A 72,089-nucleotide genomic window follows, 5' to 3' on the forward strand; every position below is an offset into this window, starting at 1 on the left:
AAGACTAAAAAATACTTTCATCTTCTCTGGCGCTTCCAGAAGATGCCAAATTGGGAATTATTATTACAAATAGATTAAAAACCTGGAGAAACACTTATTTTTTTCAATTTCCTAGGTACAGTAACCCAGTTTCCTATATGTAATCAATCTAATCAATCAATCAATTAGCATTTGTATAGCTCAGCACTGTCACCCCAGGGGTATCTGGCTGCTGTGGGAGTGACGTCTCTGTCGAAAAAAAGCCAGGTGTTGAGTTTCTTTCTGAAATCCGCATGGGATGGAGCTGCTCGAAGATGGAGGGGCAGGTCGTTGCAAGTCTTGTTGATGATAAAAAAGTTGGAGGGGCCCCTGCAGTGGCTGCGACGGGTGCAGGGGGTGTGCGCAAGGGCTAGTAAGGAAGAGTGCAGGTGTCTTGCAGGTAGATGGCAGTTCAGTCGATGGTTGATGTGGCAGGTCCTTGTTCGTGTAGCGCTCTGTAGGCATGTGTGGGGATCTTGAACTGGCATCTCTTCTGGATGGGGAGTCAGTGGAGGTTTCAGAGGTGGGGGTCCGTTTCGGGAGCTTCAAGATGAGTCTGGCTGCAGCATTCTGTATGGTCTGGATTCTTTTGAGGAGCTGGGTGGATATGCCGACGTAGAGGGCGTTGCCGTAGTCGAGGCGGCTGGTGACGAGGGCCTGGGTGACTGTCTTTCTGGTGTTGACTGGGATCCATCTGAAGATTCTGCAAAGCGTGCAAAGGGTGTGGAAGCATGAATAGGCGAATACATTGACTTGACGTTTCGTTGTCAGTTCGCTGTTGAGGATGATGCCTATGTTGTGTGCATGGGCTGTTGGTGTGGGTTTGAGTTCTGCTGGGCACCACCTGTGGTCCCATATGGAGGTGTTCTTCCTGAAGATCAGAACTTCTGTCTTGTCAAAATAGAGTTTAAGGCAGTTGCATCTCATTTAGATGGCTACGGTGGTCATGGTGTTGCAGGTGGTGGAGGGGTCTTTGGTGAGCAAGAGGACAAGTCGAGAGTCTTCTGCGTATGAAATTATTTTGAGGCCTTGGGATCTGATGAAATCTGCAAGGAGGGTCATGGAGGTGTTGAACAAGTTGGGGCTGAGGGACGATTCTTGGGGTACACAGCATATGATATCCTAACAATTAGTTCCTCTTTTGTTTGCAGTTTGTTTTTTAATCATAGGAAAAAATATATATAAAAATCATTCACAATTTCTCTTCTTTTTTAATCTCTCCTCGCATCTACATTTTAAGAATTTTTGTTCTTTTCATAACCCATCTCTTCACAATTCTACTGCCACGGAATGCAACATATTCTTTTCTATGTTGATCTTTTTCTGACTTAATGACTATTGGTGAGTCTGCTCATTGGACTGAAATTTGGACAAAACAGATGTTTGTGGATAGAAATTCTCTATTGTTTAGTCTTCTCATCCAGATTTGTTATCGCTAACTGAAATTATACTATTATTTGTTTTTTAATATTCATTACTTTGAAAAAGTCCTAATGGATGGGACAAAACACATCTCGGCTATCTCTTTAATTGATAACCTGAATAGAGGAGTTATATAGCCTCTCTGGATGACATCATCTGTTAAAACCATGGGTATTACCTCTTGCATCTTGATAATGTGGAAATATTGTCTTAAAATAAATTAAACCACAACATCATTTTTTTAACACACTTTATTGATGACCGCAGTGTAACATGTATATCATAAAAAATGTTCTGCTAGACACAGTCTTTATTGTGTTTTTTCCTCCCCATGTCAGTGATCACATTACAAGCATACATAACCATTTGGTTTCCATCATCCTGTATGGTATAGAAGGCTTATAGGTCACATTCGAGCTGGAATTATAACCAATCTAACAGAAGGTATGTTGTACCCTCAGCCGCATTTCAAAGTTGTGTACATTTATATCCAGCGAGGTAGAACTTATACAAATCCAGTTGCCCCCCCACCATCCCACCCTATCCCTCTCTTGGTCCTTCTTACTTTGGCTTCCACAGTGGTTGCAGGGAGTCCGCATAAAGTCCCCCTCTTAGAGGATACAATGGACAGGGCAAGATCACAATGCCTCTGGTTAACGGGGCCGGATGACAGACAATAGCCAGGCGCCTTGCTGATTACTGAGACGCGGTGGCTTGTGTGGGAGATAGATCCAGTGCTTTAAGTTCAATTAACATGGCCTCCCAGTTTAAGGAGATATGTTGCTTTCTCAACCCTCTCCCCTCCTCCCTTCGAAGAGCTGCACCCTCCGCCCTGCCCCATTGAAGCATGTCACTCTGCCAGACCGCAACCGTCGGACATCTGGGCGACTTCCACCTCATAGTGAGCACCCTGACCGCCAAGATGAATGCTAGATCTAGAAACTTCAGCCGCACCTTCTGGACCTTTGAGCGCCTACGGAGTCCCATAAGGCAGGTTAGGGCCTTGTTCGGGACCGGGAGTTGTGTCACAGTAGCCAGGGAGTGGCGGACTCCCCCCCAGTAATCCTGAAGGCGAGGGCAGGACCATAGCATGTGGATAAAGTCCGCCTCGTCTCCCTTACAATGGGGGCAGCAGTGGGGGGAATCTGGAAACATACGGTGTATTTTTTGCGGTGCAAGGTACGATCTATGGAGTATCATTGCCTGTATGAATTTGAGCCTCGCCTACAGACTTCACCTGGACTGTGTTGGAACAGCCACGTATCCCCCCTCATGTCACCGACATCGCTAAACACCTATTTAAACTGGAGCAGAAATGGGTGTACCGTCTAAATACTGATAAAAGTGGCTTGAATTAAGCCATCCCGTGGATGGCATTGTAATACTGTACCCTACAAAGCCACATAGTTTGTTTTCATTGTAGTGGCGGTCCTAAGAGTCCATATGGGTCACCAATATCAGGGCAAAATTATGTTGCCATGCCAACAATGGCTCTGACTCAGATCAGTGTACAATGGCTGTTCGGATTGTGGGCTAGTGTCACATACATTGTAAATTTTGATCAGGCTAAATCAGCGCTAAATAGTCTAGGCACTAATAACACGTATATCAGACAGACTATCGCTTTATGAGACTTACAATGACACATATTGACCCTGTGGTATTCGTCCTTAGCGATAATACACCCACACGGCTAGCGTAATGACAGAGGAACAAGTCCTGTACAAGGCACATAAGCTCGCAATAACAATGCGATGATGGTTCACTCAAACTCTACCAACATTTGGGCTTACACATGGATATTATAGTTCTAAAAATAAAAGAACAGACTTACATCATAAGAGATCAGTACTAATGTCTCTGACGATATAAAGATCGACACTAGAGTGAGTACAAAGATACAAGCATGACTCGGTTGTGGCCAGCCCAATAATTGATGAAGGGCTCCAAATACAAGAATACAGTAGCAACCGGAAGACTCCGGTACAATACGATTACACTCTTGGGTACAATCGTTCGTTTCATGCTTGAGCAATGGTTGGGGTGGCTGAGACTACATTACCCATTAGCCCGTTACACGCGCTATGATGATGGTGAATTCTTAAACTATAGGCATGCGCGTTATGACTGCCTGAACTACACTTCCCAAGTCCTTATGTTGGCGCAGCATTATGACATGAAGGAGCAGCCAATGGGCTCCTCTCATATTAACTCGGACCAATAGGCATGCGCGATACGACTGCCAGAACTAAGCAATGAGGGGTCAGCCAATGGGCTTCTCTCCTAGGAATTTGAAGTATGGTGCCTAACACTGCCGCGGTACCTCCCCGAACAGCCCAGAAGACTGTTTGGCGTACCGACGGACAGGTAGGCACCAGATTAGAATATAGGAGTAGGTTATGTGTTTACGTGAGAATGTGAGACACAAACTTTTACACACACTTGTACAGACGGATATTGTCGTGTGTGAGCTGTCTAATGCGGTTCTTGGTGTGTTGGACGTTCGTACGACCACACCCGAGGTCTCTTAGAAGCGGCCGCCAGCTACAACTAGCTGTCCATACGTGGTGTGCACAAATGTAGATCTGAGTAGTTCTGTTTACCGGACCCTTTAAACTGCCCACATTTGCCCATAGATTGGGTTTACACTGCAGCGGAGTACTAAGAAACGTGTGCGGACAACAGCTCCTCTGAGCCATTAGGTCGCTACTACACACTATTAATTAAAGCTATACCTACGGCTGTGACTCGGGGACAGTGGAAGATAATATCATATGCGACTAAAGATCTAGCACTGATATCATGAATGTATGAATGTATAGAGTGCATTCACTGTATATAATCAGCGCAGATGGAGGCACACAATAAGAACCACATCTAAGATGGTGTTTTGATGAACACGTATACTTGTGTGTGAATTGACCCAGTCCTCGTCTGACATTAAAATAGTCATTACAGAGTCTATATGCCACATATAAGCCTGTGAGTACTCCACATACATCTTGTGCATTGAGTGCATTTTAATACATAATGAATCCTTCCTCTAACAACCAATATCAAGAACACAATACTTGCCATTGAAAAAAGCAGTCTGGACTTTAATGGTAGTTGTTATGAGTGAACAAACTCAGCTTGTCCTGCTACCAATGATGATTAGTTAATGAGCAGTGCATTTATGAATTCATCAGTTTGAATGTTGAGCAGCAGTCGTGAGAGTTTTCTCACTGTCGATTTCACGCTTTTCTAACCATTAGAGCGGTGCCCCACATTCCTGAGCTGTAGCCAGGTGAGGAGCGGCGTGTGCCTCTCATACTCAAGGTGAGTGAGAGGTGGCCCAGAAATTGGGTTGGGTAATGCTTTGAGCATACTAACAAAGCTCATGTTTGGTAGATAACCTATTCTAAAATTCAATGTGTTATCTTACTTTCTCTGTTTACTTCTGTTGGTGTCTTTTCTGCATGGTATCTCCTGTGTGCGGATGTCTTTTTCCCCATACAAGAGGAGTGAGAGGACAAAATCAGGTGATACCTTTTGATTTAATTATTCTTATGCACTCACCCTTTTTGAAGCAGTAGCAAAGTTTAATAGTGGTCCTGAAGAAGCAGAGGATACCGGTAGGATCTAAAAACTGTAGAAACATGTCGACCTTATTATCCATCCAGTAGATATTTGTTATAAACTACTGATACTTTGCACTCCCTGATTTTAATAGTTGGAAGTGGTTTGCCTCTTAATAAAATTTGTTCTGCACCCACTATCCAATTTTAACAGAGCACTTTCTATCACTCACGTTTTTTGTTTAGCACGGCTTCTAGTTACCACCCTACATCTATGGACTTCCCGTAGAGTCCACGTATCTAACTGATTAGACAGTAGACATGATATAAGGAACTAATGTCTACAACGTGGACTGACCACTCTGTGAAGTGGCCCAAATGATGATAAAGGGGCGTGCCTCAGTGTGCGTAACTGATGGGAACAAAATCAGATCGGGAATAGTCCCGTTGTATCCCATAAGTTCATTAGGGTACTAGTTTTGAGATTATACACTGACAGATCACAGAGTAAGCTGCTACTTCAGACCCACAGTTATCCATTGGTAGTATAGAGTCTTTTCTATGTCATGTTTGAGCTGTGCTGGTCATGTCCAGGGTTTTTCCTTCTAATGCTTTGTTGGTGTTTGTAGTGTGGCTTCTCTGTGGTTAGTGCTGTTGGCAGTGACCAGGGAGGTACCCTCTGTACAGACCCATGGTAAACAGTGGCAGTCAAGTGTGCTATGTTGGGCCAGGCTAGGCCAGGAGGCGGTCTGGATTCTTAATAGTTTCTTCTGCGGTGGCCGGACCAGGAAGAAGAGAGAGCTGGACTGCCGGGTGTGGGAAGGAGAAGAACCTGACCAGATGGACACAGAGCCAGGAGCAGCTGATAGAGAGGCACTGCCAGGAATCAGCCTTGTGGCATTTCCTTTGGTTCTGGGGCATTCTGCAGTTACTGGGTCGGCACTGGTGGCTCAGTGGACTCTGCAGGGGCCTGTGTTTGACCTCATGGTCTCAGGTTCAAATCCTGGTGGGCCCACTCAGCCTTTCATCCATCTGAGGTCGATAAAATGAGTACCATTGAGTTGGGTAACAAGAGACATCTGTTATTCAGCGGCAAGATACCTCTGGGTGAACGTGTGCTTTACAAATACACAGGTTATGTTATGTTACTGGGCAGTATCCATATGGAACCTGCCCGGGGACATATTTTGAGACTAGCTCCTCTCAAGATTTATACCTGAAAAGGGCTGTCAGCCAGAGCCGAAGTCCAGACATCCGTCTATAAACTCTCACACTCAAGGCAGTGGTGTGTACAACCTCTTACACAGAATCAGACAGGGAGTCATGGGTATAACCTTTCTCTAATACATAGTCAGATGAGGCAGCCGCTTACAGATAATCAGAGTAGTCGCTATGCTTATAATCTCTCACACAAACTCGCCCCTTCAAAGTCCAGGACTGGACAAGAGATGCTCTGCCGAAAGGAGCCACCACACGACACCCAGGCGGTTATTCCTCATTCCCACCGCCGCACCTGGAATGAACTCACTTCCTGTGAGCGTTGCAGCGGGCAGGAGCCGTACATGGCCAGGGCTCTTCCGAGGATGGAGGGAGCTGGATTCCTGACAAGAAAGTATGCCGCCAGCGTGCTCCCACACGCCGAGGATGTACTTCCTGGTTCGTCAGGCCGCCTCCAGCCCTGCCCAGGCTCTGCCTGTGCAGAAGGAACACAGGGCTGGAGGGGTAAGGGTGGGAAGTGTGGGCTCGGTGGTACCCCAGCAGCTCTCTGCTGCGGTACTACAGCTCTCTGCTGTGGTACTGTCACCCTCAGCAGCTCTCTGCTGTGGTACTGTCACCCTCAGCAGCTCTCTGCTGCGGCATTGCATCTCTCTGCTGTGATAGGGTCCTCCCAGCAGCTCTCTGCTGTGATAGGGTCCTCCCAGCAGCTCTCTGCTGTGACAGTGTACTCCCACCAGCTCTCTGCTGTGGTACTGGACCGCTAGCATCTGTCTGCTATGGTACTGAACCCCCAGAAGCCTCTGATGGGATGCTACACTCCCAGAAACACTTTGCTGTGGTGCCCTACTCCCAGGTGCTACCTGGTGTAGTACAGACTTCCCAACAGCTCTATGCTGTGGTATTGTTCTCTTGCTGTGGTTCTGTCCCCGCAGCAGGTCTCTGCTGTGGCACTGTACTTCCAGCAGCTCTCTGTTATGGTACTACAAGCAGCTCTCTTCTGTGGCACGGATCTCCCAGCAGCGCTCTGCTGTGGCACTCTAACCCCAGCAGGTCTCTATACTGGAGCCGAGGGAGGGAGCTAGGACTGTACCCCAGCAGCTCTCTCCTGGACTGTCGGTGGACACCCTCTCTGACAGCCATGAAAACCAACCAGCTGCTCAAGGCCGTGCTCTTCGCCTCCTGCTTCCTGTTCTGGGTGAGTGGCCATTTGTACTTAGCAGCGTTTCCCAGGGTAGATTTCCACCAAGTTTAGACTTTTATAGATTTACGTCTCACTAAATGTAATATTTATATGTCTTTTCTCTAGGGCGTTATTTTAAGTTCCTGTTTGCATTATTTTCAATCGGAGTGTGTTGCGGAGCATGCGCAGTGCTTGCCTCCAAGGCTGTGCTGGAGTACATTTACTACTGTTGTCACCTTTAGAGTTGTAGTAACTTTAGACGTGTAGTTTGTGAAAAGCGATGGGCTTTCTCTTGTGCATGGGTTTTTGTAGTTGCCTGTCTCTCTGTAAACCATTCTTTATATTTCCGTAAACCCATCCAATTTTATAGTATGTATCCCCATCTTCCAGCCATTACTCCCACTACTATAATGTAGGCTTATGCCACCACCGTGCTCAGATTTCCGCAAAGTAATGATAGTAGAGACAGAGATCTATGCAAGTAGGCTGGTAAGCAGCATTTTGTAGCATGTTTGTAGTAGTGTGATCACCCGTCTCTCTTTACCCTATAATAATCCACATTTGTAAAGCGCAAACAATCACCCGTAAGGGTCTCTAGGCGCTGGGGGCCGTTGGGAAGATTAAGCAAGCTATTGCCCAGAGTCACATGGTGCTGGGCTAACCTGCCACCAGAGCCGGGGATCGAAGCGTGATCCCCAGATTCCAGGGTCAGTCGCCCTGGCCGCGGCGCCACACCTCTCCCAATATGGAACTTGTGCCACTCTCGAGGCTTCAGGGTTCTGTACCAAAAGCCCCACCTCTGGCCAGATGAGAAGAACAACACAGGGTCTGTTAGAAGGACCTCATCTTTACTCCCAAGCTCCCTCGCCAGAGTCAGAGGGCAGGTAGCATTGCGCCTGGTGGTTAAGGCATGTATATGGTATTTTAAAACCAACGTGGTCTACCGCCAGCAGGCAATGCAGTGATAGTTGAGGTGGGAGACAAGGTGATCACACATCCGGTGGGCAGTGAGGGCTGAAGCACACACATCTAGTGCTTTCTGCAGCCGCTCCACCAAAGGTTTGGGTACTCCAATAGGTTGTCTGCCAGAATATCTTATACAAAACTATCTCTTGGCTTTAATTGTGGGTCTTAAATATAGTTTACAAAAATATCGTCCCATTGGATGTAGATTTTTTTTGTACTGCACGAACCACAATATAAAAGGCAACATTACAATAATCGAGCCGGAGATTAATAACAGGCTCGCTTTCTGCGGAATAGGATCAGGTCTGTTTGGGAAAAATAACACCCAAGGTTTGCATTCCACCTGTATGGTCAAAGGGTAAACCTAATGCATGGTCATGAGAGCTTTAATGCAAACCCAGTGCTCTAAGTGGGCCGGGCAGGCATTGGTCAAAGAAAAATGGACATGGAACCAGGTTCTTAGGGACCCTCTCCTTCGGTCTTTTGCCGGTTTAAAGCCAGAACTGCACCTGAAGTGTGGTGTTTACCATGGCTGACCTGGGGAATAACATACTATCTCATTCCAATTGAATAACCAAGTTAACCCCATTGTACTGGTTAGTGACAGCTTAATTTGTAAAACGTACAGCTTGCACCACTCATTGCCCCTCCTAACACTGCCAATGACAGTACCACCACAACCACTAATCATCGAATTACTACACGTGTGAGCATTCAGACTATTCCAGCCCGCAAAGCTATAAGCTGGCGTGGGAGCTCAGGTATCAGTAATTTTCTAATTTATATTGATTTAATCTACATTTGCTGTTCTGCACCACTATAAATTAGACAAACAGCACCACCATGTGGCAGACTGTCATACATTCGGTGTTGACAACTAGGTGTCAGTGCTGAGCACCGGAAACCACTGGCTCAAATTAAGCACTATTTTCTTTTAAATATGCCTGGCAAGTAATGCATTCCTTACGAAGCAGGATAATTGGGTTGTATATCATAAATCTTGTTTCCCGCTAATTGGATGAAATCTGCCTGGTGGGATAAAATCTCAGAGCACAAACATGCCTGTAGGCATGTTAAAATAGGATCTAGTGTAATCTAGACCTTTATCAGGCAGAAGTGCTATAGTGCAGAGATGTTCTCTTGCAGTGAAGCTCTTCGAAAGATCTTTCACAGGGTATCCCTGTGCCACGTAGGGCATCAGTGCGAATGCCCCTGGGCCCTGCCAGTTCTTTGTTAACAGACTCCTGTTTGTAGCTGAGTAATGGGTGAGTGTAAATTGCAAAGAGTAAACAAGCACTGGCAACACCAATTGGTGGTGACTGTGGGATTTATTAGCGTTGTCAATGTTTTTCAGCCATGCTGTACAGCATCCCCGGTGTACATTTCGGTATATATACGGGACAACATTACCAACGCCAGCATGCAATGGTAAAAGTTCCAGCTCCATCGTATAGTTTATAAAATCATACTCTAGCATTCCAGATCAAATTATAAACAGCAGACAGCTGCCAGATGAATCTAGTCCTCATCAGACAATCCAATACTCAAAACTCACCATCAGAAATCCATGTCTGGCGCTTGTGCCTGGCCAGCAATGGCTGAAACACGCCAGAAGCATTTTCCACCTTTCGCTGGTGACTGCTCTGGTCGACTGTACTTCCCAGAAGCCATACAGATATGTTATTCTGCAAGCTGTTTAAACCCTGCTTTACAGGGTCATATGTGAGGATATTGCGCATAAACATGAGCCTGATAGATATCATGTCCTAAATATCATTTACAAAAATATTGTGTTATTAAGTCTAGACTTTCCATAACTAACTCCAATGGGGTAATATTTTTGTAGGCGATATGTAGGTATTATTCATCAGACGATATTTTGACAATGATATTCTAGTACCAAACAGGTCTAAAGCTGGCCTCAGCCAATGTCCTGGATCAGCACCAGGACACCACCTGGTGAGAAAAAAAATAACAATCCTACATAACCGCCCTTCGACTTTTGGGTTTAATGCGCTATGTTGTTCTATGACCTATTACATATATAGATTAAGCACATTGCATATTTATATGACATACTGGGACTATTTTTGCATGAAAACCAGTGGTACAGAATTCATATTTCACAAGGATGCTCCATGCCCATGCATTATTTTCCTAATTTGGAAAAAGGGATAATTTCCATGAATTGTGGATTTCAGCCAATGGCAGGCCCCGTCTCAGTTTCATCTCCCTTCTCACCAGCTAATTAGTCTCTAAGCATGACTATGCATTAGGATGCATTATACTATGTATTAGCAATCAGGTCTTTTTGTTACACGAACCTTGCAGACAAGAGCTTCAAAAAAGCAAGCACTTCTACAGACAGAGTGGGTTTCTTAACTCAGCAAAACATGCCTTCCCGAAAATACCATCCTCAACAACACAGCTGAAAATTGTTTATATTGCAGACACTCCAAACGTAGAGCATAGACTTCAACTGAGAGTTTTCTATGAAATATTCCTGTTTAAAGAATATATTTTTCCAGGCTATATGGTCCAAAGAAACACATACTATAAAAGAAAATGTACAATAAGTAAATTATTGACAGCAACAAAGCCACTCCCATCAAGTAATTCCAATCAAGGAAGATGCCAATGAAAGATAAATCAAACTTATAGAGTGATGGAAAGTGAGTTTTGAGTGGCACAGCCCAGTTGTGAAAACACCTTATGTCACATGTTTTTCAATTTTTTTCTCATTATTCTCTTGTTTCTTTTTAGTAATGCTACTGAGGGATGTGTTTGTTTACTGTTCTCTTCCTAGGTGGCCAGTGGGCTGATGATTGCCGTTGGCGTCTACGCCAGGATGGCTAAAGAACCTGGTGAGTTCTTCATTAATCGATTACCAATATGTTAATTGATTCTGAAGCACATTAGATCCTGACTGCAGGAATAAGTGGCAGCTTGGCGTCTGGTGAGGTGATGGAGAGGTGTTTTGGTGAAATTACATGGGGGTTTCTAATGATGCTATAACATTTACACTGCTGAAATCACTGAAAGGGAGGTTTATTTTAAATATTCGCGATAAACCTGAGACCACTAATTCTGAGATTTTTGAGCATTTATTCTACTTAGTTTTGATACTTCAAAAAGACATTCATAAATCAATTGGACATTTCTTTTAAAAGGAAACACCACATTAGTAAATCACACAATTGTAACACATTTGTATGCATAATTTAGAACCATTTCTTTTGTGAGACAATATATACAACACATACATAATACGAAAACGTTATTTGTGACAAAAATATATACAGCAAAGCAATGATCACAAGACAAACATCGATAAATTATGTGTGCCAGCCTGAAATTGAACCAGTCCTGCATGTGCACTGAAAACAGTGCTGCCGGTTTCAAGGAGAGGAGCAAGATGATTTTCTATCTGCTGTTGCATGGCTGAAATGAAAGGAAACAGTCAGGATTATTGCCGAAGAAATTCACGGCGACACACTGGCGAGCTCTAAATACATTTCACAAGTCTCAAGATCCTGGACCATTTTTAAATCATTGTCAAGAGCTTCCACACACCCATAAAATGTAAGCCTCGATTAATACTATGAATTGAAGAACAGATAATGGACATCTGTCTGCAGCACAATTGAGAGCCCAAACAAAACCAAGTCCAAGTCCTGAAGAGAATACTGGAATTGTTGCGGATTCGAAACTCTTTGGCTCTTGAGTGTGGGGGAAGGTAGAACAGGGTGTGCGACAAGGGGACTGAATATAAATTATTTCTCCCTTTTCTAGGTTGACGACACCCTTAAGTAAGACATGCATCCCCACCCTCCCACAGGCAGGACAGTAGACATGTGTCTTTGAATGAGCAATTGTCGGCCTTGTGTTTTCAGTGCAAATACAGGACTGGTTTAATTTCAGGTTTATCGTGAATATTTAAAATAAACCTCCCTTGACACCTTTCTGCGATTTCAATATTTGGGTGGTCGAGTCCGGGGAGTATAGGACCCAAGCCTTCCCTGTTTTCACTAATAACATTTACACTGTGGCTACGTTTGCCCAAAATAATTGAAAACTTTTTTTTGGATCATACGTTTTCAAATAATCTTTTTTAAATATAATTTGTTTTATTTATTTAAATATTTTTATATAGTGTTGGCAAGACCCGAGGGTATCAGAGCACTTTATACATGGTCAAGGCATTATCAGTCAATAACACTATAGTATAATTGTAGAGTCAAGAGTGGAACCATTATATTGTCCTAGAGAGAAACATACATAGAACGAGATAGTGATTCCGGAGTGAGCTAGGCGTTATTTCCCTGGGGGTTAAGGTGCCGGTTATGGAGGAATTATTTTAATTCTCTCTTGAAAGTTATCCTTTCTTCCTTTCTTCTTCTCTTTCTATCAATCCTGGTTTTCTCTTCTTACCTTTTGTCATCTCTAGGTGATACTTTTATTCTCTAACAGGTTTTATTTCTATAACGAATTGGCGCACTTTATAATGCTTGTATTTATCATACTGTATGTATTGTGTGCGATCTCTCATAAAGGTACAGTTTCTTCTTTTTAATTCTCTTCATTTGTATCACTCTGTATGCATTTTAACTATTTATGTGCTCTTCTCAAACTAATAAAATGTATTGAACTAAAAAATTCTCTCCTGAAAGCTCACAAAGGATGGGTTTGTTCTGATATGTACTGGGAGAGACTTTAAAAACTGGGCTTGCACATGGCGTCCATCTGTTCGCAGCATGCCGCTCTTGGCTTTCCAGGGACCTCGTAGTTGGGTAATATGACATGGAGGACGAGTGACCAAAATGGTAGCGAAAATAACATCATGTGCCCTTTCACCGCTAACGGCAACTCAGGGTTGAACACTTATCACGAACTTAGACCCACAACCGAATCCTGGGGCATATTATCAAGGGGGTTTATCTCCGCTTTTTTGGCTTTAAAAGCCAAGAAAGCGGAGATAAAATTATCTCCCTATTACCAAGCTGTCGCTAACACCAGTTAGTGACAGCTAAAAGGAGATAGCGACCATCTTGGGCCCTGCTTTGCATGTCAGTAATATTTATCACTAATGACATGCAAAGTGGGCGTGCCAAGATGTTAGCGACTGGAAACAGTCCCTAACATCGCTATCTCCTATTACCAACTTTTGGAGATATTCGCACTAAGCGCGTATATCTCCAAAAGCTAACACCTGCCCTGAGCAGTTCTTAGCCATGTTATCCAATGGGAGGTGGATAACATGGCTAAGAGCATTTGCTCGATAATGCATGAATATCGCTGACTTTTCAGCGATATTCATGCATTGCGGCCGTTTTTTATCGCATTTGCGATAAACCTTGCTAATAGCAAGGTTTATCTGCGATAAAAATCGCCGATGTGCGGCGATAATTTTTGTCTCTAAACAAGTTAGAGACAAACATTATCGCTAGTTGTTGGTAATATGCCCCCCTATTTGCTGCTGAGTTGATCCAGGCAGAGAGTCCAAACTAGAGAGAGTACATGTCTCTGTTCCTGTTTCTGCCTTGAGACCTCTTCGAGCCAGGGTGGTGCACCATAACTAGCTGTCCGTAACTGTCAACGATTTTATCCGAACATGTCTCTTTCACAGTCTTAGCACGAGACACCTCCGGGTATTCGTTCACTCACATACACTTTTATAACACGTGCTATTAAGGCCCTGATTATGAGTGGGCCGGTAAGTTTCAGCCCGGGTGTAAACCCCTGTTTAGACACGCGTCGAAATTATAAGGTCGATTGTATTTTACATATCCGATAATTATCGGAAGCATTAAATACCTCAGCTATCGTTAAATTTTGGATAGTTAAACCTACCGAAATTTAACAGAGGAAATTGTACGGTATTTACCCTACCATCCGGATTATGGTGCTTTAAGCACCAAAATCCACATGTTATTCTCCAAAAACTTGTGATAAGTATTATTTATCGCACACGATAAATAAAATACCCCATGGTATCGTTATCATGTGTAATAAATAACACCTAAACTTGTAATCAGGGCCTACGTGTTCTATACTTTTCAGTCACCCCTTTACCGCAGTGAAAGCAGTTTGAGGTCTTCATTTGCTCAAGATCAAACAGTGAGTTTAGGAAGGCCATCAGTTCCGAAATCACAGAGTCTACCCCAAGAGTGCACCTTGACCCCTGCTGAACATATCTTGTTCCAAGTCCCACAATAGTGAGCTTTTCGGGTGTTGGACTAAAGCTGAATATTTGAACACAGAACTCATGCTTTCCAGTGTAAGATGCCACTAAGTACACCGGTAGGGTGATCAGGCGTCCCGGATTTGCCCGGACGGTCCCGTGTTTTCACCAGCTGTCCTGGCAGATTTCAAGAAATGCCGCTCCTGTCCCGGTTTTTAGAGAGGGATCAACTGAAAACGGCGGGAGGTGTTTTTTTAATGTTGTACAAAGCAGGGATAGTTAGCTGAGCAGTTGTTTCTAGAAAGCAAGTTAATTACCAGGCAAGCTTCTAGGTTTAACAATTGCATTTTATGTATGTTCTGACTTCTTTTTTCTGTAATTCTGGCCACTCTATACAATGGGCGCATTATAGACTGCTTTACAGCTAGAACATCAGGGGCGGCCTTAGGCATGTGCAAGCTGTGCACCTGCACAGGGCCACCAAACCCCAGGGGCCACCACGCCAATATATATCCTTAACATAATAATCCTCTGAGGATGGATACATATTTGCATGGTGGCCCCTGGCAGGGATTTGGCGGCCCCCGGCTCTGTTCCACTTTCAAACACCCTGACCCCCCCACTTCCCCCTCTTTACTGGCCTGCGCGCTCCGCCCCGCCCGGACCCCCTCTTCCGGGGCCCCCTACCTACGCTCCCTGCCCAGGGCCACCATGAGCCTAGAGCCGCCCCTGAGAGCATACTCTTTTGTGTAAGACTTGAGGCGAACTTGAAGAGTCTTTCCATCACCCGTTCAGAGGCCAATCAGATTGTGCACACTGAGACCACGCCCCCTAAACTGTATCCTTCTTCCTACAGGCTCCGTGAACTCGCCCCTTACTGACCCGTCAATCATCCTGCTGACAGTCGGGATATTCATGTTTGTCGTCACCTTCTTCGGCTGCATGGGGGCGCTGCGGGACATGCAAATCCTGCTGAAAATTGTAAGTCTGAAGGTTCATTGCCGAGTACAAGGCGTGCCTTTTCTTGATTCCACCCTACACCTAATGTCTCCATGTCACTTTTCCAGGTTGTTTTTCATCCCTACCTTTTCCCTTTGTCATTGTTTTCCTATTACACATTCCAGTACAAATTAAGGGGCGTGTGCATTTCATTCATCTTAAAATTCATTCAGAAACAAACCACAGAAAACTATTACAAATGCTGGAGTTTGTTGCTGAAAAACAAAAAACTAATACCCCGTACCCTGGGTGTTTTTTTCCCAGGATGTAGGGGGAATCATTTTTTCTGTTCATGGCGGTGATGGACAGAAAAAAAAGGGCATGTCGGCTCCAAATAGGGCGAACATTCTGATGTTCGACACCGATAGTCCCTACTCTTTCAGGCTGTCAGAGTTTTCTGAATGTATGCCGGTATTCCGCAAACTGGAACCACGCTGTGCCGTCATGAGAACAAACGCGTCTCTAGAATGCATTTGTACAGCACGCAAGTCGTTATAATGACTTGCCTTAGGGGGGGCGCTGGTTATGGAACAGGTTAATTTACTATTCCAGCTCCAGTCTGCGCAACAGTAGGGAAGGTGCTGGACTTTAAATTCAACTCCATTCCACCAATGGCCCTCCTAACGCAAGTTGTTATATCGACTTGTATGCTGAACGAATGCGTACTAAAGACGCATTCATTCTATTGCCGGCACCATGAAGGCACAGTGGGATTCCGGAATTATTGTAATGGAGTTTTCCCGAGTTTTCCCAGAGCGGAGCAAGCCAGGGCGCAGCATCTGTAAAACTGACAGCTCACCAACTCAAAATAGAGCGGGTGGACCAAGGGTATGGGGGACAGGGTACTTCATCAAGATTGTGGCAGAGCACCTTTCCACCAAACTCTCAATCAGGCTTTTTCTCTTTAACCTCATGCGCGCTAGCGGAATTCCGCTCGCACGCTGAGATTTTCAAAACCGCACTTTACGTGACGAGCTGGGCTCTTCATCAGCGTGCGAGGAGGCTACGCCATGACGAGCCCAGCTCGTCATCAGCGTGGAAGGGGTTAATAAAATTAAAATTTTCAGTTTCTGCTTTAGGAAACTCCTCATTGAACCCTGTCGTGTTTTCCTCCTTGTGAAATAAGCCCAAACTGCTGACTCTGCACTTGTTTGCCTCTTCTCCCCTCAGTTTGTTGGCTTGATGCTCGTCATCCTCAGCCTTCAGATCCTGGCAGCCGTGCTTGGATTCATTTTCTCCAGCAAGGTAAGCCTGTTGTCGGCTCTTCTTTTACACATAGGTGAGGCAGCTTGATACAACTCCCACTCCCCCAAAATCAAGTACAATGAAACATGCCATTCCTAAGGAGTGCATCTAGACTGGGCAAATATTTTTTAATGTACACTGTGGCTCAGTGCTTTGGTGTAAAGTTTTTCATAGGAACCTGCCGCTCATGTGGTCGAATGCCGATTACTGACAGTGCTGAGTCTTAATTCTACCTCACGCAATGCATCTTTCATCCAGCACCCTACACTTCCTGTATCTTTATCTCATGAATATCGAGGCCGCCTGGTCTTTATTTCACCTCATGCCTCTTTCTTCCACCCCTACACTTCCTGTCTCTTTATCTCATGAATACTGAGGCTGCCTGGTCTTGATTCCACCTCACGCCTCTTTCTTCCACCCCCTACACTTCCTGTCTCTTTATCTCATGAATATCAAGGCCGCCTGGTCTTTATTTCACCTCACGCCTCTTTCATCCACCTCACCTCACTTCCAGTCTCTTTAATCTCATGAATACCAAGGCTTCCTAGTCCTGATTCCACCTCATGCCTCTTTCTTCAACCACCCTACACTTACTGTCCCTTTATCTCACTCTAATGGGTTATTTTTCATCCCCTCTTTCTCACTTTATTACACTTTTGATATCTTACTCTTGCTCCTTCTTTCTCCCCTGGTCACTGTTTTCTTCTCATTTACCTTTTCTTTCTCCTGCTTCTGCCCTTTGCTCTTTTGCTCTGGGTTAAGGTCTGATGATGAACTATAAGTTACGGTCCCCAAAAATTAGTGATAGTACATCTACCTGTAACCACCAGCATAAATTAAGCATTAGCATGGCTCAACCTGTCTCTACTCTACTGCTTATCTGTAATGACATCATCAGGCAGCATTGCCAGCCGATGACATCACAAACAGAGAGTGAAATCGAATAAGATAGTGCTTGTGCTGGAGATTTTTGGACTTTTTTTGCATCTAAGTTCAACTTAAGTGTACAATCACTTTTGAGAATCTGACTTTATGTGATGATTCAGTGTGTTTAATGGTCTATGAACTTATCAGGTGCTGGAGAAGACTGCGTCGGTGATGGTCAGAGCCATATCGCGGTACCGCGAAGACCTCGATCTGCAGAATTTTATCGATTATGTCCAGAAAAAGGTAGGAGGGCGCAACCTCAGTGATTTTCTCTATGGATTTGGGCAATGTTGCTTCAACGTGATCTTTTGCTCGTGTGATTTCTGATTAACTGCGGCCATCAGGACAACTCAATGGTATATTTCACTTAATTTTAGGATAACAACTCCAATAAAAAGCAAAGTATTCAGAACTCTGGTAAGGCATGCATGCACCTGCAAAAAATAAAATGGTGGCTTGGATACAACCATTATTATTAGCCAGTCTGATAGTTCATTGGCTGAGCACCCAAATTGTTATGTTAAAGGGTATAGTAAAGCATTTGCCAATTACATGGTTGTTTGGTGTTGTATGGGTTATTGATTGTAGATGCCATCTGCAAGTGGTGAGTGTGCCCATTGGAGCAGACTCTGTAAATGGGTGTTTGCTATACGCGCGGAGGGCAAATTCATGCATCACATACACTTACGTAAAATAAATGTCAATGAAACCAATTCACACAAGCAGTATCCATCGTAAACATCTGGCACAGGTTCGACCCTTCTCGGCTAATGCTGAACATTCCAGAGTGTTGGCATTAATCATCTTCTGAGTTTCTGTCTGGCCTCTGGTCTTTTGTGGGTTCTTCCATTTGGGGGTTCCAAAGGGGTGCATGAAGGCAGAGAGCGTGGGCCTGATGCATGATCTCTGTATAACTCTATGTGCCATTTTGAGCATGGCCACCACCTGCTTGCAGAAGGGGTTCCTGACATCTGAAGTGCTTTTCTTTAGAAGGACATCACTGAGTTGTATTGTGTGGTAACATTTGCTTTGCACTTCGCAAACTGGTAGGATCCCACAGTACTTGCTTTGGCACAAGGATAAGGGACAACCCCACTTACTGTATGTATCTGGGATACTGTATGCTTGTAGTGTGACATCAATGGGAAGCATTGGGTCTCATGCGTGAGGGAGGGTTAGTGCAACAATTGTGTCGCCGCAAACCTGCCACAGAGCTTACACGTTTGTGCAGCAAAAGAGAGTAAAGTAGATAGAGCTCTGCTTGACCATAAACAGAATAACCTGCTGGTCTCCAGGGTGAGTTTGTTCTGTTTTAAACCTTGACTGTACACACAATCGTCAGCTGGTCTCCAGGGTTGGATTCTTCTGTGTTAAGGCTGGGCCTTACACACAATCGTATCAATCAAAAGGGGGGGGGGGAAGAGGAAATAGAAAACCAGGTTTACCCTCCTCAAATTACAATTTTAAGAATAAAATCCTTGAGCCCAAGGATCAAAAAACCTGGTTATGCCAGTAAATGTTATTCACAGCACTCAAAAGTGTCGGAATAGCTATGATTAAGCCAGAGAAAGAAAAATTATATTTATTTCTTGTGTCCCCTCACTCAGCAGGGTTTCCCCATGGTGACATGCTTTATCATTGGAGCCATCCCAGCCCTCTACGGACTGGGGCGTGCTGCGACTAGCGAACTACGCAGGAGCACTTTAAATTGTGGACTATGTGTAGTGCAAGGTGTATTTTTAAGGTGGAGTGGTATGTGTATCGTGGGTTAAAAAACTACCTGCTAGTGAGCTATAAATGATTTATTCTTGCTCCCAGGTGGTATATTAACAAGCATTGGAAATGCAATAGGTCTCGCATCATTAGAGTTAGTGCTTTTAGAATTGTTTATGGGTTTTTTTTGTAAATCTTTAGCATTTTTGTTTCCTGTAGCCAATGCAAAAGAACTACAAATAAAAAAAGCCATAAACATTTCTAAAAGCTCTAACTGAAATGGTCTGAGACCTATTGCACTGTGTGAGGATGAGGGGTTGAGGGTGAGTGAGGGTGAGAGTGAGGGTGGGTGAGGGTGAGTGAGGGTGAGGGGTTGAGGGTGAGTGAGGGTGAGGGGTTGAGGGTGAGTGAGAGTGAGGGTGAGTGAGGGTGAGTGAGGGTGAGGGGTTGAGGTTGAGGGGTTGAGGGTGAGTGAGGGTGAGTAAGGGGTTGAGGGTGAGTGAGGGTGAGGGTGAGTTAGGGTGAGGGGTTGAGGGTGAGTGAGGGTGAGGGGTTGAGGGTGAGTGAGGGTGAGCGAGAGTGAGGGTGAGTGAGGGTGAGTGAGGGTGAGGGGTTGAGGGTGAGGGTGAGTGATGGTGAGGGTGAGGGTGAGGGTGAGGGTGAGGGGTTGAGGGTGAGGGGTTGAGGGTGAGTGAGGGTGAGTGAGGGTGAGGGTGAGTGAGGGTGAGGGTGAGTGAGGGTGAGTGAGGGTGAGGGGTTGAGGGTGAGTGAGGGTGAGGGTGAGTGAGGGTGAGTGAGGGTGAGGGTGAGTGAGGGTGAGGGTGAGTGAGGGTGAGGGGTTGAGGGTGAGTGAGGGTGAGTGAGGGTGAGTGAGGGTGAGCGGTTGAGGGTGAGTGAGGGTGAGGGGTTGAGGGTGAGTGAGGGTGAGTGAGGGTGAGGGGTTGAGGGTGAGGGGTTGAGGGTGAGTGAGGGTGAGGGGTTGAGGGTGAGTGAGGGTGAGGGGTTGAGGGTGAGTGAGGATGAGTGAGAGTGAGGGTGAGTGAGGGGTTGAGGGTGAGGGGTTGAGGGTGAGTGAGGGTGAGGGGTTGAGGGTGAGTGAGGGTGAGGGGTTGAGGGTGAGTGAGGGTGAGGGGTTGAGGGTGAGTGAGGGTGAGGGTTTGAGGGTGAGTGAGGGTGAGGGTGAGTGAGGGTGAGGGTGAGTGAGGGTGAGGGGTTGAGGGTGAGTGAGGGTGAGTGAGGGTGAGTGAGGGTGAGGGTGAGTGAGGGTGAGGGTGAGGGGTTGAGGGTGAGTGAGGGTGAGTGAGGGTGAGGGTGAGTGAGGGTGAGGGGTTGAGGGTGAGTGAGGGTGAGTGAGGGTGAGGGGTTGAGGGTGAGTGAGGGTGAGTGAAGGTGAGGGTGAGTGAGGGTGAGTGAGGGTGAGGGGTTGAGGGTGAGTGAGGGTGAGGGGTTGAGAGTGAGTGAGGGTGAGGGTGAGGGGTTGAGGGTGAGTGAGGGTGAGGGGTTGAGGGTGAGGGGTTGAGGGTGAGTGAGGGTGAGGGGTTGAGGGTGAGTGAGGATGAGTGAGAGTGAGGGTGAGTGAGGGTTTGAGGGTGAGGGGTTGAGGGTGAGTGAGGGTGAGGGTGAGGGGTTGAGGGTGGGTGAGGGGTTGAGGGTGAGTGAGGGTGAGGGCATGCATGGCTCCCTCGGAAGCGCTCCAAAAGAACCTCGCGTCACAGAAAACCATATAAACTTCCACATACCTCGACAGTAAAAATAATTGCCGGAGACGGAGACAGGCCGGGGGCGAGTCCAGGAAACAAGTTGTGAGACCGAAAAGATGACCGTTTTCAGAGAAATAGAGGGCGTGCCTTCAAAGGGAAGGTTGTGGATTCACAAACACGGCTCACAGGTTGTGGGGGAAAGAGACGGAATTCAAGGGGCGTGGCCCACTTGTTTTCTGAGGGAAATGGGGTTTCAATTGGATCCCCGGAGTCTGATAAGTTGTGTTGATTTGTCTTGTGGCCAGGAACTGGAGCTGACGTCTTAGGAATGATGACACTGTTTGTTGCACAAGGCAAAACGTGCGGAACTGTGTGATCTCGGAAGAGCCAGTTAACGTCTTTTGTGAAGAAATTGTTGTGGTTCAGCATAGCGTGCAGCGGGGATTACGCCTCGTCACATGAGTGCGCAGCGTGGCTAATGAGAAGGGATCGGGCTGGCTTCTGTTTTGAGAACAAAACCGAGCCCAGCACAAGGCATGCGGAATGGCACGGCCGGTGCGTCCTTGTCTGCTTTAAAAGTACAAATGAGTTCACGCTTGCGCTTGGAATGCGATAAGAGGGGGCGGAGCGGGGAGAGGGAACAGACGGAGGGAAGGCCAGATAAGGGGAGGGGGGAGGAGAAATGCGACACGGCGGGCAGGGGAGGGGGCGGAGCGGGGAGAGGGAACAGACGAAGGGAAGACAGATAAGGGGAGGGGGGAGGAGAAATGCGACACGGCGGGCAGGGGAGGGGGCGAGGGGGGAGGAGAAATGCGACGTGCGGATGAGGGAACTGATGTGCACGCGCTTTTAAGCTCAATGCGCATGCGCATTGAGCTTAAAAGTCACGGGCACTGCAAGGAATCGCCACGATTCCTTGCAAGTTGGACAAAGAGTGGATAAGCCCCCATAGTCTCGCTTGCTCGATGCGCATGTGCATCGACAGGCGAGACCTAAAAATGGGGTTCTAGGGATCCTACTAGCAATGAGTTAGGTGTGCCTAGCGGTTTTTTGTCAACATGTTTCGAGCTCCCCAAGCTCTTCTTCAGGACTACGCAGGGACCAGCCCTTTGTTCGTCACTCCTTAACGTGCTCAAGTGAGAAACAAAAAAAATTAAAGCAATTTATTTACTTTGGAATGCTGCAATTAAATAAGGCATGCATTAGTGTAGGAGAGTGGGGTCTGCAATCCTATGGTCACCCCCGATTTTTGCTTTTTGCTTCACTGGTTTACGACTTTCCCTGGCTGTGGGCCTGCTAATCAGACCCACAGCCTAGCTGTTCTCTCTCTAAATTGACAAAGCATGTACCTTAGGTGCATTTACCAATTGGTACTGGGCCACCTTATCAGTCCCTGTACAGCATACCTTAGGTATCCAGGGCATAGGTGTACCCAGGGCCTACCAGGGGCTGCAGCATGTATTATGCCACCCCTGGCTGGCCACCCAAATCTGACACAACTGGCTGCACGACAGCTGGGGCAAGGTGGTGTAATCACCCTTTGCTTTAGATATAGTATTCCTATATCTAACCCTAAAATGGACACATATATACCTATCAGTCACTCCTATGGCAGGCCTTATCAATCCTGAAGGCAGAGTGCTTGGAATGATGTGAGATGGTGCTCTGGCATGAGCTGAGCCCATTTGCAGCTTGTGGAACCAAGTCCTAATAGCTGTTCCATGATAACGCTATACCGTATACTCTTAAGTGCATTATGTACCTCGCGGTCAAATGCTAACTTTGGCATAGCATTATCAAAACATGTCGAGTAAGGTGTCATACGAATTGGAATACTAACCCCTCGCCAATTCTGGCGACGAGGTTAGCATTCCACCCTTCTAGACGGACACGACATGTATGTAACTGTGAACCCCGGTTAAAGTTAACTCGAGCCTCAGCATCACAAAATGGATGCTGCCACCACAGACACAAGTCTGACCTCCTGCTGCTGGGAGTCCTTCCAGTGAGGAGAGCTCAGACAAAGGGTTTCCTGTCAGGGGCGGTGCTAGCACCATCCCAGACAGGGTTTTGTGTATCCCAGGTAGGCAGGGCTGAGAGGAAGGTGACTGCAAGTGGCACCCCGGTGCTCACTGTGCATATGCCGGCTCAAACCAGATCCAGGGGCACCCCAGCCCCTGAGCTGGGGAAAGACCGGACAAAGGAGAGGGGTGTAACCACCCCCTTCCAGGTCCCACCCATGGGCAGGACCTAGTCGCGTGCCAGCCCCTTTTCTTAGGATAAAGGTAGGAGCGGGCCCCCTTCCCAAATTAGATAATCTTGAATCTTGAACTACTTTCCATGAAAGGAACTCTTGACATTCTCTGAAGACTCTCCCTTGTGGCTAAGGAGTAGCCACCCTGCACCCGCAGGCACCACCTAAGCATCGCGGTTTGCTGCACGTCCATCCTCCGGATCAAGACTGACCAGCTCGACGAGACCCGGATTCCCTGGCATCTCTGACCTCTACCTGCATCATCAGCCCAGCTGAGATTCGTGGGTGTGACGAGACCCGAGGGACCGGCCATCTTCTAAACCTGCACGACGCTTAATCAGCACGACCGCGAGGGAACCTCGAGTGAGTGCCCTGGGGTTTGAGAAGCCCCAACCCAGAGCAGCTCCAGCACCGAAGTCCAGCCCCCCAGCCTCCACGAGATCTGCGTGGGGCCCTTCTGCTCTTCTGCTGCTTGCCACGTTGTCCTGTCACCTGCCCGTTGGCTAGTGACCCTCCTGACGACGTACCACGACGTTTTCACCGCTGGTCTGGTTGCTCCAGACTGGCCCTTGCTCCCTTCCAAAAGAGGAGCACCCCGGACCCTCCTGGTCCACTCCAGACGCCATCTTGACTCCACCGCGTGGGCTTGCCTTTGCCAAGGCTTGTTGCTCCAATCCTGGTTCCAGCATCGCCGACAGCAGACACCCTCGTGGGACAGCTCGCACCTCCAGCCTGGTCGCCGACAACGCCTCCTGGCCCGTGTGGCTGCAGAGTCCAGCGTCGCCCACTCACCTGATCGCGGTGACCTCATCCGTTGCCATCCTGGTGCCCACACAATCACTGGCTAGTGATTAAGAACTGAGTCCCCTCTGCTTTCAGGTCGTCTCCATCACCGATCCAGCCTTGGATCACACCGAACATCTTCACTGGTCGCCTGCCAGCAACTTCTTCTTTCAGGCTCCATAGACTACAACGAGGATTCCCGACGTCTTTTGAACCCTATGCAGCCGCAGCCCCTGGGCTAGGTAACCCGAGCATTTCGGTGCTCCAACGCAGGTTCACTATCAAAGTGTCCAGATCCTTTTTCATTTTTAGTCTACCTAGTCGGATTCGTCCGGAAACAGTAACTTTAGAATTGCTAGCATCCATAGACTTTGTCCCGCATCCCGCGTGAGAGTGCACACTCTGCACCCGATCTCCCTAGGTCTCCTGCTCCTAACCTTAGAGTTCAGTAGTGTAGTCCTAGCGGTCCTGAAGCCTCTGGATCGTGTTACTCACCTGCTAGCATTTCGCATTCCACTTTTAGAGTATATGGTTTTTCGTGCCCCTCGGGCATTTGTGTAAATTGTGCAACTTGTAGTATTTTCGTAAGAGTTTTGTATTGTGCTTAGCACCCTGACTCATAAAGAGTTCAGGGTAGACTTGTTATTAATAAATATCCTTTATTTTTATAACAACTTGTGTGGTGTCATTTCACTTGGTGTTCAAGGGGTATATGTGATGGTATAACAGCTGGCTTAACACGCCCTCTAGAGTTTAGCCCGAAGACTGCTTTTGTCCACGCTACTAGGATAGCTGGTCTATAAGGTTGACTTACAACCAATCATCAATAAGGGTCGTTTGGAATGATAAACAGTAATCACTAGAATAGTGAGCACTACATATCAGTCCAACTTCTCACAATTAGTACATACTTTGCGCTAATATTGGTCACACAGTATATGAATGAAGACCTAACTCGGCCCTCTTGGTCACAATCAGAGGCGCAACTAGAGCCACATTTCGGGGGGGGGGCTAAGAAAAAATTTCGGGGGGGGGGGCTGAACTTTAATCAGTAGGCAGAGTGGAGGGCAGAGTCGAGCTGCAGGGGCTCTTACAAGGGCTGAAACAGTAACAATGCCTAATTAACATTCAAATGGTCTTTAAACGACCTGTAAAACGTTCGGGTGCGGCTGTGTGTGTGCCCGGGATCTGTCTCATCCCGGGCTGCCACACACGACGGGGGGGGCTGAAGCCCGGTGAGTTCAATGGGTGTTGCGCGCCTGGTCACAATCATCAGCTGGTCTCCAGGGTCGGATTCTTCTGTGTTGAAGCTGAAACTTCCACACAATCGTCTGCTGGTCTCCGGGGTTGGATTGTTCTGTGTTACAGATGGACCTTAAATTCTTCTGTTGCTCTGCAGGGTAGGAATGGTGTGTGTTAAACTTTGACCTTGCGATCAGTTACTGTTCTCCGGGGATTGATTGTTCCGAGTTAGTGTACATGGAAGGACTATGATGATGGGTGGCCTATGTTTAGATGGCAGAGTTGGGTGCCTTGTGACAACCAGGGCTTGCAGATTTTTGGAAATCCAGGTGTTGTAAAGTGTTCTTGCTGTGATGGAGTTCTAAAGAATGGTGCCAGTATTGCACATACATAAGGCTGCAGATGCGGGCTCTCTGAACCCGAGGATGGGCACAAGCAGAGCACAATGAATCCAGGGGTCTTTCCAGGTGGTAAGTGCCCAGTTTGTGTTGTAGGAAGGTCAGCCCGAAACCAGGGATGACCTGGTTTGTGGAAGGTTGTCATGGGACGCGAGTGTTGAGGAGGCAGATTGTCCTCGTGAAAGAGTTGGAACCGGAAGGAGTATTAGAGAGCAGGTGTAGATGTTGCCTCCAACCTCTTACTTTAGCTTTCACATATTATTTATGAGTGTATTTAACTGTTTATGGTTCACAAAGTGTCTTGCATCAATTGAGCATCATCAGAGATCCTGCAACTAGCTGTCTTTTCTTTCAGTTCGAGTGCTGTGGGGTGACCTCCTTCACCGACTGGTCCCAGAATGTCTACTTTGCCTGTAACGACTTTAACCCAAGCCTGGAGCGCTGTGCTGTGCCCTACTCCTGCTGCCTCAGGCCCAAGACACAGGTGAGCGGAAGGACATGGTGGGAGAAAAAGATGAGTAGACCAATTATTTTAGGGTGTGTGTGCCTGTGAGTGTGTGTGTCACTGTCTGAATCTGTGTGTTTGTGTGTCTCTGTGCCTGTGTGAATGCACCTCTCTCCCTCTGTGGATCTGTCTTGCATCTATCAGTGGTTGTGTGTGTCCTTAGACTGCCTACCTTTGTCTGTCAGTATCTATATGTGTGTGTATATGTCACCTGACCATGTGTGTACCACCTGCTCGTGTGTCTGTGTGTCCCTATCACTCCTTATACATGTCTGTTTTTTTGTGTTTATTTAATAATACCAGCATCTGCCTGTTCCTTACGATGCCTGTGTCCTTGTATGTACCTTTGTGTCTCTCTTTGTCCATGCCTTTGTGTTTGTATGTGCCTGTACCTGCCTCTATCTGTCCACGTCAGTGTATCTGCCTACATCTCTATCTGCCTATACCTCTGACTGTTTATGTATAACACTTTCTCTCTCCATCCATGCCTGTGTGTGTACATATGTCTGTCTCTTTCTGTTCATGGCTCTGTCTGTGTGTGTATCTCTCTTTCTACCTATATAAAGGTAAGTGTTTCTCTACCCAAAGCCAGGCCAATCATGTCTTCTTTTGTGTCAGATCACACATACTGCTTTTATAGTTTTACTTACTCCCTTCGCCCAGGCCCAGCCTCTCAACCTCTCCCACAGAAGGAGGAGGAGGTGCACTCCTGGATTCTAGCTGGTTGCAGTTTTATACAGGTCCAAGGGACATTAGAGTGTCATACATGAGCAGCACCAAATTACATTACATAAGGCCAGATTCATGTGCTTTAGGCATTGGGAGATTCAGTGATTTGCCCAGGATCACAAGATGTTGAGCCGACACTGAAGGCCTGATTACTATGTCGGGTGGAAAGTCTCCGACCAGTGGTTCTGGGTATTCCGCCCGACACGGTGGGTTTAAAGTCTGACCGTTGTATTAGGATGATGGCGGTCGGAGTTTCAACCTGCAGGGAGACTCCGACGTGGTTCCGACCGGCTCCCGTCGGTCATGTGGAAACACTTCATAATCCTTTAAGGACAGTGTTACTGCCATCAGGATCATGATGGCGTCACTTTCCGACAGCAGTTCCATGTCTGCCTTTCCAGCATGGAACTGCTGTCGGAAAGTGTCTTTGGGGGCCCCTAGCAGGGTCCCCATCCCTCCGCGGCTTCCGCATACAGCCCTGGGGGGCACCTATGGGGGCCCCTCAACATCCCTGCACTGTGAGGTCCTGCCACACGGTGAAGGGATGTTTACAAACTTCCATTTTGCAATGGGAGCTCGTGCTGTGGCCGTTTTCAGCCCGCCGCACAAGGTCCCATTGAAAAATTGAGGTTTCCGACCGCACTGTGTGCGGTGCCATCCAATTTAGATTGTAGGAACTGCTGACCGATGGTAGGGCCATCTGACATCATAATCAGGGCCTGAAACTCAAACCCAGTTCCCAAGTCATCAGCTCCGGCCATTAGGCTACATCTCCTTCCTCTGAGACACTCCGATGTATGACTTAAAATAAATCTCCTGGGAGCCCAAGCCTTGTCTCAGTATTCCTAATTTGCGTTTTGTCTCCGCTCCCCCACACCCCAGATTATCATCAACACCATGTGTGGCTACGAGACGCAGAACGTGAGGCCCTGGCAAGCGGCAGAGCGCATCAACGTGGACGGCTGCCTTGAGAAGATGGTGGCCTGGGGCAAAGGGAACCTGCTGATGGTGGCCGGAGTAGCACTGGGCCTGGTCTTCCTGGAGGTAAAGGAGTGAAACAGAGAATGTATACGCGTCCATGCCTGCTTGCATGTTGAATGAATGTTTGCATGACCGCTTGCATGGATTCTTGTGGAACCGCTTGAGTGACCTCATCTCTCATGCCTAAGCCTCCTGTCCTAATGGGCATCACTATAACCGGTGCTGTCGGAGTAGGGGGTTGGGGAGCGCAGCACAGACAGAGGAGGTGGGACCTGGTACTTAGCCCATGGGTGGAAGCTTCGAACAACTGAGTACCCTTGAGTGGGGGCCGCACCCACTGGTCTGTATCTTTGACGCAGAGTCCCTTGGCCTGTCCCTTTACCTCCTAGTCTGATGGTTCTCTCTCTTCCAGGCCCTAAGAGAGCTCCCTTAACCTCCTATGTCTGATGTCTCTCTCTTCTCCAGGCTCTAAGAGAGCTCCCTTAACCCCCTAAGTCTAATGTCTCTCTCTTCCGGGCCCAACAAGAGCTCCCTTAACCTCCTAAGCAGATGACTCTCTTTTCCATGCCCTACGAGAGCTACCTACCATAACCTCCTAAGTCTGATGTCTCTCTTCCAAGCCCTATGAGAGCGCCCGTAACCCCCTATGTGTAATGTATCTCTCTCTTCCAGACCTTATGATAGCTCCCTTAACCCCCTAAGTCTAATGTCTCTCTCTTCCGGGCCCAACAAGAGCTCCCTTAACCTCCTAAGCAGATGACTCTCTTTTCCATGCCCTACGAGAGCTACCTACCATAACCTCCTAAGTCTGATGTCTCTCTTCCAGGCCCTATGAGAGCGCCCGTAACCCCCTATGTGTAATGTATCTCTCTCTTCCAGACCTTATGATAGCTCCCTTAAATTCCTAAGTCTAATGTCTCTCTCTTTTCCAGGCCCTACGATAGCACCATTAAAGTTTGATGTCTCTCTCTCTCTCTTGTAGGCCCTAAGAGAGCTCCTGTAAGCTCCTAAGTCTGGCGTCTCTCACTTTCTCTCTCTCCCTTTCTTTCAGGCCCTAACAGAGGTCCCTTAACCTCCTAAGTCTAATGTCTCTCTATTCCTCCAGGCCCTAAGAGAGCTCCCTTAACCCCTTAAGTCTAGTGTCTCTCTCTCTTCCAGACCCTATGAAAGGTCCCTTAAGCTCCCAAGTCAGATGTCTCTCTCTCTCTTCCAGGCACTAGGAAAGCTCCCTGAGCTTCCTAAGCCTGATGTCTGTCTCTCTCTCTCTCTCTCTTCAAGGTCCTATAAGAGGGCTCTTCACCTCCTACTTCTGTTCTCTCTCTCTTCCAGGCCCTACGAGAGCTCTCTTAAGATTCGAAGTCTGATGTTTCGCTCTCTTCCAAGCCCTAAGAGAGCTCCCTTAACCCCCTAAGTCTAATGTCTCTCTTCCAAGCTCTAAGAGAGCTCCCTTAACCCCCTAAGTCTAATGTCTCTCTTTCAAGCCCTAAGAGAGCTCCCAGACCCTCCTACGTCTGGTGTCCTCCAGGCCCTTCAAGAGCTCATTTAACCTCCAAGGACAGATGTGTTTCTCTCTTCCAGACCCTACGAGCAGACTCTTCACCTCCTACTTCTGATATCTCTCTATTCCAGGCCATGAGACAGCTCCATTAAGATTCTGAGTCTGATGTCTCACTCTCTTCCAAGCCATAAGAGAGACCTCCTAGGTCTGATCTCTCTCTCTCTTTCCCTCTCTCTCTTTCTCAAGCCCTAAGAGAGCTCCCTTATCCTCCTAAGTCTGATGTCTCTCTCTCTCTCTCTTTCTCTCTCTCTTCCAAGCCCTAAGAGAGCTCCCTTACCCTCCTAAGTCTGATGTCTCTCTCTCTGTCTCTCTCTCTTTCTCTCTCTCTTCCAAGCCCTAAGAGAGCTCCCTTACCCTCCTAAGTCTGATGTCTCTCTCTCTGTCTCTCTCTCTTTCTCTCTCTCTTCCAAGCCCTAAGAGAGCTCCCTTGCCCTCCTAAGTCTGATGTCTCTCTCTCTCTCTCTCTCTCTCTTTCTCTGTCTCTTCCAAGCCCTAAGAGAGCTCCCTTACCCTCCTAAGTCTGATGTCTCTCTCTCTGTCTCTCTCTCTTTCTCTCTCTCTTCCAAGCCCTAAGAGAGCTCCCTTACCCTCCTAAGTCTGATGTCTCTCTCTCTGTCTCTCTCTTTTTCTCTCTCTCTTCCAAGCCCTAAGAGAGCTCCCTTGCCCTCCTAAGTCTGATGTCTCTCTCTCTGTCTCTCTCTCTTTCTCTCTCTCTTCCAAGCCCTAAGAGAGCTCCCTTGCCCTCCTAAGTCTGATGTCTCTCTCTCTCTCTCTCTCTCTTTCTCTCTCTCTTCCAAGCCCTAAGAGAGCTCCCTTGCCCTCCTAAGTCTGATGTCTCTCTCTCTCTCTCTCTCTCTTTCTCTCTCTCTTCCAAGCCCTAAGAGAGCTCCCTTGCCCTCCTAAGTCTGATGTCTCTCTCACTCTCGTCCAGGCCCTACAAGGGTTCATTTAACCTCCTAGGGCAGATGTGTTTCTCTCTTCCAGACCCTACGAGAGGTCTCTTCATCGCCTACTTCCGATCTTTCTCCCTCTTCCAGGCCCTATGAGTGGTTGCTTCGTCTCCTAAGTCAGATCGCTCTTTCAATGCTTACGACAAGCCTCTTCACCTCCTTAGCCTGCTCTGTCTAACTCTCTGTTCTCTCTGGGAGACCTGTTCAGTTACCTTTATCTGATGCATTGGTTCTGATCACTACAAAATCTCACCTCAGTGGTTCTTCTTTTTTTCCCTACAGATCCTCGTGGTTGTGCTGACTTTTCTCTTGATAAATCAGATCAATTTCATTGTGGCGAAGATGAACAGTGCGCCCTGGCATGGGCAGTGAGCGGACGACCATTAGTGGCCTCTTTCCATGTTGCGGAATAACATACGAAGGGAACCGATTGAATGATGCACCAGCAGGGCCTTGGAGGGTCCTGTGGTGGACCATAAGCAGGTCTGATGTGAACAATGCAACAAGACACCAAAGGGTATGAGAACATTGTCCCCTTGTTTGTTGGCGGAAGGATCCGCCCTGCCATTCAATGGAACCCTCTTATCACTGTGATACCCCATAAAACCTCGCTGCTGCGGACTGCGGAGTCTTAAAACAAAGACATTTTATTCCAGAAACTGTGAATTGAAAATGAGTTGGTGTGAATGGACGGCATCGCCAGATCGGGCACGCAGGGACCATCGCGCCAACCAATCTCCTTCTGCCCTTTTTACCTCCTCCATGCTGTCTGTGTAGGATTTCAGCAAGGTTTTCTGTAAGCCTTCTCAACTATGTATCAAGACCCCCAAAAGGATGATGTATGGAATGCTTGTATCAATCTCAGCCTCTGGTAATTACTCGTTCCCTCATTTTTTTACTCACCGTGCCCCGCAGGCAGGGACCAACCACAGACAAGTCAGCGTGGTCTTGAAACCCTATACATGTCTCGGCCTTGTTGGGTCTCATCAGTGAGGTGCAGAGTGAGTGCTACGGTGCAGTGGACATGGGATCCACGTCTGTGCACACCCATAACTCTTTGGACATCTAACCGAGGAAAGCCAACTGGTGAAGAATGATGGATGGAATGCGTCAATTAATCTGAGCCAGGCACATTCTATTCCATTGTGATTTTGTTCACTGTACCACTGCTGGCAGGGGCCAACCCTATGCAAATCAGTCTCGGTCCCACCCTTAGAGGGTCCCTCTAGCTCAAAATGCAAGGAAGCGCCCTCTTAATTCTCACAAACCCATTCATGTTTCAGTCTTGTGGGGCCTCATCAGTGAGGTGCAGAGTGAGTGTTTTGGCACAGCAAACGTAGGATACACATTTGTTCATACCCCTCACACTTAGAACATAAGAAAACTAAACTAAAGTTATGGATTAAACACTTAAATTAATCTCAGCCATTGTAAAAATGTTCTGGGTGCATTCTAGTCCATTGTTTTAAGTCCCCGTGCTCCTACAGAGAAGTACCACCCTATTCAAATCCTTCTGGGCCCCTCCCTAAGAAACAGTTCAGCTGAAACTGATAGGAGCCGTCCCCTCTGCATGGGGGCACACACAACCCGACATGTTGCGGCTTAATGTGCCCCATGAGTGAGGAGCGGTGTGAGTGTTTGGACACTAGGAGCTTGGAACCCACATTCGGTCATAGACATGGCACCGCGGCATCTCACTAAAACACATCAAAAGTGGTGGATGGATGCAAGCAGCTGTAACTGCTCTGGGCCGCAGTCCACTCCGCTTCCTAGCCTCCGCATCACGCTGAACGGGCCCTGTATATTGCAGGCGACTTCTCAGCCCGTCCTAATGTTTATAGTGAACAGAAAACGGGGACTTGCAGTTTCTGGTTAGAAATATGGGCCTACAGGGGCCAGCGCGCTTAGCACCATTGGGTGAAAACCACCCCCATGATGTGGGGTACATTTAAAGCTATAACAGTACCAGACTGGCCCATGGGAAAAACAAGAGAATTCTGAGAGGCCAGTACTTCTGGAAGGCAGGTGGGACTGGGACAGAGTCAGCCTAGTATCAGGCTCACACAACTGACTTTGGCCTCAGTCTACAGAGCTTCTATCTCAGACCCTGAGCTCACAACTTCAGGCCTGACACAGCAGGGAAAGGTCTCAGGGGGCACTCATCAGCTCAGGCCTTAATCAGGGTTACCCCAAGCTTCCCCCAAGGTCAGGCATTGGCCCTGCTCTCTACCTCACAGGTTTGGACCTAAGGAACGTGGACCATATACCCCAGGCGCACAGACTCTGGACCTCAAGCGTTGGCAGCATTGCATCTCCATAGGCTGCTCAGATTTTGAAGCCTCTGCTTCTTGGCAGCAGAAGATTCCCTCAGGCCCAGACAGATGTGATTTTCATGGACTTTGAACAGCTGTCCTGCATGGTACACAGGTCTTACATGTTTAGGCCCCAGTGATCTCCCACGTTACAAACATGTACCAGGACACCTTGATTGCGATCACTGTGAGGTTCATACATCATGCTTCATTTATTCATCCATCTATCCATTCATACAAAGTTCTGGTTTAGTCTTTGAACCACTATCTTTAAGATCACACACCTCTTGCAAGTTCAACATGGGTGCACAACCATACATGATTGAACGTGTGGGTGCTATACAGGAGAGCTATTCGCCTTGATACACTGATCTTACATACTTAGGCCTCAGAGCATGGAGCTATCACCCGGGCTCCACAAACAGAGCCCGTGCAGGCCTTATAGAGAATGGCTACCCCTAAAGGTGCACACATCTTACATGCTTTTGCTATCCCACAGCTTCCAAATATGTTACATGCTTTGGCCTCTGGCAGCAGTCCTACCCCCCAGGTAACAGAGGTGTTACATGCTTGGGCCTTATACAGCAGTGCTGTCCCTCAGGTTACACAGATCCGACAGCCTTAGCGGCGATGTTTCTCAGGTTACACCGATCCTACGTAGTTGGGTCTCAGACAGCAGAGCTACACAGATGTTATAGGATTCGGCTTTATACATCAGAGCTATCCCTCATGTTACACAGATTTTACAGCTCAGCCCTCGGCTATGTTCTTCAGGTTAGACAGTTCTACGTGTTTGAGCCTTACACAGCAGAGCTACCCCTCATGTGCCACACACCTTACAGCCTCAGACCTCCACGCTGCCAATCAATTAGACGGGTGGTTACATGCTTGGGCCTTACACAGCAGAGCTATCTCTCTGGTTACACATCTTACAGCCTCAGCCCTCCATACTGACCCTCAGGTTAGGAAGCGACGTACAGGCTTGAGCCTTACACAGCCGAGCTATCATACATGCTACACAGTCCTTACACCAAGCTGTCCCTTGGGTTAGACGGTTGTTACATGCTTGGACCCCTCACAGCAGAACTATACCACATGTTACACAGATACTACAGCCTCAGCCCCCCAAGCTGCCCCTCAGGTTAGACAGATGTCACATGCTTGAGCCTTACACAGCAGAGAGATCTCTCTTGTTACACATCTTACAGCCTCAGCCCTCCATGCTGGCCCCAGGTTAGGGGGGACTTGTATGCGTGGGCCTTACACAGCAGAGCTATCATTCATGTTACACAGGCCTTACACCAAGCAGTCCCAGGTTAGACGGTTGTTAGGTGCTTGGTCCTTGCACAGCCATTATTCCTAAGGTTGCACAGATATTACAGCCTCAGACAGCAGGGCTATCCTGTTACACTGGCATTAATTACGTGGGCATCAGACAGTAGATGTATCACTATCATAAGGCAGATCTTACGTACTTGAGCCTCAGACAGCAGCGCTATCCCTCGAGTTACACAGACATTTTAGGTGTACCCACGCCTGGTGCTATTATAACAAGCATGTGAAACAGGCAGAGGGTGCAACACCCTCGTAAAGTTCAGCGCCTTTAAACATGTGACATTTCATATACATTGTAAATATTGAATGATGCATCGGTTCAACGTGTGTGAATAAAGTTACCTCTATTTTCAGGGTTGTCACTTGTCAGCAAAGTTTGTAGAAACTTTTCTCTTTTGACCTTGAAGGCGTTAAAAACAGAGGCTACTGCTGAAGAATCAGGTTTGGAGACTGCAGAGAGCCCTGAAGAAGGCCGCACCACCAGGCCTGCACTGCAGGGCCTGCTCCCGCTTCACATTGAGCTGAGGGGACCACGTGACGTCACGTCATGCCAGTGTACTGCACCACCACTACAGCTCCCAGAATTCACTGCGGCTGGTCTTAATAATCTTCATGCCCAGAAACATTTTAATGTCAACTTTGAGGGGGCCTCAGCAGTATTTTTGCAAAAAAACGTGGTTAACTGAGGATTTTGACGTAGAGTACATTGTATTTTCGGGATCCGAAATTCCTTTTACAAAGGTCATGTAAACGGGGGGTTATGCCCCTATGTAAATCCTACATGAAAACCGGTGAAACATAGAAACAAGCGACACAGGGGCATATGTACATGCCCCTATGGCCACCACAGCGTCACCTATATTGATGTTGTGGTGGCGATAGGGGCTGCGCCTTATGTACAAGGCAGCATTAAGCCACTCAACGTGGCTTAACGCTGCCTTGTAAATAAGGTCCCCTTTCACGCTATGGTTAGTGTGAAAGGGGTGGGCAGTGGGTGTTGCGGTGGGCGTTCCACCGCTACACCCATTCATTTTGACGCTGCCCCCTATGTACAAGGGTGGCGTACATAGGAGGCAGTGCCAAAATTCCAGGTAAAAACTGGTCTTGAGATGGTGAAACGAGGAGAAACGCATTATTTCTCCTCGTTTCTGCTTTTTCCATGTGTGCTGCACACATGGAAAAAGCAAAATGCCTTTGTTTATGTACACGAAGGTGTCCCTTCCTGTGCATAAACAATCCTCCCCTGCACTCAGACACACTTGCACTCTGGTGCAAGGGTGCCTGCGTTGAAGCTAAGGTGCTAAACTTAGCCCCATCGCAGGGGGGAACGCAAGGCTGCACCACATTCTTGTAAATACTGTGCAGCCTTGCTTTTCCGAAGTGTAGGAGAGAGGCGTTACGCCAGGAAGGCTAACACCTCTCTCCTCCACTTCCTTGTATTCAATTCAATAATCTTTATTTCGTTGCAATTGCATCATAAAAGATATACAAAATACATAAAAATCATGGCCACATTATTATCGACAATATACAAAGAAATACAATCAGAAAAAGTGCTGGTACATGACCAAATAGATACCATAACCCTACACAGCTACATCATGGGTCGGGACTTGAAACACACATCAATAAATATTGTTAAAAAAGAATTGTTAAAATATTTACAGGATTAAAAAATGCATTAAATTGAATTATTACTGCCAGCTAGCAATTCTCGCTATATATACACTTAAAATGGCAGGGACAATTTTTGTCTAATAAATTTTACAGCCAAGAGAAATCTGCTGATGCCAAACACAATAACTTGACTAGTGTCCGTAATTAATATTCTACCAACTTCCTTATGCGAAGTTGATCCAATATTACGGCACAATGGCACTATACATTTCCTTCTTACGTCCGCATAGCTTGAACAGAGAAATAGAATATGAAGAATGTCTTCTCTTACATTATTTGTGCATAAAGTGCATTTATCATTACTGGTATTGTCCCATTTTGCCTCGGTTTCCCGGGTTCTTAGTATGCCATACCTATATTTTAAGTACAGGGTTTTCGCCAGTGGTGGCTGAATCTCGTCAAGAAACATTTCAAACTGTGCCACATTTTTTGCCAATAAAAATTTCTCAGTTATGGGGCCATGTGCTCCAACATATACTGCATCATGGCTCACAAGGGCCCAAAAAGAAAGTTTGACTATTTTCTTTGAGGACACAGTCAAAGATTCAGGCTGGCTCCAAAAATGGGATAAACCCAGTCTTGTTAGCCAGAATTTAACATGTTTGAACCAAGGAATCTTACTGCCAGTGTCTAGTTTCAAAACTTCAACCAATCCATTTTTATATTCTATTAACTCTGGGGTTATCCACAACCTGACCCATAACAATAGCGGTCTTAGTATTGCATGTAGATCAGTGCGTCGTATATTCATATCGAGGAGTAGGGGTAGTAGTGGTGTGATATTAGGAACTTTTAATAATCACCTTATAAACTTATTCTCCAAGATTTCAAAGGTCTTTCTACACGCTGGTCCCCAGAGTTCTGCCCCGTACAAAACTGATGACTGTACCTTATATCTAAAGAGCTCTAGTGCTGGGGTAACTGCCCTATTTGCACATTTATTATGTCTTTTCATTATCGGAAGACAATTTTGCTTGAACACAATTTTTGATTTTTCTAGTTGGGGTTTCCAGTTTAAAGATGAGTCTAATAATACCCCCAAGTAAGTAAAACTTTGTTCATAATCAAGCTTTTCTCTATTCAGCATTAGATTTTTCTTAAAACTTTTATGAGGATTAAGGGCCATATACATAGTCTTTTTTATATTGATTTCTAACCCCTTTGTGTTACAATACTGCTGGAACCTATCTAATACAATCTGTAAGCCCCGTGGAGTTTGTGAAATGAGAATCGTATCATCCGCGAAGAGGAGGGACGGTACTCGTTCCACCCCCCAGGCGAGGTGAGTCATTATCACAGTTCTCCATATAGTCTGCAATATCATTAACAAAAAGGGAGAAAAGTGTAGGTGCCAGCACGCACCCTTGGCGCACTCCTCTCTTAATAGGAATTGCATCAGTGAGTTTGCCATTTGGGCCCCATCTTACCCTAGCATAGTTATTCTGATGTAACCCTATCACTAGTTTCAGTAGTTCACCTGGAAACCCCTGCTTTTTCAGTGATTTCCACAGTAAATCACGAGGAATACGGTCAAATGCTGCTCGTAGATCTACAAAGGCAACATATAAATTGCCTCTGCGGATGATGACATATTTCCAATATAGGCAGCAGAGCCTTAATACCTGGTCAATGGTCCCTGTATTTTCCCTGAACCCTGCCTGATACTTGGATAAAACCGAGTTTTCCTCCAGCCACGTGTTTACGCGGTTTAGAATATGCCTGGCATACATTTTCTGTGTAATATCTAAAACACTAATGGGGCGATAGTTCGCTGGGTCACCCCTGTCCCCCTTTTTAAAAATAGTGATAATTTCTGCCCCGTCCCATGTATCAGGGATTTGGTCACCAGCTGCGATAGCATTAAACAAATGGTTTAAGTAAGGCGCCCAGATCTCTGTATTATGCTTATAAAGGTCGCCAGGGATCTTATCCAGACCAGGGGTCTTACCTTGCTTTACAGAGACAATTGCTATTTCAGTCTCTTGTATGTCAAAGATAACCAAAGGGTTGTCATTATCCTCTACCTGGGTTAATATTTGTTGTGGGGTTTCAGGGAGCTTTTCCTCTGTGATTTGGGCTGCATATAATGATGTAAAGTGATCAACCCATATAGCTTCATTTAAGAAAACCTCCCTTGAACCTTTATCTGGCCTATTCCCTTTAGCTACTAACTCCCAGAACTGCCTATGGTCTTTTGTTTTTGCAGCTAATAACATACTGGACCATAGATCCTCATCCCAAGATGATTTAGCTGCGGCTATTGTTTTGTTGTAGATTTTCCTTTTTACTTTAAGTTCTACAGAACCTTTACTTTTTACCGCATTGATCAGGTCGGTTTTGGCAGCTCGGCATTCCCTGTTAAACCAGGGTTTGCCTACAGGTTTTGTTTTCACCAACCCGACCCCCTTTCTGGGTTTTTTAGTAATGAGAACTAACAGTTTTTTACAAAAGGTTTTGTGTAATGCAATGAATTCCCCAGGTTTACATTCATCCACGTTATAAGATTCAAATGTATTCACAAATGTGGAATAGATGTTAGCCAACAAATCTTCTCTTTCGAGAATGTACGCCCATTTAACAGTCCTTCGGTTATTACTTAATACGACATTATCGCAAGTTGGTGGGGTCACTGGGCTATGGATGCCCTCAGTAACACCAAGTTCATTCAACATGCTAGACAAAAAACTCATTTCTAGCGGAAAATGATCGCTCTCAAAGCGTTCTCTAACCTTTAAATCATTTGTATATGGCCACAGATTAAAAGAAGCACAAACATAATCTATCTTGCTCCTACAATTTCCCCTATGAAAGGTAAATGCTTTCGGGGAGTCTGATGGCATGCGCCCATTGCATGCCCTTAAACCATGTCCTGTGAGCAGCCTTGTGGTCTGGAGGGCTAGTGTGGTCCCAGGAACAGTTCCATTATTCAATACTGGTATCCCATTGACAGCATCTTCATCCTCATACAATTTAACCAACCCCACAATCGGCTCAAAGTTGCAATTCAAGTCACCACATAAAATGATACTTTCATCTTGGTCAAAGGTATCCATAAACATTTCCAATTTCTCAATACATGGTGATTCCCTATTGACGGGACATGGTCTATTGTACACATTTATAAGGTTTATTACCCTCTTGTCTCTTGTAGTTAGTTTCAGTCCAAGTATATCTAAGGAATCGGAATTTAACATTTTTACCCCCACATCAATAGATATACTGATCCATATTACCAACCCTCCTGAGGCTCGCCCTCTTACTGAAGGGACGGCCGCCACTTGGTAGGTTCTATATCCTAATCTATGGACCTGATCCGTGGCCCAGGTTTCTGTGTTCATGTAACTATTCCAGTCAGGATCACACATTTTTGTACCAATTCCAGCGATATTCCATGAAACTAATGTTATCAATGGGGGTCCCTCATTTGAACAGTGGGTACTAGGTTTAATAATGGAAAGTGGATTTTCATCAACCATAGTACAGGTATTTACGTGCCTATCCACTAATGACTCACTATTTTCACTATCTCCTATCTTCGACTCACAAGGCCTCAAAGTTATTTCATGCCCATTTCCCACCATGTTATCACTGTTACAGACTTTTTCGCAGCCAATCTCCCGATGATTAAATGGTATGTTCACCCCCCCACTCTCCTTAAAGGATGCTACACTGAGTTTGGGGATTACATAGTTTGATGAAGATACCTCAGGAGTGATGGACAATGGAGTTGCCTGTAGTCAATCAACTGACTCAAGGCAGTCAAATCGATTATGGGAGAGAAAATTACGGGGATGGTGGATTTGACCTAGCCAACCTCCTCCTTGATACCTCTTGCCACGGTGTCTTACCATAGTCCACCCATCGGTCCTGATATGAAAGTGACCGGGCGGGTAAAAGTATGTTAGTTTGAGTGGTTGTATGGTGGTGGCTGGGTCTGGGTTAGGATACTTCCAGTTACAGATGTAGTTAACTATTCTAGGATTGTCAAAATTAATAACTATGCTGTCCCCTTCTATGTCTTTCGCCAAATAGCCCACCCAGGGTACTCGCCTGATACTTAGAATGTTGCCCCTCAGACCAGGGGGTAATGGCCTATTGGTATTTTGCCACTGAGTCACCCTTTTCCAGAGGTAAGTTGTACTTTCTAGCTCGTCTTTGCCTAGCTCTGGAACTCCAGTCAGGATTGCCACAAATGGACAGACCTCCGGGGGAAGATTAAGTACATCCTTTGCTTGATCTTTTGTTAGTCTGTTTCCATTTACCACTCCCTTGCAACCTATGGTTGTGCTTGGTGTACTTTGTATTTGTGATTTGTTATTTGATACATCTAGGTGTCTTGGGGTTCCCCGCATTTATTTTGGGTGCTGCTATTTCATTTGGCATTACTATTATATCAGGGGTTTCTACAGATATGGCTTTTGACAATGTTATTAGCGGGTTAGTACTCGGCTTACTCTGTGGGTTGTCTATTATCTCCTTTATGTCCCTTTCTATACGTTTTAAGAAGGTCTCTATTTTACTCAATCTTTCCTCTAGTGGGCGGAGTATGTGCCGTAGTGCTTCAAGTATGAAAGTAGAAGCAGGGTCCCCCCCTTCTACGCCCATCCCTGGTTTGTCCTTATTTTTACCAACAGCTGTTATGTCCTAGCTAATATTAGGTGACACAGGCTGCTTAGGGCCCTTCTTTCTCTTACCACCAATATTAGTAGTGGGTCCTTGTTTATTCTTTGGAATTGCCCCTGGATTCACCCCTTTCTGCTGCCTGGTGTTATATACTTTAGTTTGTTCAGCAGGTACCGGTGCAGGACGAGCGTTAGATAAAATATTAGGTGAATGTAAAATAGAGTCTGAGACATTTAGAGAACTACTTTCTGAGGCATTCAATATATCATTATTGGTATTTGTATCCACAATCTTCATATTACTTAGCAAACCATTAGTCTCTCCCACAATTTCAATTCTGTCATTTGGAGTGAGTGTTTGAGCATGTGCCATGGGCCCAAGATAGGATCTTCTTGCAATGGCCAGTTCCTGCGATACCCTCCTTTCCATGATATTTATGCTTTCATCCACCACACAGTTCATTCTTTTAATGAATTGATCCATAGCTCCCGTAAAAGCAACAGTATCGCTCTTCCCTTTACTTTCCTTTGGAGGCATTGTGCCTGTGGTAGTGGGGTTCGTATGAGCGAGGAAACAAGTTAAAAACTAATTAAATTTCAACGGTACTCATGAAATAAACTGAAGCAAATTCAAGGGGGGTGGCCCGACCGACCACTGCGGACCACTGAGGGCCACAGAGGGCCCGCCCTTTGCCCGGGCTTAGCCCCGGGCGCTCCCGCGCGCGTCTCGCGGGGCGAGAGGGGGTGTCAGGCTTTTACTGGCACCTCCGGGCTCTCTTTGCGCGTCACGGGCGCGCTGTAGACCAAGGGAGTGCTGGGGAGTGTGGTCCGTTAGCACAGGATGCCTCCTGCCGCCTCCCGGCATGTTGTGCTCCTGCCGTTCCCCTCACGGCAATGCCCGTCGGCAAATAAGTCAGGTACGCTGCTTGGTGTTCCCCCTTTGGGCTCCCGGGGGGTCAGGCTTTTACTGGCGCCTCCGGGCGCTCTTTGCGCGCCACGGGCGCGCTGTCGACCAAGGGAGTGCTGAGGAGTGTGGTCCGTTAGCACAGGACGCCTCCTGCCGCCTCCCGGCGTGTTGTGCTCCCGCCATTCCCCTCACGGCAATGCCCGTCGGCAAATAAGTCAGGTACGCTGCTTGGTGTTCCTTGTACATATCCCCCACACTCTTGACGTAAATAATTAATTTACTCTCTTAATTTCTATGCAGGTAAGTACTTAATCAATAATAACTCAGATCGGATGAAAAAAGACAGAGTCCGTGGTGTTAGAGTTTCTAAGGGTTTTATTCCTCATAAAGGAATGGTCGTGACCAGGATATCATGTTCTGACCACCACAGGGGTGTCAGAAGGGATAGAGCAAACTTTATTGACATTACATAGCTTATATACTTAATTCACATCATAAGTAATGGTGCAGGAGGCGTAACAGCTGAGAGAAGACAAGATAACAGTATACACGTGGTACTAGTACGTAATCAAGAGGCGTGAACTAGGCGTGAACCAGAGGTGTGTACTAGAAACGTCACTGATAGGTGACGCAAGTGGGTGGCACCAAGGGGTGGTGCTAACAGAATTGTTGCAATGTCAGCAGAAATCGGAAGCTTGGATGCGCGCGCAGCTGCATGACGTGTGATTGACGGGGTGCAGGGGACTTGACATTTACACTGACGGAAAGAGACAGAAGTCTGGCATGTCAGATCAACTTGTACTTCTATCATATCTGATATCTGATGTTTTAGGAACCATACTATCTGGGCGGAAAGGTCTCTAGGGCAGAAGCTATTCTATGCTAACTGTGGATGCGTGTATAAGCGCCTAAGTGTCTGCATGAGAAGCGTGGGGGCACGAGGCCTTCCATGGAAGCATGGTAACAGAGGCTATGAATTACTTGCACTGAGACAGGTCGACCCTTTGGCTCTGCAGCTGGAGAGGATGTTTACTGGAGCTAGTAGGCAGGAATGCATTCTCGAGGAGCGGAACAGATAACTCGAAGGTTATAGTCAGTCTTGGCAGAAAGCAGGCTGAGCTGAGCGCGAGGGGCCGCGCTGAAAGTAAGTCAGAGTTCACGGGTACAGAGGTAGCCTGGGCAGAGACTGTCAGAGTCAGGAGCCCAAAAAGAGGCTCGATGGCAGAAATTCAGGGCCTACTCTGTCAGAGCAGGAAAAACATGTAAAGTGTACTACAAAAGACGGTGGCATAGCATACTTAGGAACGGACTATATAATCCATTCAGGGTGGATCTAAAAGAGGACAAGTTAACGTTGGACGCAAATGTATTTGCGTCTTCATAGCTGGCACAGGAGGGAAGTTACATGCACTTTAAGCTGGTACATGGAGTCGGTGGGGTACGCGCTAGGGAACATAACATGACCAAAAATGTATATTTCCTCATTCCCTCCTTGTTCCCTACGGACCCTTCATGATATATCGATCCTCATAAATCGATCAGATTGTTCTTGTAACATCATTTGTTCTTCTTTCTTTCGTTTACGTTTTGAGAGAAAACTGGAATGTTCAATACATGACGTGGCACACAGTCCACAAATCGCTGGCCCACACTGCAGGCACAGGCAGCAACTAAATACTAGGACTAAGCCAATGCCTAGGAAGGATAGGATCTTCCATCCCCAAGCTGTTAACGTTGTCCAGAACCAACCGGACCAAGTCCAGGTGCCTGGATTCTGATGTATCTGATTTGCAATTTTATGGAGACGGGTGATAGCTTGATATACAGATGGTGCATTTTGTGGTATGAAAACACAGCAACTTGACCCGATGACCTTACAGGCTCCACCTCTATCTGCCAAGATGACGTCAATAACAAGATGGTTCTGAAGGACAACAACCCGCATGGCGGACTGTTCTTCTGTTAAGTTACCTAAGGCGGAGGCAGTTTCATTTACTACTGCTTCAAGTGTTCTAGTTAATCTGCGTATTAATTTACTATTCTGAACAGGTCCTAAAAAGAAAAAGAATCCTTTATTAAAATCGGTGTACTGTTCCCATGCCGTCTCTGTGTAGTCGACAAGTGCAATATCTCTTCTGGGTCTATTCTTTACTAGATTGGCATTTCTATGGTAATCAGGGGGAGCTAGGAAAACAGGTAGCAGAAGGAATGCAATGTAACAGGTACCATCCCAATCTGGAGGTAGGCGTATGTATGCGGTATGACCACAAACAAAGTAAGAATGACTAATAGCTTTAAAGGACGATTTTCCATGATCACTGAATTCGACCACGGTAGTGCATTTACTATGACCTAAGTGTACTGAACCTTTCTTCTTGATACATAATTCACCGGTGACTGGCAGTACTGACATAATGGGTAGAACTGGCGTAGCTTCGGACTCAACAGTGAGAATCATAAGGCTAATTGTATAATTACCTAATCCATATACTTCATTTTCTAGATCAGTTCCTATTCTAGTGGGGAGTCCCTCCTTATCAGGGTAACAGACGTCAAGCAGGACTAAGTTCAGGTTTCCCCAAACCCAACCCCCATCGAAAACAGCAATATCAGGATCTAAGGAATTAATTATTTTAAACCATGCACCCCAGGAGCCATTGTGAGTGAACGGGTACGGAAAGAGGGGTAGAGCTCCCTTGTAATTCTGGTAGGGAGGGAGTCGGCCACATATCCAGCAATTTGTAGCATTGTTAGTTTGATGAGAATGGTGTAGCATACTAATGAATGTGTTGTTGCGCAGCGCAAGTCTGTAGGAAAGCTCGTGCGGAGGTAACTCACTAAAAGTGTGTTCAGCAGATACATTATAGACAGATTGTTCACGCTTGAAAATAGGGTAATAGATAGGCAAAACGATGCTGACAACAATAATTAGAATACTCAGAATAAACATGATTAATAGTGTCACTATACAGTGACTACGAAGTGATTTACAGTATGTACGTTTCTTTGCTTCTCTCTCTCTCTCTCTATCTCGATCTAGGGGATACATGTCAGAAACTATTTAACCGATTCACCTAGGGGAGGACTTAAACAATTAAACTGTCTGACTTGCTAGATCGGAGTTTCATGCGATAATTTTCTTGAGGAGTTTTTTCTCGTTCAGATTCTGTAAAGTCTTTTGGCTCGACACAGTCTTTGGTGGGGGTGGACGAGTCTCGATCAGGTTTCAGTCCAAAAAATTTCTTCACATGACTCGTGTGAACCCACCCCTTTCTTCCTTCGATTTTCACGGCCGTCCTTGTGGTGAGAAGAACGGTCTTCGGGGACTTCCAGCGGGGCTCCAGCGGACTCTTTCGGTCGAAGTTGCGAACTAGCACAATGTCGCCAGGACGGACGTCGTGTGGCTTTACATCAGTGTTGTCAGGGAAGGCTGCGGCAACCTGTGAACGACATGATTGGAGTGCAGACATCAAGGAGGCAAGGTAATCTGTCAACATATTACAATCAACATCAGTAATCTTTTTCGGAATGGGCGTCCCCCACATATTCGGTGGTCTGCCAAAGACCACCTCGTACGGGGATAGCCCTGATCTCGAATGGGCGACCATTCTCATGTAGAATAGTGCCACTGGCAGGGCGACTATCCAGTCGACCCCTTTCTCCTGACATATTTTGGCAAGGCGGATCTTTAGTGTCTGGTTATGCCTTTCTACAAGGCCTGCGGCTTCGGGATGTCGGACACAATGGAACTTCCACTGGTATCCTAGTAATAAGGAAACTTCTTTCATTAATGCAGATGAGAATGGCTGACCGTTATCTGAGTACACGACACGAGGCAAGCCGTATCGTGGGAAGAATTCACGAACCAGCTGCTTGGCAGTGGTCGGAGCAGTGTAATCTGGGACTGGGTATGCTTCGGTCCAGCGGGACAGAGCACAAACAACTACGAGAACATATTTAAATCCTCGACAACGGTCCATCTGGATATAATCCATCTGGAGGACTTCAAAAGGGTGATCGGGAGGATGAAATCCACCTTGCTCTACAGGGACGCTTTTACCTGGATTGAACTGACAACAGATCATGCAAGTACGCACTTTCTGTTTTGCGGCTGCTCGTAAGTGTTTATTGTTCCAGAGATTTTGTAAACTGTCTAACATCGCTTTCTCTCCTAGGTGTGCTGGGCTATGTGCTGTATTTATCATGACTTGAACCATTGAGTCAGGGAGAAACCATGTAGATTTTCCCTTCGTCATCCAACCTTGATCTGTCTGGATCCCTCCTAGTTCAATCCATTTCTTTATTTCTTCTGGAGTAGCATGTGTCTGAATGTCGATAACATCTAGTGTGGGATCCCTGACTGTCATACAGTTTGTCTGTTCGGTTGTCTTTGTTGTATCAGTTGTCTGAGTGTGAGTCAGTGCTGTATGTTTGGCTGTCTGATCTGCCAGGTCGTTACCCTGGGAAACAGAATCTGTGACTTTAGTATGTGCTTTACACTTCATGACGGATATGGCTGAAGGCAGATGTATTGCTTCTAACAGTGCTTGAATGAGGGGACCGTGTTGAATCTTGGCACCATGAGAGGTCAGAAAACCTCGTTCTTGCCATAGCATGCCGAAGTCGTGTACAACTCCGAACGCATAACGGGAATCAGTGTATATGTTAACATTTCTGTTCTTGGCTAGTATACAGGCTCGGGTCAGAGCGATGAGCTCTGCCGCTTGAGCAGACAGTGTATCAATACGATGTGTTTCTTTAACTTCAGTTTCAGTGGTCACGGCATACGCGGCCACTAACTCTCCTGTACTTGTTCTCATGCATGAACCATCCACATAAAGTGTCAGGTCTGGATTTGTTAATGGAACATCTGTTAAATCTCGTCGGGGCTTTGTTACTGCATTAATGATCTCGATGCAATCATGCGGAACTGGATCTGTCATAACTGTAGGTAACAGTGTTGCTGGGTTCAAGATACTGCAGCGTCTGATTTCTATGTGTGGCTGGAATAGTGTCAATTCGTAACCTGTCAGTCGTGCTATAGTCAAGTGTTGAGTCTGGGTTCTGTTTAAAAGAACCTCTACAGAATGTGGGACTTGTACTGTTAACTGATGACCTAAAACAATTGAGTCGCTCTGTCTGATTGCTAGCGCTGTTGCTGCTACTGACTTTAAGCACGCAGGGAGTGCCTGGGCTACTGAATCCAATGTACTTGAAAAATAAGCACAAGGCTTATGTGAACCTGCTTGGTCTTGAGTGAGGACAGACAATGCTGTACCATCATGTTCTGTAACAAAAAGTGTGAACGGTTTGCTGTAACATGGTGTCGCTAAAACTGGTGCTTGGCATAATGCTTTCTTTAATTCCTCAAAGGCTTGTGTGTGTTCCTGAGTCCAAGGGAGGGCAATCGAAGTTGCTGCCTCCTGCGTTGTTAACTGGATGAGTGGTTTAGCTAGAAATGCATATTGAGGAATCCATTGTCTGCAGTACGAGGTGAGGCCTATAAAGGCCCGCACTTCCTTTTGTGTCTGTGGTCGTGGCATATTTACAATTAACTGAATGCGATCGGGAGTGAGCTGTCTCCCCACTTTGGACAGCAAGTGACCCAAGTACACAACTTGCTGAACACAGAATTGCAGCTTCGAAGGAGACACCTTGTGTCCCTTGTCGGCCAGGAAATGTAAAACTGTCAATGATGCTTGTTCACATTCGGGCTCACTTCGTGCGGTGATCAGTAGATCATCGACGTATTGCAGTAAAGCGGTGTTAACTGGCATTTGAATACAATCTAGTTGTCTTTTCAGTGCTTGACTATAGATGCTGGGGCTTTCTGTGAATCCTTGAGGTGCGTGGGAAAATTTGAAACTTCGTCCATTTAAACTGAATCCGAAGAGATATTGGCTCTCCGGATCAATAGGTACACTGAAGAAAGCGTTCTTGAGGTCAATTACGGTAAAGAACGTTGCTTCTGAATCAATAGCAGTCAATAGGGAAGAGATATCGGGGACCACAGGGTACTGTGGTACAATGCATTTGTTCAGCTCTCGAAGATCAATCACCAGCCGATATACTGGCGGTGCATTGGGGTCTGTACGTTTAAGAATTGGAATGATGGGTGAATTACAGATATTGGAGTCGGTCTCTACGACCACTCCCTGGGCAATGAGCTCTTCAATGATTTTCAGTAAAGCCACTACAGCATCGGGTGGTAACTTGTATTGTCTGATTCTGGGTAGAACAACTCCTGTCTTGAGTGTAACACGGTATGGAGTGATATGCATACAACCTACGTCAGCTGGGCCTTTTGCCCATAGGTGATCTGGTACATTTTTCAATCTGACATCAAAATCTCGTAAAACATAATGACCCTTGAAGTCCCGTAGAAAGAGTCTAACTCCCTCCGGGGAACAGCATATTATAGCTCCTAGAGCCTTCAGTGTTTTAATTCCTAACAGATTTTCTGGGCATGATTTCGTAAGTAACAAGTCTGTAACTCGGGATAATGGACCCACAGCCAACGGTACTGGTTCCGATACTTCATTTACAATAGGCTGTCCTGAAAAACCAAGGGAAACATTCTGTGAGCCTGAGAGGGGTGCCCCTGGGACTTCATTGTGACTGATTGTAGTGCGACTTGCCCCTGTGTCAATTAAAAACTTTCTGTCTTTTCCCAATACGTGACTGTGTACATAAGGACCTTCTTGATCTACAGGAATTTCAATAAGAGGCAAACCACCTTCCCTCTCTAGGCTGTTTCATGTATATCGGGGGTAATCTGGATATGCAGATTGGGCATACTGGTACATTTGTTGTGAAACTTGCTGAGTCGCGGCAATGGGCTGTGGCTGTGGTACTGCTACTGTCTGCGCTGTGTGGGATGGAGCATGCATAGGCTGTGTATTCTGCATTGGCTGTATATTTTGTGAGGTCTGTTGCTGGACCTGATCTTGTCTAGGCGGATGCGGTCTTTCTTTAGTTTTACCTGTTGAGATGTTATGTTTCAGGACTGGGCATTCATGTACGTAATGACCTGGCTGTTTACAGTAATTACATGTCCTTTTAACGGGAGCTGTAGTATGACTTGACTGGGTCCCACCTTTTCTCTGACCGTCGGCTGGGACCGTCTGAGCTACTAACATTTTCATCTTTGTGTCTTTCATACGTTTCTGTTCCTGATCTTGTTCTTCTCTAATTCTGTTCTGATGATATTGTAACATTTGTAACATCTGGGATGGCGTATTTGCCTGCCAAGTACTTTCAACTTTGTACACTCTATTTTTAACTAATGGTAGGGAATTCTCGACTAATTTTGATACGAAAAGGTGTGGATATGACTCGCTGCTTGGTTGTAGGCCACTATTTATAATGAAACATTTCTCGAATCTTGAATAGAAGTCACTAGTATCTTCATCTTGTTTCTGTTTACAGGACGAGATTGCGTCCCAATCTTCCTTTCTAGTTGTCAATAATCTTGGCAAAACCTGTACTATTAATCCGGGTAATGCTTTAGTCCTGTCCCCAAGGCCTAACCCTGGGATTCGTTTGCTTTCTTCGTCTTCTATTTCTGCCCATGCTATCTTTGTGTCCCCCACCTCCCAATCCTTTTCCTTTAATTTCTCGTAAATGCCCATGGGCAACAGTACTTTTAACATCTTCATAATATCATCATACGTGTAATCCCCCATGAGTAACATGTCTTTGAGTTCTCTGTGAAAACCTGCAGGGTCTTTATCGTGACACGGGGCTAATTTCTTCATTTCTAACAGTTCTAACTTAGTCAGTGGTGTGTGAACATACACACGCTTCAAGACGTGATCCGTACCCATAACTGGGTGTACTTCTCGTAAGGGGTTCTGACTTTCAATGCCACTCAGGCATTGCATGTGATACGTTTTTCTTTCTGGAGGCGGAGCGGGAACATATTCAGAGCTTATGAAGGTGTTGTATTTATGCCGCTGTTCTAGAATTATTTGTATTAACTTGGTACTGAAACCTCTCCATCTATCCATTAGTAGTGCTTCTAATGTTTCGTGTAAGGGACCTGGGTCGGAATGGTGGTTTCTGTACTTGATGAGGAGGTGCTGAATCATGTATACACCTGCTATTTTCTGCTCGTCTGGGGAAAGGTTCAAGAATGTCTGTGCTAATGTATCATCATGATATATGTCTGGGTTTTCGGCCCATAACACGGCTGATCGGGCTAGTTCCTGTTCATCCATAGAATTGAGTACATGGTACCCCATTCGGTCTCGAAGCCTTTTATCAGTTTCCTGGAACTGATGTTCAGAAGAATTCGGGTTTGTTAAAGCAGAGAGAAAAACTCTCTTGTTTTCCGGACGGATGCCTTTCCTAAGGTAATTTCCCTTACCTACATACGCTATAGTATCTGTAGACCTTCCTGGTTCTGCAAATTCTTCTTCCTCCTCGGAGGAAGCTTTGTCATTCCCTTTCTGGTGTGCCGTTATCACTGCCCTTCTAATTTTCTGGTACATACTGGCTATGCAAGCCCCCCTGTCATGTTTTCCTTCGGCTATATTTTGACCCCACTTTGTTAGTGCATCTAATTCACTTTGATCTGTCTCAGGCCTGTCTCGTTCTCTTATTAGACAATTTATGAAAAATCGTAATATCTGTGCTTGAATGTCAACTTTCTGTTTATCCATGGCATCCTTGATACTGTCAGGGTCTTTCCCTGTCTGAACAAACTCATATATTCTATCTAGCCGCTCCTTCATTCCTACATAGCATAGCAAGATATCGGTGGCAGATCTTAACCGTAGTGATGCCAATATCATTAGATCGTTTTTTCCGGGTACTGGATCATATCTGCAAACTGACATGTTTTCCTTTAATGCGTCAAGGCGGGGGGACTGGAACGTAGGGAGACTCTGCGTGTCCCTGAAATTGAATCTGCGTGTTAATGGCGGGGTCCGAAGACCCGCAGTCGCACCTCCTGAGGCGGATGCTTGGGCATTATCTCCCTGCGGAGTCTGGATCTGAACTTGAATTTGTCGTTTAGTAGGATCAGGTAGGACTTGTTTCGGTAGGTCAATCTTGGGTGCGGGAAGTGGCGGAGCTGGCGGAACAGGGGAGGTCTGTCGCGGTACTGTCGGAACATGATCTGGGGGCGTAGTGCCACCCCCGTCCCTGTCAGTAGGCAGGGCACGAACAGGCAGATTGGCGTAGGCTGGTGCTACATCCTCTAAATATGAATTTAGGAATATGTATTTAGTAGTTTTATGCATTACTTTAGTTGGAACTAATGGTGGCGGTAAGTTTTTCGGTATTTCTGATAGGGCCTCAGGTGTACCTTCGGCCGCGAGATACATTCCGTTTACAAGATTGTTTCGGGCACGGTCTATTTGTTCTGTTTTTACTCGGATTCCTTCAATAACTAATTCATTTTCTTGGGCTTTTTCTGATTCTTTAAGTCTGTCCTCTCTACGGAGTGCTTTCTCAGCACGCTTATGTGATTCCTTACGCCAGAATTCTATGGCGTCTTTCTGGGATTGTCTAGCTTTCTTTTTCCATAATGCTTCTTCTACCTTCATGATGCACTCGGCATCCCATGTTCCGGTAACAGGCCATCTGTGTCTTTCGTCTAGGTGCTTGGTGTAATCGGCCCATAAATCTAGATATAATATGGCGTCTATGCCATGTTTGTTGTACATAAAGTTACCTGGAGTGTCCCTAGGGGGAATAGGAATTTCTTCCTCCAGTATCCCTTTCCTAGTTCCTATCTGCTTTAACTTGTTGAAAAACGGCATTTTGCTTACTTATTACTGAATACTCAATCCTTACTACTTAATACTGGTTACAGCTACTTTATACAAGAAACACAAAAATGCACATTAAACGGTCACATTCATACCACGACATTAATCACATAAAAAGACATTTAAAACATAGATGACTACCCCCCTATACTGGATGTACTGCTCAACAGTACAGATACACTGGTGTAACAGTGCAGAAATTCGGAATACTAGATATACTGCTAAACAGTACAGATACACTGCCTAAAAACAGTGCAGACCGGACTTGTGTACCCAAACCCGTCTAGATACGTCCCAGCAATGGTACTCACCGGGAAGCACGGAAACAGAAGGCCTCGGAAAACTCGACTGGACTCGACTCGGTACTTCGGGAAACTTCGGAAAACTTCGGAAAACTTCGGAAAACTTCGGAAACCTGGTGGGCCTCTTGACACCTCGGACCTTGCTTCTTTCGGCTAGGCTCTGGTCGGGATCCTCCGCACTCCTCACCGCCTCGTCTGGGCACTGATCGCAGTCTTCGTCACCTCCTTGGGTCAGAGGGAGATGCAGGAAATCCTGCCGGTACGCGTAGGTTCCGTCTAACTGACGGCAGGGGACAGAGCTTGCAATGCGCCAACCGGCGCGTGAGGTGGGGGAGGGGTCCCTATTCGGGCGCCAAAATGACTTAAATAATTAATTTACTCTCTTAATTTCTATGCAGGTAAGTACTTAATCAATAATAACTCAGATCGGATGAAAAAAGACAGAGTCCGTGGTGTTAGAGTTTCTAAGGGTTTTATTCCTCATAAAGGAATGGTCGTGACCAGGATATCATGTTCTGACCACCACAGGGGTGTCAGAAGGGATAGAGCAAACTTTATTGACATTACATAGCTTATATACTTAATTCACATCATAAGTAATGGTGCAGGAGGCGTAACAGCTGAGAGAAGACAAGATAACAGTATACACGTGGTACTAGTACGTAATCAAGAGGCGTGAACTAGGCGTGAACCAGAGGTGTGTACTAGAAACGTCACTGATAGGTGACGCAAGTGGGTGGCACCAAGGGGTGGTGCTAACAGAATTGTTGCAATGTCAGCAGAAATCGGAAGCTTGGATGCGCGCGCAGCTGCATGACGTGTGATTGACGGGGTGCAGGGGACTTGACATTTACACTGACGGAAAGAGACAGAAGTCTGGCATGTCAGATCAACTTGTACTTCTATCATATCTGATATCTGATGTTTTAGGAACCATACTATCTGGGCGGAAAGGTCTCTAGGGCAGAAGCTATTCTATGCTAACTGTGGATGCGTGTATAAGCGCCTAAGTGTCTGCATGAGAAGCGTGGGGGCACGAGGCCTTCCATGGAAGCATGGTAACAGAGGCTATGAATTACTTGCACTGAGACAGGTCGACCCTTTGGCTCTGCAGCTGGAGAGGATGTTTACTGGAGCTAGTAGGCAGGAATGCATTCTCGAGGAGCGGAACAGATAACTCGAAGGTTATAGTCAGTCTTGGCAGAAAGCAGGCTGAGCTGAGCGCGAGGGGCCGCGCTGAAAGTAAGTCAGAGTTCACGGGTACAGAGGTAGCCTGGGCAGAGACTGTCAGAGTCAGGAGCCCAAAAAGAGGCTCGATGGCAGAAATTCAGGGCCTACTCTGTCAGAGCAGGAAAAACATGTAAAGTGTACTACAAAAGACGGTGGCATAGCATACTTAGGAACGGACTATATAATCCATTCAGGGTGGATCTAAAAGAGGACAAGTTAACGTTGGACGCAAATGTATTTGCGTCTTCATAGCTGGCACAGGAGGGAAGTTACATGCACTTTAAGCTGGTACATGGAGTCGGTGGGGTACGCGCTAGGGAACATAACATGACCAAAAATTTATATTTCCTCACTCTCTCCGCTCTGCCTTGATCACCTACTGTTCATTTTATGGCTCATGGGGGCACCGTCACTGAATATCTTTTATCTACTTGTCACCGTCTTGTAATTGTGATGCATCTTTAGCGGAAGGAAGGATGCATTAATAAGGCCCAAAGGTTTGTTCCAAAGGCGGTTTTAATGGCCGTAGGTGATTCTCGTACGAATATCACCATTCCCACCTATAAAGAAGTGAGCCTTAGAGACCTAGACATGGTATGGGGCCTCAGTTCTTGTCCTATCAAATAAGAAATTGTGAACCTCACAAACCTCTTATTAGCCTGTATTTCAGAATTGCATTGAAAGATTTGAAGATATAGAATTAAGGGACATTTCCTGACAAAGAGACACGCAAATGTCATAGACAGACCATGGACCTGCTTCAGGTCTTGGCGGGACTCCCGTCCTCCCTCCGTGACAGCGATCTCAAGTACTCTGTCGACCTGACGGAGCAGACCCATCGTGGTTAGACCAGCGGTAATCCTGGCTGGACTCCCTCCGATGGCCGCTTTTGCCTATGGTGCCGTTGACACAGGAGGAAATGCTGGCGGAGTCAGCGGCACTTGGACGGTCTTTTGTCCATAGACCCGACAAAATCCTAATCGAGCGGGCCGACCGCCAAGAAGGCAGGCGGTGAAACTGTCAAAAAAGTGACGGCGGGACCAGATCCACCAAGATCTAAACCAGGCCCTTAAAGCCTTCACTCGTTAGTGAGATACAAAGGCGACAGCAAAGTATAACATCAGCGTCGGATTGGTAACGGGGGCATTCGGGCAATGCCCGAGGGGCCGGGGTCCGAGTTCCAGCTGAGGGCTGCTTTTGAGCAGCCTGGGGGCCGATTTGAGCGGTGTCTGTGTTGTTTGACTATCCTGCCAGCAGCCCAGAGGGTGTCTAAGTAGCCTTTATGGAGGGAGATGGGCGCTCATTTCCTCACGTATGGCAGCAACAGGTAGAGGTGTCACCCCTTTTCTCTCGCTGGGCCTCCCATTAATGTAGGCATACTGAGCGGGGCAGGGGGCATGAGCAGAAGTGGCCTCACTTGTTTTCAGGTGTGTTACACTAGTGTAAACTAATGCGTGCATTGTTTTTACCCCCCTTTTTATGTAAAACTATGCTGAAAGCAGTGATTTGAGGGAAGGCATTATGCAAATGTGGGCCGGATTTTTTGCGCGTGCCCGGACCGATTTTTAATCCCAATCCAACGCTGGACATAGGATCGAATGTATGGAATGAGCATGGACAAATATATACATCTGTTTATTACAGAAGATAAGGTAGTAAAGAAAGGGTTCACATGTCCGTGTAGATTGGACCGGCGGTAGAGCCTGCCACGCGGCAGGCCTTCACATCACCCTGTGGAAGGTCTGTAGAGTAGTGAAACAGCGTCAGTAACCGGTCAGGTCCAGCTTATATCTCTGAAAGGTCTGTGGCGATGGGGCAGAGTCAGTCACTCGTCAGGTCCAGCTTACATCTCTGAAAGGTCTGTGGCGATGGGGCAGAGTCAGTCACCCGTCAGGTCCAGCTTACATCTCTGAAAGGTCTGTGGTGCGTGGCAGTCAGTCACACCTCAGGTCCAGCTTACATCTCTGAAAGGTCTGTGGTGATGGGTCAGAGTCAGTCACAAGTCAGGTCCAGCTTACATCTCTGAAAGGTCTGTGGCGCTGGGGCAGAGTCAGTCACACCTCAGGTCCAGCTTACATCTCTGAAAGGTCTGTGGCGATGGGACAGAGTCAGTCACTCGTCAGGTCCAGCTTACATCTCTGAAAGGTCTGTGGTGATGGTGCAGAGTCAGTCACTCGTCAGGTATAGCTTACATCTCTGAAAGGTCTGTGGTGCTGGGTCAGAGTCAGTCACTCGTCAGGTCCAGCTTACATCTCTGAAAGGTCTGTGGTGATGGGTCAGAGTCAGTCACTCGTCAGGTCCAGTTTACATCTCTGAAAGGTCTGTGGCGCTGGGGCAGAGTCAGTCACTCGTCAGGTCCAGCTTACATCTCTGAAAGGTCTGTGGTGATGGGTCAGAGTCAGTCACAAGTCAGGTCCAGCTTACATCTCTGAAAGGTCAGTGGTGATGGGTCAGAGTCAGTCACCTGTCAGGTCCAGCTTACATCTCTGAAAGGTCTGTGGCGCTGGGGCAGAGTCAGTCACTCGTCAGGTCCAGCTTACATCTCTGAAAGGTCTGTGGCGCGTGGCAGTCAGTCACACCTCAGGTCCAGCTTACATCTCTGAAAGGTCTGTGGTGATGGGTCAGAGTCAGTCACAAGTCAGGTCCAGCTTACATCTCTGAAAGGTCTGTGGTGATGGGGCAGAGTCAGTCAACCGTCAGGTCCAGATTACATCTCTGGAAGGTCTGTGGCGGGGGCAGTCAGTCACACCTTAGGTCCAGCTTACATCTCTGAAAGGTCTGTGGCGATGGGGCAGAGTCAGTCACTTGTCAGGTCCACCTTACATCTCTGAAAGGTCTGTGGCGCGTGGCAGTCAGTCACACCTCAGGTGCAGCTTACATCTCTGAAAGGTCTGTGGTGATGGGTCAGAGTCAGTCACAAGTCAGGTCCAGCTTACATCTCTGAAAGGTCTGTGGTGATGGGTCAGAGTCAGTCACCCGTCAGGTCCAGCTTACATCTCTGAAAGGTCTGTGGTGATGGGTCAGAGTCAGTCACTCGTCAGGTCCAGCTTACATCTCTGAAAGGTCTGTGGCGCTGGGACAGAGTCAGTCACTCGTCAGGTCCAGCTTACATCTCTGAAAGGTCTGTGGTGATGGGTCAGAGTCAGTCACTTGTCAGGTCCAGTTTACATCTCTGAAAGGTCTGTGGCGCTGGGGCAGAGTCAGTCACTCGTCAGGTCCAGCTTACATCTCTGAAAGGTCTGTGGTGATGGGTCAGAGTCAGTCACAAGTCAGGTCCAGCTTACATCTCTGAAAGGTCTGTGGTGATGGGTCAGAGTCAGTCACCTGTCAGGTCCAGCTTACATCTCTGAAAGGTCTGTGGCGCTGGGGCAGAGTCAGTCACTCGTCAGGTCCAGCTTACATCTCTGAAAGGTCTGTGGCGCGTGGCAGTCAGTCACACCTCAGGTCCAGCTTACATCTCTGAAAGGTCTGTGGTGATGGGTCAGAGTCAGTCACAAGTCAGGTCCAGCTTACATCTCTGAAAGGTCTATGGTGATGGGGCAGAGTCAGTCACCCGTCAGGTCCAGATTACATCTCTGGAAGGTCTGTGGTGCGGGCAGTCAGTCACACCTTAGGTCCAGCTTACATCTCTGAAAGGTCTGTGGCGATGGGGCAGAGTCAGTCACTTGTCAGGTCCACCTTACATCTCTGAAAGGTCTGTGGCGCGTGGCAGTCAGTCACACCTCAGGTGCAGCTTACATCTCTGAAAGGTCTGTGGTGATGGGTCAGAGTCAGTCACAAGTCAGGTCCAGCTTACATCTCTGAAAGGTCTGTGGTGATGGGTCAGAGTCAGTCACCCGTCAGGTCCAGCTTACATCTCTGAAAGGTCTGTGGTGATGGGTCAGAGTCAGTCACTCGTCAGGTCCAGCTTACATCTCTGAAAGGTCTGTGGCGCTGGGACAGAGTCAGTCACTCGTCAGGTCCAGCTTACATATCTGAAAGGTCTGTGGTGATGGGTCAGAGTCAGTCACTCGTCAGGTCCAGTTTACATCTCTGAAAGGTCTGTGGCGCTGGGGCAGAGTCAGTCACTCGTCAGGTCCAGCTTACATCTCTGAAAGGTCTGTGGTGATGGGTCAGAGTCAGTCACAAGTCAGGTCCAGCTTACATCTCTGAAAGGTCTGTGGTGATGGGTCAGAGTCAGTCACCTGTCAGGTCCAGCTTACATCTCTGAAAGGTCTGTGGCGCTGGGGCAGAGTCAGTCACTCGTCAGGACCAGCTTACATCTCTGAAAGGTCTGTGGCGCGTGGCAGTCAGTCACACCTCAGGTCCAGCTTACATCTCTGAAAGGTCTGTGGTGATGGGTCAGAGTCAGTCACAAGTCAGGTCCAGCTTACATCTCTGAAAGGTCTGTGGTGATGGGGCAGAGTCAGTCACCCGTCAGGTCCAGATTACATCTCTGGAAGGTCTGTGGCGCGGGGCAGTCAGTCACACCTTAGGTCCAGCTTACATCTCTGAAAGGTCTGTGGCGATGGGGCAGAGTCAGTCACTTGTCAGGTCCACCTTACATCTCTGAAAGGTCTGTGGCGGGTGGCAGTCAGTCACACCTCAGGTGCAGCTTACATCTCTGAAAGGTCTGTGGTGATGGGTCAGAGTCAGTCACAAGTCAGGTCCAGCTTACATCTCTGAAAGGTCTGTGGCGCTGGGGCAGAGTCAGTCACTCGTCAGGTCCAGCTTACATCTCTGAAAGGTCTGTGGTGATGGGTCAGAGTCAGTCACTCGTCAGGTCCAGCTTACATCTCTGAAAGGTCTGTGGTGATGGGTCAGAGTCAGTCACCTGTCAGGTCCAGCTTACATCTCTGAAAGGTCTGTGGCGCTGGGGCAGAGTCAGTCACTCGTCAGGTCCAGCTTACATCTCTGAAAGGTCTGTGGCGCGTGGCAGTCAGTCACACCTCAGGTCCAGCTTACATCTCTGAAAGGTCTGTGGTGATGGGTCAGAGTCAGTCACAAGTCAGGTCCAGCTTACATCTCTGAAAGGTCTGTGGTGATGGGGCAGAGTCAGTCACCCGTCAGGTCCAGATTACATCTCTGGAAGGTCTGTGGCGCGGGGCAGTCAGTCACACCTTAGGTCCAGCTTACATCTCTGAAAGGTCTGTGGCGATGGGGCAGAGTCAGTCACTTGTCAGGTCCACCTTACATCTCTGAAAGGTCTGTGGCGCGTGGCAGTCAGTCACACCTCAGGTGCAGCTTACATCTCTGAAAGGTCTGTGGTGATGGGTCAGAGTCAGTCACAAGTCAGGTCCAGCTTACATCTCTGAAAGGTCTGTGGTGATGGGTCAGAGTCAGTCACCCGTCAGGTCCAGCTTACATCTCTGAAAGGTCTGTGGTGATGGGTCAGAGTCAGTCACTCGTCAGGTCCAGTTTACATCTCTGAAAGGTCTGTGGCGCTGGGGCAGAGTCAGTCACTTGTCAGGTCCAGCTTACATCTCTGAAAGGTCTGTGGTGATGGGTCAGAGTCAGTCACAAGTCAGGTCCAGCTTACATCTCTGAAAGGTCTGTGGTGATGGGTCAGAGTCAGTCACCTGTCAGGTCCAGCTTACATCTCTGAAAGGTCTGTGGCGCTGGGGCAGAGTCAGTCACTCGTCAGGTCCAGCTTACATCTCTGAAAGGTCTGTGGCGCGTGGCAGTCAGTCACACCTCAGGTCCAGCTTACATCTCTGAAAGGTCTGTGGTGATGGGTCAGAGTCAGTCACAAGTCAGGTCCAGCTTACATCTCTGAAAGGTCTGTGGTGATGGGGCAGAGTCAGTCACCCGTCAGGTCCAGATTACATCTCTGGAAGTCTGTGGCGCGGGGCAGTCAGTCACACCTTAGGTCCAGCTTACATCTCTGAAAGGTCTGTGGCGATGGGGCAGAGTCAGTCACTTGTCAGGTCCACCTTACATCTCTGAAAGGTCTGTGGCGGGTGGCAGTCAGTCACACCTCAGGTGCAGTTACATCTCTGAAAGGTCTGTGGTGATGGGTCAGAGTCAGTCACAAGTCAGGTCCAGCTTACATCTCTGAAAGGTCTGTGGTGATGGGTCAGAGTCAGTCACCCGTCAGGTCCAGCTTACATCTCTGAAAGGTCTGTGGTGATGGGTCAGAGTCAGTCACTCCTCAGGTCCAGCTTACATCTCTGAAAGGTCTGTGGCGCTGGGGCAGAGTCAGTCACGCGAGTTATTCTTCTCCGGAGCCTCTGAAAGGCCTCTCCCGCCCCTTGAAAGTCTTCTTCCTCAGAGTGAGGCGACTCCCTCCCACGCGGCGCCCGAGGCTCCTGCGGTGAATGAAAACCCGCTGGACTGGAACCGCCGGCCGACTGGACGCTGCGCCCTTTATCCTTGTAGCGCCTTTGAGCGCCTCGTAGCGCCACCTCGTGTTCTTTCAGAGCGGGATCCGGGCTCTGCCTGAGGCGGGAGCCGTTGTGGTACCGGAGCCTCTCCGACAACACTGGTTGTTATAGCGATACTAAGGTTCACCAGGGAGCGCTTCAAACACACGAGGGATCACACGCTAGGCGCTTTACAGCCGGCGGGAGGCTCAGACACAGCCGGCTGCCTTTACCGGGTCCAGACCGGGCCCGGCGAGCTCCCCGCGTCCCGCTGCACCAGGAGGCTCCCGCAGCCAGGCCGGAGACGTCACGGTAACCCAAGAGTCTGACTGTGCGGGGGACAGCTGAGTGGGTTCACGCACCTGCTGCACGGAGAGTTCTGCATCCTAAAACTAGCCATCGGCTTGGATGCTGGGGAGTCTGCAAGGGGTTACTGCAAGGCAGGCTGGGGAGGAGAGAGCCATCCTAGAGGCCGAATCTCGCAGAGATAGCTGAGTGGGTTTATGCACCTGCTGCAGAGGTCGTGAATATATAAATTCAGAATTGAATCTTGGGAGCAGGGGTGGGCGCAGTGGAGCCTTTGAAGGACAGGTCGGGGATGGCCCAGTAACCCAATAGGCTCGCTGTTCCGGAGATAGCTGAATGGGATCAGGCACCTGCTGCGTGGTGCTCAGTTGCAGCCTCTGGTGCCTGGTGAGGTGTATTAGGGGCGGGGCAGGAAAGAGGGGTCTACACATCACGAACCCCCTTACAAATATTTAATCTGCAATCGGTAAACACTAAAGCATTTCTTACATTTTCCTTTCACACCAGACAGGAGCAGAGGACACTCGTCGGGGCCCACACACGAGAAGGCGCAGGACCCGCGCAAATGCTCGTTTTGTCCCCGGAATTCAACAACGCTGTTCGTGGGAAGGAGCGAGTGTTGACGCTGGGCGGGGATCCCTGGGTTTTTTCACGGTAGCGCCTTGACTCTGAAGGCAGGATGCGCTTTCAAGGCCTCAGTGCGGAGGTGCGGCGGGCCCTCCTCTGGGGGAGGGCGGTGGAACTCCCCCCAGAGTCCTCCAGGGTGGTCCGCGTCTTCATCAGCTCCACCTTTGCAGGTAAGCATCACCTGGTATTTATATAGAGCTTTACATAGAACATTTTATAAACAGTTATTACCCGGTGGAAGTATTGGTGTTCATTTTATCAACTTCGGGTGGATGAAAGGCCGAGTTGACCCTGCCATAATGTGACCTCTGACCTGCAGACGATACACAGACCTCTGCGGTAAGCTCTCAGACGGATGAACTGCCCTGAAATGGACGCGGGGCAGATCGTCGGGTTCGGGTACCTGCTGCAGAGGCTCTGTGAGGCGCATGCAGGTCAATAACTGACTACAGCAGGCCTGGGATACTAGTGACAAACAGGCCTCTGCATCTCTGACGTTATATTAATTAATTATGTGATATTATCCACATCAATATTGTTGTCGTTACTAGTGCAATTAATAATATTATTATTATGTTGTGTTATTCATTTTTATAAAGCGCTGGCATGCGCAGAGGCGTCTTGGCGCTGCTGCTTTATGAAGATTTGACCAGAGAAGCTGTAAGTGCGCTGGGGATGCCCAAACGTGGGTCCCAGGCACTCCACACCACTGGAGTCAAGCTAGCCGGGCTGATGAGAGGTGTTACCTCGAAACCGGTCCGGTCCTCGGATGCTTGATTCAGTTCTGGGAAGGACATGGCTTTTGTAGTTCGGACTGGACTGTTCCCATGGGGCACTGGGTCAGAGCTGATTTGCATATCGCCATTGTCTAACCCAGGGTGGTGTGGAGTGCAAAAAAACGATGGATTTGGGCCCAGATCTTCGGACTGGGGTGAGTGTGTGACATTGATCTACATTCGGTCCATCACCTGTTGTTTTTGCATATTCCGCCCTAAGTGCGCTGGGGATGCCCAGACGTGGGTCCCAGGCACTCCACACCACTGGAGTCAAGCTAGCCGGGCTGATGAGAGGTGTTACCTCGAAACGCTGCCTACACACTGTTTGCTACAAGCTTCATCTTATCAAGAGAGGGAATATGTAAACTGGACAATACAAAGCCTTTTTTACTAGAACCACCCCCTGCGTACAAAGGCATCAAACCTTTCTTCAAGAAGCTGGAAGAGAGGCAAATTCAAGCGAAGGACATCACACCCCAGATGGCCTTAAGCAAAGAACTGAAAGAAACGGACTCAGTGACAATGGTAAACAACTTATCAGAGAAGCAATCAGGGAAGGTTTGGGAGATGGTGAACCACAAAGACTTGACAAACTCCCAGAAAGACTTGGCATGGATGATGGTATCCAAATGCCTACCAGTGAAGCAATTCCAACATGCAAGGAAACTGGCAAAAACAGCAAGATGCCCAACACCAGGCTGTGCAGCAGATGAATCCCTGATGCACTTCATTTGGAACTGCGGCGGAGCACAAAGCATGTGGAAGGCAATGGGACAGCTCATTAAAGAATTAACAGGACAGGCATCCCTGTCCTATGAACTGGTTCTATATGGGTTGGGCATGAATTGCAATGCAAATAAAGAAAGGACACTATGGAGAATAATAAACTGTGTGAAAGAGGCGATGTGGGAAAACAGGAACCTTTCCTTGTACAAACATCAAGCAATCACGGAAAAAGAATGCCAAAAACTTGTTTTTACTAAAATGTTCTCTTACATGTGCATAGACACCCATAGATTTGGACAAGAGTGGGCAAAGGAAACCTGGAAAATCAGGAGTTGGTCTGGATGGGTAAAATGAGAAATCTTGATGGAAAACCACCAAAGATAGCCTGATGCGCTTCTTTGAGAATGGTTAAATGTACAGCACCCAAATATAAGGGACTGCTTAAAATGTAAACCTGACAAATAATTTTAAATAAAGTATATTTTTACAAAAAAAAAAAAAAAAAAAACGGTCCGGTCCTCGGATGCTTGATTCCGTTCTGGGAAGGACATGGCTTTTGTAGTTCGGACTTGACTGTTCCCATGGGGCACAGGGTCAGAGCTGATTTGCATATCGTCATTGTCTAACCCAGGGTGGTGTGGAGTGCAAAAAAACGATAGATTTGGGCCCAGATCTTTGGACTGGGTTGAGTGTGTGACATTGATCCACATTCGGTCCATCACCTGTTGTTTTTGCATATTCCGCCCTGAGTGCGCTGGGGATGCCCAGACGTGGGTCCCAGGCACTCCACACCACTGGAGTCAAGCTAGCCGGGCTGATGAGAGGTGTTACCTCGAAACCGGTCCGGTCCTCGGATGCTTGATTCCGTTCTGGGAAGGACATGGCTTTTGTAGTTCGGACTGGACTGTTCCCATGGGGCACAGGGTCAGAGCTGATTTGCATATCGCCATTGTCTAACCCAGGGTGGTGTGGAGTGCAAAAAAACGATGGATTTGGGCCCAGATCTTTGGACTGGGTTGAGTGTGTGACATTGATCCACATTCGGTCCATCACCTGTTGTTTTTGCATATTCCGCCCTAAGTGCGCTGGAGATGCCCAGACGTGGGTCCCAGGCACTCCACACCACTGGAGTCAAGCTAGCCGGGCTGATGAGAGGTGTTACCTCGAAATCGGTCCGGTCCTTGGATGCTTGATTCCGTTCTGGGAAGGACATGGCTTTTGTAGTTCGGACTGGACTGTTCCCATGGGGCACAGGGTCAGAGCTGATTTGCATATCGCCATTGTCTAACCCAGGGTGGTGAGGAGTGCAAAAAAACGATGGATTTGGGCCCAGATCTTTGGACTGGGTTGAGTATGTGACATTGATCCACATTCGGTCCATCACCTGTTGTTTTTGCAGAGAAGCTGTAAGGCACAGCTTTCCAAACTTTTCATGTGATGACACACTTTTTGGAGGTGCATAATTTTGGGACACAGTAAGGCAGTGTAGCGAGCGAGCGTAGCGTAGCGAGCCCGAACCACCTAAGGGGGTTCGGGGGGGGGGGTTCTCACTCACTCTCTCCCTCTCTCCCTCTGTAACTGTCTCCCTCCCTCTCTCCCTCTGTCTCCCTCCCTATATCTCCATTCCTCTCTCTCCCTCCCTCTCCCTATGTCTCCATCCCTCTTTTTCCCTCTGTCTGTCTGTCTCCCTCTGCCTGTCTATCTCCCTCTGTCTCTCTACCTCCCTTTGTCTCTCTCTGTCTCGTCTCCCTCCCTCTGTCTGTCTCGTTTCCTCTGTCTCCCTCCCTCTGTCTATCTGTTACCCTCTGTCTCCCTCCCTCTGTCTTCCACTCTCTGTCTCCCACTGTAACTGTCTCCCTCCTTCTCTCTCCGTCTCCCTCCCTCTCTCTCCCTATGTCTCCCTCCCTCTCTCTCCCTCTGTCTGTCTCCCTTTGTCGGTCTGTCTCTGTCTGTCTGTCTGTCTACCTCCCTCCCTCTGTCTGTCTCGCTTTCTCTGTCTCCCTCCCTGTCTGTCGCCCTCTGTCTTCCTCCCTCTGTCTCCCACCCTCCGTCTCCCACTCTCTGTCTCCTACTCTCTGTCTCCCTATGTTTCCGTCCCTGTCTCCCTCCCTCTGTCTCCCTCCCTCTCTCTCCCTATGTCTCCCTCTGTCTGTCTCTGTCTGTCTGTCTCCCTCTGTCAGTCTGTCTCTGTCTGTCTGTCTCTGTCTGTCTGTCTCCCTCTGTCAGTCTGGCTCCCTCTGTCTGTCTGTCTACTTCCCTCCCTCTGTCTGTCTCGCTTCCTCTGTCTCCCTCCCTCTGTCGGTCTGTCACCCTCTGTCTTCCTCCCTCTGTCTCCCACCCTCCGTCTCCCACTCTCTGTCTCCTACTCTCTGTCTCCCTATGTTTCCGTCCCTCTGTCTCCCTCCCTCTGTCTCCATTCCTCTGTCTGTCTACCCCCTCTCTCTCTCTCCCTCTGTCTGTCTCCCTCTCTGTCTGTCTCCCTCTGTCTGTCTCCCTCTCTCTGTCGCCCCTCACCTTCCCTCTGCCTCCCCCTGACTGTCTCCCTCTGCCTCCCTCCCTTTGTCTCTCCCTCTCTCTGTCTCCCTCCCTCTGTCACCCTCTGTCACCCTCTGTCTCCCTCTCTCTCATTCCCTCTGTCTTCCTCTCTGCCTGTACCAGTCTCTGCCTCTGTCAGTCCCTGTCTCTGCCTCTGTCTGTCTGTCCCTGTCTCCCTCCCTCTGTCTCCCTCTTCATCTCTGTCTGCCTCTGCCTATCTGCCCCTGTCTCTGCCTCTATTTGTCTCTGTCTCCCTCCCTCTCTCTGTCTCCCATCGTCTCTCGCTGTCTCCCTCCCTCTCTATCTCTCTCCCTTTCTCTACCTCTCTCTCCCTCCCTCTCACTCACTCACTCACTCTGTCTCCCTCTCTCTCCCTCCCTCTGTCTCCTTCCCTCTCTCTCCCTCTGTCTACCTCCCTCCGTCTGTCTCTTGTCTGTCTCCCTCCCTCTGTCTGTCTCCCTCTCTCTTTATCTCCCTCCCTCTGTCTGTCTCATTCCCTCTGTCTCCCTCTGTCTGTCTCCCTCCCTCTGTCTGTCTCCCTCTGTATCCTTCTCTCTGTATCCCTCCCTCTGTCTGTCTCCCTCTGTCTGCCTCCCACTGTCTTTCTCCTTCCCTCTGTCTGTCTCGCTCTATCTCCCTCCCTCTGTCTTCCTCCCTCTGTCTGTCTACCTCTCTGTCTCCCTCTGTATCCTTCCCTCTGTCTCAGTCCCTCTGTCTCCCTCCCTCCCTCCCTCTATCTCCCTCTCTCTCTCCCTGTCTTCCTCCCTCTATCTCACTGTCTCCCTCCCTCTGCCTGTCACCCTCTTTAACTTCACCCCAGCTTCCCGGGCATACACAGCTGCACCTGAGTACTTCGCAGGTCTTTTAAAAGACCATTTACTTGTAATGAGGCTTTGTTGTGAATTGCCCCCCTAGAGCAGAGTGTCTCGGAGTCTGCACTGCTGTGGCTGACTCCAAGACACTCTTTCAAAGGAAGGCCTCCTAATTAGCAGTTATGTGCTAAGTGCCTCATCCTGTGACACGCCCACTGCAGGCGACACAGTACTGTGTCGGGACACACCGTTTGGAAAGCTCTGCTCTAAGCGTTCTCTGCATAGCCCTGGTTTTCATCCTTTTCTGAAGGAAGGGAGCTTCGAGGTGTCCTTCAGACAGGAGAGGGAGCCTTCCAGAATCTGCTGGTGCAGGTTATGAAGCCCCTGCCACCCCAGGCAGACCGTGTGACCTTTGGCAAGTGACGTTTTCGGCTGCAGAGGAGCTCAGCGTCCTGGAGGGCGTGCACCAGGTGAACTTATGTTTTAGGTAGTCTGGGCCAGAATCATACAGCGCTTTAAAGGCAATGCACAGAGCTCAATTGGAAATCTCTCAATAATCTTTGTACACAACACTGGTGGAATAGTCTTTGCCACTTCCAAAGCCTTGATGTTGCCTTCGCCTCCTCCTGTAAACCAACACTTAATAGGGAGCTTTTTTCGTTACCCCTTACAACTTATTTAGATCAGAATGCACAGAGCTTTAAACTCGAGCTTTAAACGCGAGGCGCTTCCTTATAGGAAGCCAGTGTAGTTCAACCGAAGCCTATGAGACTGGTTGGTGCCAGGATTCCCCGGCAGTAATCCAGCTGCTGCGGTCTGCAAGAGAGGAAGTTTGTTGAGGAGTCTCTGCTGCATATTAAATAAGAGGGCATTACAAGAATCCAATTTGGGTAAAACAAGAGCAGGGACCCCCGTTTCTTGAATATCAAGGGGTGCGGAAAGGAAGCGCTGTTCTAATGATCTTCCAGGTGTAAAAGGATGACTTTGTCACAGCAGTGATTTGACCTTCAAATGACAACATATTGTTAAATACGAATCCCCAAATTCTTAGCTTTTATAACCGGAGTTGGCAAGGTGCTTCATTATTGAGGCCCCCAGCTGGGGGCCTAAAGGAGACCTCATTGCCAAAGAGGAGGACCACAGTTTTTCCTGAGTTTAACTTGAAGCAGTTGTTTTATATCCATTTACCTGTCATGCAGTTGTGAAATCTAATGGGTGTACCCTTCGGATTACCAAACACTGAAACAACACTTTGATCATTGTCCACATACGACCAAAGGATTTAATGAGCCTGGCCAGAGGGGTGACAGAAAGGTTAACAAGCATTGGAAATGCAATAGGTCTCGTATTAGGAAAGTTTGAGCGATTGGTATTGTAAATCACACTTTTTTTTATTTATGTGTTGGTTTTGAAAATAGCCAAATTAATTGCTTTGTCAGTTACAATGTCAATAGTTTTAACTTTCGCAAATGTGACACCTATAGCATTTGTAATGCAATGTGTGTTGTATTTACGTGACTTAGATGTATTGATATTACAAATTACAATGGCTTTTAATTTTGTAAATAATTAATACTTAAATAAAAGTTATTGTAATTTATAATGGCAATACCTTAAAAGTTTGTAAATAACTTTTGTGAAGATTATGTTCAGTGTATTTTATTGTGATGAAAATCCAAGAACATTGCTTTTGCACCTAAACACACACACACACACACACACACACACACACACACACACACACACACACACACAGATGTGGTGGTGGTGGATCTGGGGGATATGGTGGTGGTGGATGTGGTGGTGGATGCGGTGGTGGATGTGGATGTGGTGTTGGTGGATGCGGTGTTGGTGGATGCGGTGGTGGTGGATGCGGTGGTGGTGGTGGATGTGGTGGTGGATGCGGTGGTGGTGGATGCAGTGGTGGTGGTGGATGTGGTGGTGGATGCGGTGGTGGTGGAAGTGGTGGTGGATGTGTTGGATGTGGTGGTGGATGTGGTGGTGGTTGATGTGGTGGTGGTGGATGAAGTGGTGGATGTGGTGGTGGTGGTGGATGCGGTGGTGGTGGAAGTGGTGGTGGATGTGTTGGATGTGGTGGTGGATGTGGTGGTGGTGGATTTGGTGAAAGTGGTGGTGGATGTGGTGGTGGTGGTGGATGTGGTGGTGGTGGTTGCGGTGGATGTGGCGGTGGATGTCATGGTGGAGGTGGAGGTGATGCTGGATGTGGTGGTGGATGTGGTGGTGATGGTGGATGTGGTGGTGGATGCGGTGGATGTGGTGATGGTGGATGCGGTGGTGGTGGTGGATTTAGTGGTGGTGGATTCAGTTGTGGTGGTGGATTCAGTGGTGGATGTGGTGGGTGTGGTTAAAGTGTTGGTGGATGTGGTGGTGGTGGATGCGGTGGTGATGGATGCGGTGGTGGATGTAGTGGTGGTGGAAGTGGTGGTGGACGTGTTAGATGTGGTGGTGAATGTGGTGGTGGTGGATGTGTTGAAAGTGGTGGTGGATGTGGTGGTGGTGGTGGTGGATGTGGTGGTGGATGTGGCGGTGGATGTCATGGTGGATGTGGAGGTGATGGTGGATGTGGTGGTGGATGTGGTGGTGGATGTGGTGACGGTGGATGCAGTGGATGTGGTGGTGGTGGTGGATGCAGTGGTGGTGGATGGGGTGTTGGTGGTGGTGGATGTAGTGGTGGTGGTGGATGGGGTGGTGGATGTAGTGGTGCTGGGTGTGGTGGATGTGGTGGTGGTGGGTGTGGTGAAAGTGATGGTGGATGTGGTGGTGTATGTGGTGGTGGTGGATGCGGCGGTGGATGTGGTGGTGGTGGTGGATGTGGTGTTGGTGGATGCGGTGGTGGTGGTGGATGTGGTGGTGGTGGTGGATGTGGTGGTGGATGTGGTGCTGGATGTGGATGTGGTGGTGGAAGGGGTGGTGGATGTGTTGGATGTGGTGGTGGATGCGGTGGTGGTGGAAGTGGTGGTGGATGTGTTGGATGTGGTGGTGGATGTGGTGGATGTGGTGGTGGGTGTGGATGTGGTGGTGGATGTGGTGGTGGTGGATGCGGTGGTGGAAGTGTTGGATGTGGTGGTGGATGTGGTGGTGGATGTGGTGGTGGTGGTGGATGTGGTGGTGGATGTGGTGGTGGTGGTGGATGTGGTAGTGGATGCGGTAGTGGTGGATGCGGTGGTGGTGGATGCGGTGGATGTGGATGTGGTGGATGTGCTGGTTGGATGTGGCGGTGGATGTCATGGTAGATGTGCAGGTGATGGTGGATGTGGTGGTGGATGTGGTGGATGTGGTGGTGGTGGATGAGGTGGTGTTGGTGGATGCGGTGGTGGATGTGGTGGTGGTGGATGCGGTGGTGGATGTGGTGGAAGTGGTGGTGGACATGGTGGAGGTGGTGGATGCGGTGGATGTGGATGTGGATGTGGTGGATGTGGCAGTGGATGTCATGGTGGATGTGGAGGTGATGGTGGATGTGGTGGTGGGGGTGGTGGTGGATGCAGTGGATGTGGTGTTGGTGGATGCGGTGGTGGTGGTGGATGCGGTGGTGGTGTTGGTGGATGCGGTGGTGGTGGAAGTGGTGGTGGATGTGGTGGTGGGTGTGGTGGTGGGTGTGGATGTGGTGGATGCGGTGGTGGATGCGGTGGTGGTGGAAGTGTTGGATGTGGTGGTGGATGTGGAGGTGGTGGTGATGGTGGATGTGGTGGTGGATGCGGTGGATGTGGTGGTGGTGGATGTGGTAGTGGTGGATGCTGTGGTAGTGGATGCTGTGGTGGTGCTGTGGTGGTGGATGCGGTGATGGTGGATGCGGTGGTGGTGGATGTGGTGGATGTGGTGGTGGATGTGGCGGTGGATGTCATGGTGGATGTGCAGGTGATGGTGGATGTGGTGGTGGTGGATGCGGTGGTGATGGTGGATGCAGTGGTGGTGGATGGAGTGGTGGATGTAGTGGTCGTGGGTGTGGTGGATGTGGTGGTGGTGGGTGTGGTTAAAGTGTTGGTGGATGTGGTGGTGTATGTGGTGGTGGATGTGGTGGATGTGGTGGTGGATGTGGTGTTGGTGGATGCAGTGGTGGTGGTGGATGTGGTGGTGGTGGATGCGGTGGGGGATGTGGTGGTGGACGTGTTAGATGTGGTGGTGGATGTGGTGGTGGTGGATGTGGTGAAAGTGGTGGTGGATGTGGTGGTGGATGCGGTGGATATGGATGTGGAGGTGGATGTCATGGTGGATGTGGAGGTGATGGTGGATGTGGTGGTGGGGGTGGTGGTGGGGATTGTGGTGGTGGATGCAGTGGATGCGGTGGTGGTGGTGGATGCAGTGGTGGTGGTGGATGGGTGGTGGTGGTGGATGGGGTGGTGGATGTAGCGGTGGTGGGTGTGGTGGATGTAGTGGTGGTGGGTGTGGTGGATGTAGTGGTGGTGGGAGTGGTGGATGTGGTGGTGGATGAGGTGTTGGATGTGGTGGTGGTGGTGGATGCGGTGGTGGTCGATGTGTTGGATGTGGTGATGGATGTGGTGATGGATGTGGTGGTGGTGGATGTGGTGGTGGATGTGGTGGTGGTGGTGGTGGATGTGGTGGTGGTGGATGTGGATGTGGTGGATGTGGTGGATGCGGTGGATGTGGCGGTGGATGTCATGGTGGATGTGGAGGTGATAGTGGATGCGATGGTGGATGTGGTGGTGGATGTGGTGGTGATGGTAGATGTGGTGGTGGATGCGGTGGATGTGGTGGTGGTGGATGCAGTGTTGATGGTGGATGCAGTGGTGGTGGATGGGGTGGTGGTGGTGGTGGATGGGGTGGTGGATGTAGTGGTGGTGGGTGTGGTGGATGTAGTGGTGGTGGTGGATGTGGTGGTGTATGTGGTGGTGTATGTGGTGGATGCGGTGGTGGATGTGGTGGTGGTGGTGGATGCGGTGGTGGATGCGGTGGTGGTGGATGCAGTGGATTTGTTGGATGTGGTGGTGGATGTGGTGGTGGGTGTGGATGTGGTGGTGGATGTGGTGTTGGATTACATTGAACTCGCATGCATCAAGTGCGGATTATACAATATAAAATAATGATTTATTTTGGTCTGACTCGCAACCTTAACCAGCCATGATCATTTAGAAATAAATAAGACTATCCACTTAGCTGTGTGAATACAGCACATTCTACAGCCGATTAATAAAAAGTCACCAACACAACTAAATAAAGAGCATGAAAAGACAAATAAGAAAGCTGGTGAAAAAGAAAACACATTGCCCAAAAAATAGTGCTTCTGCAAACTGCATATATTGTGCAAAAAGAAACGGAGCATTACTGATAAAGACCAATAACTTACTTAACAATTCTTTTAAGGTAAGAAATCCATTGCAGCGCACGTTCAGTGACTAAAAATTTAAATCAAAGCAACCACATTCATCCATCAAAAGAACAGCTCAAGAAGGCTGTATGGTGGGCATCGTAAATAAAAAGTGCACTTTACACGGCAGGCCGGCCGTGAAACTGAAAGCATGGCCGGCCGGCCGGCCGTGAAAGCCTTTGATCTGGCAGGGGGTGGAGCGGCACCAAGCTGGGCAACAGATGGCTGGCAATTTGATGCTGTGCACGCACATTTTAGGTCAATGCGCTTGCGCATTGACCTAAAAGCGCACGGGCACAGCACCAAATCGCCAGTAAGTTAAAGTTTGTTTAAAGCCCTATAGTCTCGCTTCTCTATCAATGCGCATGCGCATTGATAGGTCACGAGACCTAAAAAGGGTGGGAACTCAGGGACGACCCTTGAGTCAGCCCAAAAGGCAAAGAAAAGGAGTCAGAGACAAATTAGTTAAAACATTGTTCTGGCTCAGTTAGAAATGATTTTAATAGAGTGAGATATGCCTTATTCCAATATTGTAGAGATGGTTAATTAATAGGTCATAATGGACTGTGTCAAATGCCGCAGAGAGAGCTAAAAGAATGAGAGCAGCCTTCCCTCCTGAACAGAGGGGGGCTCGAGGTTCTTTGCAGGCAACAACCAAAGCAGATTCGGTGCTCCGAAAACCAAATTGTGTGCAATTAAGTAAATTGTTAGAATTTATGACGGAAACCAATTCCCGGTAATTACATTTTCTATTATTGCATACATGCCAACATTTTAGGACAGGGACTTGAGAGATTTAAAATAAAAAAATCGGGAAAATGAAAATTCCCCATTGACTTCTATTGTAGAAAATGCAATTTCAGGCGGGAGACAGATAAAATAAAGCCATTTTTGGCTTGATAAATCGGTAGTCTCCCACCTGAATCAGGTCTATTAGCATGTTTGTTATTGTAGCTGGCAGTGGAGGATAAGAAATTGGTCGAAAGCTGCTTGGTTCCTGCGGATTGAGATTAGGCTTGTTTATAAGTGGGAGAAGGAAAGCTCTTTTCCCCATTTTTAAGGGAAATGCCAGAGTTAAACATTATATAAAATATGTTGACAAGATAGGAGTTTATGGTCTCAGGGGCTAGCTGTATGATTTTTGGGGGACAAGGATCCAGCGGGGAGCCCGATTTAAAGGAATGAACAAAGCATCATACCCGCTCAATGGCGAGTGGAGAGATAGAACACAAAGCAATTAAGAGGAGGCTCGCTATCTGGCGCCTTAATGGCTGTATAATAATTAGGGCTCCCGGTTTTATGGTATTTATTCTTTTAACATTTCCATCTGTATTTATCCATATTTATTTTTTGGCCATTTTATCTGTATTTATCCATATTTATTTTGTGTTTTGCGTATAAATGAAGTTGTAAAACTGTACATTTCCATATTTATATAATTGATAGACGCACACTCATACTTTGATGTCTGTCGTGTTTTAGCTATTTAAGCTGCCAAATATTATATAAAAGTACATCCACTGGTAAATAGCTTGCTTAATCTCCACAACAGCCCCTCGCGGCGGGATGCCTGGCTTTCACCCTGTGGACACCCTGCCGGGGCCTCTCACAGGGGAATACCAGGACGGGTTCCCTAAGCAAGCGCCAGGATGCCCTTTGGGTGACAGGTTGCGCTATATAAATACACCTACATTTACATTTACAAATACTAGCATTATACCACACGTATATTGACACATGTTGTTATTTAAAGAAATTTCATCCTTTTTTTAAATTTCCCATGCTGTCCATCTGCTCAGCTGTTGGGCTATTATAATTCATGAAAGACAGCACGGAGAGTCACTTTAAAGCAGTACGATTTTCTGTATTTATACACTTTTAAAAATAAATGCAGACAGAAAACACATTGTTTTCTGTCTGTATTTATCTGTAAAA

The 72,089-nt window shown here is 47.7% G+C and overlaps 1 protein-coding gene across 1 annotated transcript; it reads left to right on the forward strand.

Moving 5' to 3' along the window:
- Positions 1-6,722: 6,722 nt before the first annotated feature.
- LOC147673170 (tetraspanin-33-like) lies at positions 6,723-32,661 on the forward strand. Its single transcript, XM_086946935.1, has 8 exons — positions 6,723-7,410; positions 11,168-11,225; positions 15,399-15,523; positions 16,712-16,786; positions 17,861-17,956; positions 26,159-26,287; positions 27,920-28,081; positions 30,809-32,661. The coding sequence occupies exons 1-8, from the start codon at positions 7,024-7,026 to the stop codon at positions 30,896-30,898; spliced, it is 1,122 nt and encodes a 373-aa protein (XP_086803061.1). The 5' UTR covers positions 6,723-7,023; the 3' UTR covers positions 30,899-32,661.
- The last annotated feature ends 39,428 nt before the right edge of the window (positions 32,662-72,089 follow it).

The sequence above is a fragment of the Lissotriton vulgaris genome, chromosome 12, assembly GCF_964263255.1.
Source record: "Lissotriton vulgaris chromosome 12, aLisVul1.2, whole genome shotgun sequence".
NCBI classification, from domain to species: Eukaryota; Metazoa; Chordata; class Amphibia; order Caudata; family Salamandridae; genus Lissotriton; species Lissotriton vulgaris.

Coding starts and splice junctions, on each gene's coding strand:
- LOC147673170 (XM_086946935.1), top strand. CDS start 7,024: ATGCTACACTCCCAGAAACACTTTGCTGTGGTGCCCTACTCCCAGGTG. Junction 11,226..15,398: donor CAGGATGGCTAAAGAACCTG/GTGAGTTCTTCA, acceptor TTCTTCCTACAG/GCTCCGTGAACTCGCCCCTT. Junction 15,524..16,711: donor TGCAAATCCTGCTGAAAATT/GTAAGTCTGAAG, acceptor TTCTCCCCTCAG/TTTGTTGGCTTGATGCTCGT.